At 38.5% G+C, this 72,089-nt stretch overlaps 1 protein-coding gene and 3 non-coding genes across 4 annotated transcripts; 2 read left to right on the top strand and 2 right to left on the bottom strand.

Moving 5' to 3' along the window:
- Positions 1-1,772: 1,772 nt before the first annotated feature.
- LOC112799219 (small nucleolar RNA R71) lies at positions 1,773-1,880 on the top strand. Its single transcript, XR_003200795.1, has one exon. It is a non-coding gene; the product is annotated as a small nucleolar RNA R71 (small nucleolar RNA).
- A 25,857-nt stretch (positions 1,881-27,737) lies between these two features.
- On the top strand, positions 27,738-27,845 carry LOC112798980 (small nucleolar RNA R71). Its single transcript, XR_003200572.1, has one exon. It is a non-coding gene; the product is annotated as a small nucleolar RNA R71 (small nucleolar RNA).
- Positions 27,846-45,832: 17,987 nt separating this feature from the next.
- Positions 45,833-45,936, bottom strand: LOC112798413 (small nucleolar RNA R71). Its single transcript, XR_003200025.1, has one exon. It is a non-coding gene; the product is annotated as a small nucleolar RNA R71 (small nucleolar RNA).
- Positions 45,937-54,891: 8,955 nt separating this feature from the next.
- On the bottom strand, positions 54,892-56,364 carry LOC112794992 (protein PSK SIMULATOR 1-like). Its single transcript, XM_025836951.1, has one exon. The coding sequence runs from the start codon at positions 56,362-56,364 to the stop codon at positions 54,892-54,894; it is 1,473 nt and encodes a 490-aa protein (XP_025692736.1).
- Between the last annotated feature and the right edge of the window lie 15,725 nt (positions 56,365-72,089).

The raw sequence follows: 72,089 nt of genomic DNA, 5'->3' as shown, positions 1-72,089 counted from the left end.
ATAGTTAATTATAAAACATTGGGTTGCCTCCCAACAAGCGCTTCTTTAATGTCATTAGCTTGACAAAGGGCTCTCATGGAGCCTCAGAAATGCTCAGAGCTATGTTGGAACCTCCCAATACCAAACTTAGAGTTTGAATGTGGGGGTTCAACACCAAACTTAGAAGTTGGTTGTGGCCTCCCAACACCAAACTTAGAGTTTGACTGTGGGGGCTCTGTTTGGCTCTATTTTGAGAGAAGCTCTTCATGCTTCCTCTCCATGATGACAGAGGGATATCCTTGAGCCTTAAACACCAAGGATTCTTCATTCACTTGAATGATCAACTCTCCTCTATCAACATCAATCACAGCCCTTGCTGTGGCTAGGAAGGGTCTGCCAAGGATGATGGATTCATCCATGCACTTCCCAGTCTCTAAGACTATGAAATCAGTAGGGATGTAATGGTCTTCAACTTTAACCAGAACATCCTCTACAAGTCCATAGGCTTGTTTTCTTGAATTGTCTGCCATTTCTAGTGAGATTTTTGCAGCTTGCACCTCAGAGATCCCTAACTTCTCCATTACAGAGAGAGGCATGAGGTTTACACTTGACCCTAAGTCACACAAGGCCTTCTTGAAGGTCATGGTGCCTATGGTACAAGGTATTGAAAACTTCCCAGGATCCTGTCTCTTTTGAGGCAGTTTCTGCCTAGACAAGTCATCCAGTTCTTTGGTGAGCAAAGGAGGTTCATCCTCCCAAGTCTCATTTCCAAATAACTTGTCATTTAGCTTCATGATAGCTCCAAGGTATTTAGAAACTTGCTCTTCAGTGACATACTCATCCTCTTCAGAGGAAGAATACTCATTAGAGCTCATGAATGGCAGAAGTAAGTCCAATGGAATCTCTATGGTCTCATTTTGAGCCTCAGATTCCCATGGTTCCTCATTGGGGAACTCATTGGAGGCCAGTGGACGTCCATTGAGGTCTTCCTCAGTGGCGTTCACTGCCTCTCCTTCCTCCCAAAATTCGGCCATGTTGATGGCCTTGCACTCTCCTTTTGGATTTTCTTCTGTATTGCTTGGAAGAGTACTAGGAGGGAGTTCAGTAATTTTCTTGCTCAGCTGACCCACTTGTCCCTCCAAATTTCTAATGGAAGACCTTGTTTCAGTCATGAAACTTTGAGTGGTTTTGATTAGATCAGAGACCATGGTTGCTAAGTCAGAGTTATTCTGCTTAGAACTCTCTGTCTGTTGCTGAGAAGATGATAGAAAAGGCTTGCTATTGCTAAACCTGTTTCTTCCACCATTATTGTTGTTGAAACCTTGTTGAGGTCTCTGTTGATCCTTCCATGAGAGATTTGGATGATTTCTCCCTGAAGGGTTATAGGTGTTTCCATAGGGTTCTCCCATGTAATTCACCTCTTTCATTGAAGGGTTCTCAGGATCATAAGCTTCTTCCTCAGATGAAGCCTCCTTAGTACTGCTTGGTGCATTTTGCATTCCAGACAGACTTTGAGAAATCATATTGACTTGTTGAGTCAATATTTTGTTCTGAGCCAATATGGCATTCAGAGTGTCAATCTCAAGAACTCCTTTCTTCTGACTAGTCCCACTGTTCACAGGATTTCTTTCAGAAGTGTACATGAATTGGTTATTTGCAACCATTTCAATCAGCTCTTGAGCTTCTGCAGGCGTCTTCTTCAGATGAAGAGATCCTCCAGCAGAGCTATCCAAAGACATCTTGGACAGTTCAGACAGACCATCATAGAAAATACCTATGATGCTCCATTCAGAAAGCATGTCATAAGGACACTTTCTGATTAATTGTTTGTATCTTTCCCAAGCTTCATAGAGGGATTCTCCTTCCTTCTGTCTGAAGGTTTGGACTTCCACTCTAAGCTTACTCAATTTTTGAGGTGGAAAGAACTTTGCCAAGAAGGCATTGACTAGCTTTTCCCAAGAGTCCAGGCTTTCTTTAGGTTGAGAGTCCAACCATGTCCTAGCTCTGTCTCTTACAGCAAAAGGGAATAGCATAAGTCTGTAGACCTCAGGGTCAACCCCATTAGTCTTGACAGTGTCACAGATTTGCAAGAATTCAGCTAAAAACTGATGAGGATCTTCCAATGGAAGTCCATGGAACTTGCAATTCTGTTGCATTAGAGAAACTAATTGAGGCTTAAGCTCAAAGTTGTTTGCTCCAATGGCAGGGATAGAGATGCTTCTCCCATAAAAGTCGGGAGTAGGTGCAGTAAAGTCACCCAGCACCTTCCTTGCATTGTTGGCATTGTTGTTGTTTTCTGTTGCCATAGGTTCTTCTTCTTTGAAGAATTCTGTTAGGTCCTCTACAGAGAGTTGTGCTTTGGCTTCTCTTAGCTTTCTCTTCAAGGTCCTTTCAGGTTCAGGATCAGCCTCAACAAGAATGCTTTTGTCCTTGCTCCTGCTCATAAGAAAGAGAAGGGAGCAAGAAAATGTGGAATCCTCTATGTCACAGTATAGAGATTCCTTTAGGTGTCAGAGGAAAAGAAAAGTAGAAGACAGAAGTAGAAAATTCGAACTTATCAAAGAAGACGGAGTTCGAATTTTGCATTAAGGAATAGTGTTAGTCCATAAATAGAAGGATGTGAGAAGAAGGGAAGTAATTTTCGAAAATTAAGTAAAAGATTTTGAAAACATTTTTGAAAAACACTAATTTATTTTCGAAAATGAAAGTGGAAAAGAAATCAAGTGATTTTTGAAAAAGATTTTGAAATTAGAAATCAGAAAGATTTGATTGAAAACTATTTTGAAAAAGATGTGGTTAAGAGGATATGATTAGCTTTAAAAAGATGTGATTGAGAAGATATGATTTGAAAAACATTTTAAAAAGATTTGATTTTGAAAATCAAAAACTTGGCTAACAAGAAAAGATATGATTCAAACATTAAACCTTTCTCAACAGAAAAGGCAACATACTTGAAATGTTGAATCAAATCATTAATTGATAGCAAGTATTTTTTTTTAAAAAAAATAGAAAGAAATTAATTTTGAAAACATATGATTGAAAAGATATGATTTGAAAAAGATTTGATTTTGAAAAAGTTTGAAAACTGAAAAAAAAAATCTGCATTAAAAACAAAATCTTCCCTCTTGTGCCATCCTGGCGTTAAACGCCCAGAATGGTGCACATTCTGGCGTTTAACGCCCAAAACTATACCCTTTTGGGCGTTAAACGCCCAACCAGGTACCCTGGCTGGCGTTTAAATGCCAGTCTGTCCTTCTTCACTGGGCGTTTTGAACGCCCAGCTTTTTCTGTGTAATTCCTCTACTGTATGTTCTGAATCTTCAATTCTCTATATTATTGACTTGAGAAGACACAAATTAAAAATATTTTTGGATTTTTAATAATAAGGAAAAATCAAAATGCAACAAGAATCAAATAACAATGCATGCAAGACACCAAACTTAGCAGTTTGTATACTACTGACACAAATGAGAATGCATATGAGACACCCAAAACACTCAAGTCAAGAGATTTTAAAGATTAGAGTAAGAAATCATCAAGAACATCTTGAAGATCACTAAGACACGTGAATGCATGCAATTAAAAAAAACAGAAACACGCAATTGACACCAAACTTAAAATGAGACTAGACTCAAACAAGAAATATTTTTGGATTTTTTTTCAAAAATTAAGTGGAAAAAGAAAATAAAGGTATCAGAATTCTTAATGAGAATTCCAGGAATCAGTGCAATCCTAATCTAAGACTCCGGTCCAGGAATTAGACATGGCTTCACAGCCAGCCAAGCCTTCAAAGAAAGCTTCGGTCCAAAACACTAGACATGGCCAATGGCCAGCCAAGCCTTAGCAGATCACTGCTCCAACAGCAAGATTGATAGAAATCAACAAGCTCTTGTGATGATAAGTTGAAACCTCAGTCCAATGAAATTAGACATGGCTTCACAGCCAGCCAGACTTCAACAAATCATCATGAAACTCTAGAATCCATCTTCAAGAATTCCGAAAAAAAAATACATAATCTAAGCAACAAGATGAACCGTCAGTTGTCCAAACTCGAACAATCCCCGGCAACGGCGCCAAAAACTTGATATGCTAAATTGTGATCAATACTTTTCACAAATCAAATAATCCCCGGTAATGAATCCAAAAACTTGGTGTTCAATACCATGGCATAAACACAACTTCGCACAACTGACCAGCAAGTGTACTGGGTCGTCCAAGTAATAAACCTTACGCAAGTAAGGGTCGATCCCACAGAGATTGTTGGTATGAAGCAAGCTATGGTCACCTTGTAAATCTTAGTCAGGCAAACTCAAATGGGTACGGTGATAAACGCATAAAACATAAAGATAAAGATAGAGATACTTATGTAATTCATTGGTAGGAATTTCAGATAAGCGTATGAAGATGCCTTCCCTTCCGTCTCTCTGCCTTCCTACTGTCTTCATCCAATCCTTCTTCCTCCTTTCCATGGCAAGCTTAAGCAAGGGTTTCACCGTTGTCAGTGGCTACCTCCCATCCTCTCAGTGGAAATGTTCAACGCACCCTGTCACGGCACGGCTATCCATCTGTCGGTTCTCGATCAGGCCGGAATAGAATCCAGTGATTCTTTTGCGTCTGTCACTAACGCCCCGCCCTCAGGAGTTTGAAGCACGTCACAGTCATTCAATCATTGAATCCTACTCAGAATACCACAGACAAGGTTAGACCTTCCGGATTCTCTTGAATGCCGCCATCAGTTCTAGCCTATACCACAAAGACTCTGATCTCACGGAATGGCTGGCTCGTTTGTCAGGCGAGCACTCGGTTGTCAGGCGATCAACCATGCATCGTGTATCAGGAATCCAAGAGATATTCACCCAATCGAAGGTAGAACGGAGGTGGTTGTCAGTCACACGTTCATAGGTGAGAATGATGATGAGTGTCACGGATCATCACATTCATTAAGTTGAAGAACAAGTGATATCTTAGAACAAGAACAAGCGGAATTGAATAGAAGAACAATAGTAATTGCATTAATACTCGAGGTACAGCAGAGCTCCACACCTTAATCTATGGTGTGTAGAAACTCCACCGTTGAAAATACATAAGAACAAGGTCTAGGCATGGCCAAATGGCCAGCCTCCCAATGATCTAAGATAGCATCAAAACAAAGATAACTACCCAGATATATCAATACAATAGTAAAAGGTCCTACTTATAGAGAACTAGTAGCCTAGGGTGTACAGAGATGAGTAAATAACATAAAAATCCACTTCCGGGCCCATTTGGTGTGTGCTTGGGCTGAGCAATGAAGCATTTTCGTGTAGAGACTCTTCTTGGAGTTAAACGCCAGCTTTAGTGCCAGTTTGGGCGTTTAACTCCCATTTTGGTGCCAGTTCCGGCGTTTAACGCTAGGATTTCTGAGGGTGACTTTGTACACCGATTTGGGCCATCAAATCTTGGGCAAAGTATAGAGTATCATATATTGCTGGAAAGCCCAGGATGTCTACTTTCCAACGCCGTTGAGAGCGTACCAATTGGGCTTCTGTAGCTCCAGAAAATCCACTTCGAGTGCAGGGAGGTCAGAATCCAACAGCATCTGCAGTCCTTTTTAGTCTCTGAATCAGATTTTTGCTCAGGTCCCTCAATTTCAGCCAGAAAATACCTGAAATCACAGAAAAACACACAAACTCATAGTAAAGTCCAGAAAAGTGAATTTTAACTAAAAACTAATAAAAATATACTAAAAGCTAACTAGATCATACTAAAAACATACTAAAAACAATGCCAAAAAGCGTACAAATTATCCGCTCATCAGACACAAAATATAAACACATATATAGCATAAAAACTCAAAAACAGAGAAATAAAAACAAGGAATGAATCCACCTTAGTGATGGTGGCACCTTCTTGAAGGACTAATGGTGCTTTTTGAGCTCCTCTGTGTATCTTCCTTGCCTTTGTTGCTTGATCCCTAGTGTTTTTGGTGCTCCTATCCTTAGTTGCTCCCAATAATTATGTGGAGGAACATGTATCCCCTGAGGTATCTCAGGGATCTCTTGATTTGCAGTCAAATGCTCTACTACTGAGCTATGGATTTTTGAGATGAATCTCTCCATCTCCCATGACTCGGAGGTGGAAGCTTTTGTCTTCCCTTTTTTCTTTTTCTTGAGGTTTCTCTGGCCTTAGATGCCATCAATGGTTATAAAAAAACAAAAAAAAAGCTATGCTTTTACCACATCAAACTTAGAATGTTGCTCGTCCTCGAGCAAAAAAAGAAGGAATGGAAGAAGAAAAAGAAGATATGGAGAAGAGGGAGAGATGTGTATGTTTCGGCCATATGGGTGGGATTGGGTGGGAAAGAGATGGATGGATGTGAGTGGTGAAGAGGTGATAGGGAAGAGAGATTGAGGTGATTGGTGAAGAAGAGAGAAGGTGAGTTGAGGTAGGTGGAGATCCTGTGGGGTCCACTGATCATGAGGAGTCAAGGATTTAACATCCCTGCACCAATTAGGCGTGTAAAACACCATCTGAGTGCAATCCTGGCGTTTAACGCCAGATTGATGCTTGTTTCTGGCATTAAATGCCAGCTTTATGCTTGTTCTGGGCGTTCAACGCCCATCTGCAGCATGTTTCTGGCGTTGAACTCTAGCTTTTCTCAGTGTGCAATCCTGGCGTTTAAACGCCAGATTACTACATGTTTCTGGTGTTCAACACCAGATCCATGCTCTGTCCTTCCACCAGATTGTGATTTTTCTTCTGCTGTTTTTGATTCTGTTTTTAATTTTAGTATTTTTTTGTGACTCCACATGATCATGAACCTAATAAAACATTAAAGAACACTAAAAGAAAAATAAAATTAGATAAATAAAAATTGGGTTTCCTCCTAATAAGCGCTTCTTTAATGTCACTAGCTTGACAGTGGGCTCTCATGGAACCTCACAGGTGATCAGGTCAATGCTATAGACTCCCAACACCAAACTTAGAGTTTGGATGTAGGGATTCAACACCAAATTTAGAGTTTGGTTGTGGCCTCTCAACACTAAACTTAGAGTTTGATTGTGGGGGCTTTGTTTGACTCTGTACTGAGAGAAGCTTTTCATGCTTCCTCTCCATTGTTAAAGAAGAATATCTTTGAGCCTTAAACATAAGGTAGTCCCCATTCAATTAAAGGACTAATTCTCATTTGTTAACATCTATCACAGCTCCTGCTGTGGCTAGGAAAGGTCTTCCAAGGATGATGCTTTCATCCTCCTCCTTCCTAGTGTCTAAGATTATGAAATCAGCAGGGATGTAAAGGCCTTCAACCTTTACCAACACATCTTCTACCAATCTATAAGCTTGTCTTACTGACTTGTCTACCAATTGTAATGAAAATATGGTAGGCTGTACCTCAATGATCCCCAGCTTCTCCATTACAGAGAGTGGCAAAAGATTTATGCCTGACCCCAGGTCACACAGAGCTTTTTCAAAGATCATAGTGCCTATGGTGCAGGGTATTATGAATTTACCAGGATTTTGTTTCTTTTGAGGTAAAGTTTGCTGAACCCATGTACCTAGTTCACCAATGAGCAAGGGAGGTTCACCTTCCCAAGTCTCATTACCAAATAACTTGGCAATCAGCTTCATGATAGCTCCTAGATATTGAGCAACTTGCTCTCTAGTTACATCTTCATCCTCTTCAGAGGAAGAATAGTCTTCAGAGCTCATGAATGGCAGAAGGAGGTTTAATGGGATCTCTATGGTCTCTATATGAGCCTCAGATTCCCTTGGGTCCTCAATAGGGAACTCCTCTTCTTGCTTGAGAGACGTCCCATGGGGTCTTCCTCATTGGGATTCACGTCCTCTCCTTCCTCTCTAGGTTCGGCCATGTTGATTATATCAATGGCCTTGCACTCTCTTTTTGGATTCTCTTCAGTATTACTTAATTGGGAGAGTATTAGGAGGAGTTTCAGTGATTTTCTTACTCAGCTGGCCCACTTGTGCCTCCAGATTTCTAATGGAGGACCTTGTTTCACTCATGAAACTTAAAGTGGCCTTAGACAGATCAAAGACTAAGTTTGCTAGGTTAGAGGTGCTCTATTCAGAATTCTCTGTCTATTGCTGAGAAGATGATGGATAAGGCTTGATATTGCTGAGCCTATTTCTTCCACCATTATTAAAGCCTTGTTGAAGCTTTTGTTGATCCTTCCATGAGAAATTTGGATGGTTTCTCCATAATGAATTATAGGTGTTTCCATAAGGTTCACCCATATAATTTACCTCTGTTATTGCAGGGTTCTCAAGATCATAAGCTTCTTCTTCAGAGGACCCTAAAGAAGCACTTCTGAAGAAGAAGCTTATGATCCTGAGAACCCTGCAATGGCAGAGGTGAATTACATGGGTGAAGCTTATGGAAACACCTATAATTTCTCATGGAAAAATCATCTAAATTTCTCATGGAAGGATCAACAAAAGCCTCAACAACGCTTTAATAATGGTGGAAGAAACAGGTTTAACAATAGCAAGCCTTTTCCATCATCTTCTCAGCAACAGACAGAGAATTCTGAGCAGAGCCCCTCTAGCTTAGCGAACATAGTCTCTGATCTATCTAAGGCCACTTTAAGTTTCATGAGTGAAACAAGGTCCTCCATTAGAAATTTGGAGGCACAAATGGGTTAGCTGAGTAAGAAAATCACTGAAACTACTCCTAGTACTCTCCCAAGCAATACAGAAGATAATCCAAAAAGAGAGTACAAGGCCATTGATATAATCAAAATGGCTGAATCCAAAGAGGAAGGGGAGGACGTGAATCCCAATGAGGAAGACCTCATGGGACGTCCACAGAAAGGAGTTCCCTATTGAGGACCTAAAGGAATCCGAGGCTCATATAGAGACCATAGAGATTCCATTAAACTTCCTTCTGCCATTCATGAGTTCTGAGAACTATTCTTCCTCTGAAGATGATGAAGATGTAACTGAAGAGCAAGTTGCTCAATATCTAAGGGCTATCATGAAGCGGAATGCCAAGTTGTTTGGTAATGAGACTTGGAAAGGTGAACCTCCCTTGCTCCTTAGTGAACTAAATACATGGGTTCAGCAAACTTTACCTCAAAAGAAATAAAATCCTGGTAAATTCTTAATACCTTGTACCATAGGCACCATGACCTTTGAGAAGAGTCTGTGTGACCTGGGGTCAGGTATAAATCTTATGCCACTCTCTGTAATGGAGAAACTGGGGATCTTTGAGGTACAAGCTACAAAAATCTCATTAGAGATGGCAGACAAGTCAATAAAAGAAGTGCTTATTGGGAGGCAACCCAATTTTTATTTATCTATATTCCTATTGTTCTTTTATGTTTTATTAGGTTTATGATCATGTGGAGTCACAAAACAATTGCAAAAATTAAAAACAGCAAAGGAAAAAGCACACCTTGGAGGAAGAGCTGTCTAGCGTTTAAACGCCAGAAACAATCATCTGTCTGGCGTTTAACGCCAGAAACAATCACCAAGCTTGCGTTTAATGCCAGAAACAAGCATCAGGCTGGCATTAAACGCCAGAAACAGGCTACATCTGGGCATTTAACACCAGAAACAAGCTACAGTCTGGCGTTAAATGCCAGGATTGCATACAGAGGGCGTTTTACGTGCCTAAAAGGTGCAGGGATGAGAAATCCTTGACACCTCAAGATCTGTGGACCCCACAGGATCCCCACCTATCCCACCCCTCTCTTCTTCACACAATCCAATAACACTATACCCTTCACCAATCACCTCAATCTCTCTTCCCCATTACCCCTTCACCAATCACATCCATCCACTCTTCCTCATAATCCCCATCTACTTTGAAATTCAAAATCTCTTTCTGGTGCGCGAAATTGTGAACAATACTTTTTCACAACTCTCATAATCCCCGGTAATGGCTCCAAAAACGTGGTAGCTTGATGAGCGGATAATTTGTATGCTTTTTGGCATTGTTTTTAGTATGTTTTTAGTATGATCTAGTTAGTTTTTAGTGTATTTTTATTAGTTTTTAGCTAAAATTCACTTTTCTGGACTTTACTATGAGTTTGTGTGTTTTTCTGTGATTTCAGGTATTTTCTGGCTGAAATTGAGGGTCCTGAGCAAAAATCTGATTCCGAGACCAAAAAGGACTGCAGATGCTGTTGGATTCTGACCTCCCTGCACTCGAAGCGGATTTTCTGGAGTTACAGAAGCCCAATTGGCGCGCTCTCAACGGCATTGGAAAGTAGACATCCTGGGCTTTCCAGCAATATATAATAGTCCATACTTTGCCCAAGATTTGATGGCCCAAACCGGCGCTCAAAGTCACCTACAGAAATTCCAGCGTTAAACGCCGGAACTGGCATGAAATTTGGAGTTAAACGTCCAAACTGGCATAAGAACTGGCGTTTAACTCCAGAAAAGGTCTCTACACGAAATTCCTTCATTGCTCAGCCCAAGCACACACCAAGTGGGCCCGGAAGTGGATTTTTTCTGTCATTTACTCATTTCTGTAAACCTTAGGATACTAGTTTACTACTTATAGGATCTTTTGATATTGTATCAGGACCTTATGCAACTTTTTGACAACCTTATGACATTGTACACGTTTTCCACAGCATGAGTCTCTAAACCCCATGGTTGGGGGTGAGGAGCTCTGCTGTGTCTTGATGGATTAATGCAATTACTACTGTTTCTCATTCAATCATGCTTGCTTCCATTCTAAGATAATACTTGTTCTTAACCCGGATGAATGTGATGATCCGTGACAATCATCATCATTCTCAACCATGAACGTGTGATTGACAACCACCTCCGTTCTATCTTAGATTAAGTAGTTATCTCTTAGGTTCTTTAACCGGAATCTTCGTGGTATAAGCTAGACTGATGGCGGCATTCAAGAGAATCCGGAAGGTCTAAACCTTGTCTGTGGTATTCTGAGTAGGATTCAATGACTGAATGACTGTGACGTGCTTCAATCTCCTGAAGGCGGGGCGTTAGTGACAGACGCCAAAAGAATCACTGGATTCTACTCCGGTCTGATTGAGAACCGACAGATGGAATGCCGTGCCGTGACAGGGCATTAGGAATCGTTCCAATGAGAGGATGGGAGGTAGCCATTGACAACGGTGAAACCCTACATACAGCTTGCCATGGAAGGAGACTCGCGTGACTGAAGAAGAAGACAGTAGGAAAGCAGAGATTCAGAAGATGGAGCATCTCCAAACCTCAACCTATTCTCCATTACTGCAAAACAAGTAATCATTTCATGTTCTTTTGCTTTTCACAATCAATCCTGATAATTTCTGATATCCTGACTAAGATTTACAAGATAACCATAGCTTGCTCCAAGCCGACAATCTCTGTGGGATCGACCCTTGCTCACGCAAGGTATTACTTGGACGACCCAGTACACTTGCTGGTTAGTTGTGCGGGATTGCAAAAGTGTTATTGCAATTTCGTGCACCAAGTTTTTGGCGCCGTTGCCGGGGATTGTTGAGTTTGGACAACTGACGGCTTATCTTGTTGCTTAGATTAGGACTTTTTATTTTTGGTTTAGAGTCTTTTAGTTGAGTCTAGTTTCATATTCTAAGTTTGGTGTCATTTGCATGCTTTTGTTTTTCTTTTAATTTTCGAATTTTGCATGTTCTTAGTCCCTTTTTGATTCATAAAAGTTTTAAGTTTGGTGTCCCCTTTGTGTTTTTCCTTAAAAATTTTCGAAAATTTAGTGTTTGATTTTCTAAAAGTTTTAAGTTTAGTGTCTTTTGTGTTTTTCTCTTTCCTCTTTTTCAAAATCAAATCTTTTTCATAAAAATTTTTCAATCATATCTTTTTAATCATTTTTATTTGCAATCATATTTTCTCAATCATATCTTTTTCAAAATAATTTTTCAATCATATCTTTTTAATTGCTGTTTTCAAAATCTTTTTAATTAACTAATTGATTTAGTTTTCAATTTGCTTTGATCTTATTCTCTTTTTGATTTTCGAATTTTATTTTGTTTTATTTTATTTTATTTTTTTTTTTTCGTTTATTCAAAAAAAAAAAAACAAAAACAAAATTTATCTCTTTGCAATCATTATCATTTCCCTTTTGTCCATCATGGACTCAAGTGGGACTAATCAGTCCAAAAGGACTCTGGGGTCATATGCTAACCCCATTACAGCTGCATATGGGAGTAGCATCTGTACACCTCCCATCAAAGCAAGCAGCTTTGAACTAAATCCTCAACTCATTATCATAGTGCAGCAAAATTGCCAGTATTCCGGTCTTCCACAGGAAGAACCTACTGAGTTTCTGGCACAGTTTTTACAAATTGCTGACACAGTACATGATAAAGAGGTAGATCAGGATGTCTACAGACTATTATTGTTTCCATTTGCTGTAAAAGATAAAGCTAAAAGGTGGTTGAATAACCAACCTACAGCAAGCATAAAGACATGGAAACAGTTGTCAGACAAATTCCTGAATCATTTTTACCCTCCAAAAAGGATGACACAGTTAAGACTGGACATCCAAGGCTTTAAACAAGAGGATAATGAATCCCTTTATAATGCTTGGGAGAGGTATAGAGGTATGTTAAGGAAATGTCCCTCTGAAATGTTTTCAGAGTGGGTACAGTTAGACATTTTCTACTATGGGCTTACAGAAAAAGCTCAGATGTCTTTAGACCACTCAGCTGGTGGATCTATACACATGAGGAAGACAATTGAAGAAGCTCAAGAGCTTATAGACACTGTTGCTAGAAACCAATATTTATACTCTAGCAATGAGTTCTCTCCAAAAGAGGAGGTCATGGCAGTAGTCACTGACCCTAGTCCTCAAGAACAGATAACAGAGCTTAATCAACAATTGCTCCTGATAACAGAACAGTTAGCAGATTTTAAAGAGATGCTCAATGAAACTAAAGTTGCTAACAAGAGCATAGAACTGCAGTTAAATCAAGCAAAACAGCAATTATCCAAACAGATAACAGAGGAATGTCAAGCAGTTCAATTGAGGAGTGGGAAGACCCTGAATAACACTGCTCAGAAGAGTAAAAAGCCAAACAAGGAACAATTGACAGAGGACAACCAAACCACTGTGCAAAATCCCTCTGAGGACAGTAAGAGCCCAGAGAGGAATATTGTTGGCGTTCAAACGCCAGAAAGGGAAGGAAAGCTGGCGTTAAACGCCCATTCCTTGCCCAGTTCTGGCGTTCAAACGCCAGAAAGGGGAGAGAAGTTGGCGTTTAACGCCCAAACTTCACCCATTCCTGGCGTTCATACGCCAAGGGAGACTCAGACACCTGAGAGTGCTGACAGTAATCCCTCTAACAAGGCTTCTTCAACCACTTCTGTAAGGAATAAACCTGCAGCATCTAAGGTTGAAGAATATAAAGCCAAGATGCCTTATCCTCAAAAACTCCGCCAAGCGGAACAGGATAAGCAATTTGCCCGCTTTGCAGACTATCTAAGGACTCTTGAAATAAAGATTCCGTTTGCAGAGGCACTTGAGCAAATACCTTCTTATGCTAAGTTCATGAAAGAGATCTTAAGTCATAAGAAGGATTGGAGAGAAACTGAAAAAGTGTTTCTCACTGAAGAATGCAGTGCAGTCATATTAAAAAGCTTACCAGAAAAGCTTCAAGATCCAGGAAGCTTTATCATACCATGCACATTAGAAGGTGCTTGCACTAAGACAGCTCTATGTGATCTTGGAGCAAGCATCAATCTAATACCTGCATCCACTATCAGAAAGCTTGGGTTGACTGGAGAAGTCAAACCAACCCGGATATGCCTCCAACTTGCTGATGGCTCCATTAAATACCCATCAGGCATAATTGAGGACATGATTGTCAAGGTTGGGCCATTTGCCTTTCCCACTGACTTTGTAGTGCTGGAAATGGAGGAGCACAAGAGTGCAACTCTCATTCTAGGAAGACCCTTCCTAGCAACTGGACGAACTCTCATTGATGTACAAAAAGGGGAAGTAACCTTGAGGGTCAATGAGGATGAGTTCAAGTTGAATGCTGTGAAAGCTATGCAGCATCCAGACACACCAATTGACTGCATAGGCGCTGACATCATTGACTCTCTGGTAGAAGAGATCAATATGGCTGAGAGCCTAGAATCAGAGCTTGAGGACATTTTCAAGGATGCCCAACCTGATCAAGAAGAACTAGAGGAGGCAAAGGAATTTTCGAAAATTCCTCAGGAGGAGGACAAGCCTCCCAAGCCTGAACTCAAACCATTACCATCATCCTTGAAATATGCATTTCTGGGAGAGGGTGACACTTTTCCAGTGATTATAAGCTCTGCTTTAAATTCACAGGAAGAGGAAGCACTGATTCAAGTGCTAAGGACACACAAGACAGCTCTTGGGTGGTCCATAAGTGATCTTAAGGGTATTAGCCCAGCTAGATGCATGCACAAGATCCTATTGGAGGATAATGCCAAACCAGTGGTCCAACCACAGAGAAGGCTAAATCCTGCCATGAAGGAGGTGGTGCAGAAAGAGGTCACTAAATTACTAGAGGCTGGGATAATTTATCCTATTTCTGATAGCCCCTGGGTGAGCCCTGTCCAAGTTGTTCCCAAAAAGGGAGGCATGACAGTGGTTCATAATGAAAAAAATGAACTGGTTCCTACTAGGACAGTCACAGGGTGGCGCATGTGTATTGACTACAGAAGGCTCAATACAGCCACCAGAAAGGATCATTTTCCTTTACCATTCATAGACCAAATGCTAGAAAGACTAGCTGGCCATGATTATTACTGCTTTTTGGATGGCTATTCAGGCTACAACCAAATTGCAGTAGACCCTCAGGACCAAGAGAAAACAGCATTCACCTGCCCCTCAGGCGTGTTTGCCTATAGGAGGATGCCTTTTGGTCTGTGCAATGCACCTGCAACCTTTCAGAGGTGCATGCTCTCTATCTTCTCAGATATGGTAGAAAAATTTCTGGAAGTCTTCATGGATGACTTTTCAGTATATGGAGACTCATTTAGCTCCTGTCTTAATCACCTAGCACTTGTCTTAAAAAGATGCCAAGAGACTAACCTGGTTTTAAACTGGGAGAAATGTCACTTTATGGTGACTGAAGGAATTGTCCTTGGGCACAAAATTTCAAGCAAGGGGATAGAGGTGGATAAGGCAAAGGTAGAGGTAATTGAAAAATTACCACCACCTGCCAATGTTAAGGCAATCAGAAGCTTTCTGGGGCATGCAGGATTCTACAGAAGGTTTATAAAGGATTTTTCGAAAATTGCAAAACCTCTGAGTAACCTGTTAGCTGCTGACACACCATTTGTGTTTGACACACAGTGTCTGCAGGCATTTGAGACCCTGAAAGCTAAGCTGGTCACAGCACCAGTCATCTCTGCACCAGACTGGACATTGCCATTTGAACTAATGTGTGATGCCAGTGACCATGCCATTGGTGCAGTGTTGGGACAGAGGCATAACAAGCTTCTGCACGTCATTTACTATGCCAGCCGTGTTCTAAATGACGCACAGAAGAACTACACAACAACAGAAAAAGAGTTACTTGCAGTGGTCTATGCCATTGACAAGTTTAGACCCTATCTCGTGGGATCCAAAGTGGTTGTGTACACTGACCATGCTGCTCTTAAATATCTACTCACAAAGCAGGATTCAAAACCCAGGCTCATTAGATGGGTGTTGCTTCTGCAAGAGTTTGATATAGAAATAAGAGACAGAAAAGGGACAGAGAACCAAGTAGCAGATCATCTGTCCCGAATAGAACCAGTAGCTGGGGCGTCCCTCCCTTCTACTGAGATCTCAGAGACTTTCCCAGATGAGCAACTATTTGCCATTCAGGAAGCTCCATGGTTTGCAGATATTGCAAATTTTAAAGCCGTGAGGTTCATACCCAAGGAGTACAGCTATATGCAGAGAAAGAAATTAATTTCAGATGCCAAGTACTACCTCTGGGATGAACCATATCTCTTTAAGAGATGTGCTGACGGAGTGATCCGCAGGTGTGTACCCAGAGAAGAAGCACAAAGGATCCTATGGCACTGCCATGGATCACAGTATGGAGGACATTTTGGAAGTGAGCGAACAGCCACTAAAGTCCTCCAATGTGGCTTCTACTGGCCTACTCTCTATAAAGATTCCCGAGAGTTTGTGCGTAACTGTGACAGTTGCCAAAGAGCTGGTAACCTGCCTCATGGATATGCCATGCCTCAACAAGGGATATTAGAGATAGAGTTGTTTGATGTATGGGGAATTGACTTCATGGGGCCATTCCCACCATCATACTCAAACACTTACATTCTGGTGGCAGTGGACTATGTATCTAAGTGGGTAGAAGCGATTGCTACACCCACCAATGATACTAAGACCGTACTGAAATTCCTCCAGAAAAACATTTTCAGCAGATTTGGCGTTCCCAGAGTACTAATCAGTGATGGGGGCACTCATTTCTGCAATAAACAGCTACACCTTGCTATGGTTAGATATGGAATTAGCCACAAAGTGGCAACTCCGTATCATCCACAGACAAATGGGCAAGCTGAGGTCTCTAACAGAGAGCTAAAGAGAATCCTGGAACGGACTGTGATGGCCCGAAGAAAGGATTGGGCAAAGAGCTTGGATGATGCTCTGTGGGCATACAGAACAGCATTCAAGACTCCTATAGGAACCTCCCCATACCAACTGGTATATGGGAAGGCCTGCCATTTGCCTGTGGAACTGGAACATAAAGCCTACTGGGCAACCAGATTCCTAAACATGGATGCACAGTTAGCGGGTGAAAAAAGACTGCTCCAGCTAAATGAGCTAGAGGAGTTCAGACTCAATGCCTTTGAAAATGCAAAAATTTATAAGGAAAAGGCAAAGAAATGGCATGACAAGAAATTGTCAACCAGAGTCTTTGAGCCAGGACAAAAAGTTCTGCTCTTCAACTCTAGGCTCAAACTGTTTCCAGGAAAACTCAAATCCCGTTGGAGGGGTCCGTATGTGATTACAGGAGTGTCACCATATGGATATGTTGAGCTTCAGGATATTGATTCTGATAAGAAGTTCATTGTTAATGGACAGAGAATCAAGCATTATCTTGAAGGGAATTTTGAGCAGGAATGCTCAGAACTGAGACTTGAGTGATTCTCAGTGAAAGTCCAGCTAAAGACAGTAAAGAAGCGCTTGCTGGGAGGCAACCCAGTCATTAGTAGGTTGTATGATTAGTTCTTACAGAGGCAAATATCAAAAATGAAGGAATTCACAGAGTTACAGAAGGATTCAGCTCAAAAAGCAGAGAAAATGAGCTTACTGGCGAAAAAACGCCAGTAAGGGGCATTTTGGGCGTTAAACGCCAGAATGGGTACCATTCTGGGCGTTTAACGCCAGGAATGGTGCCATTTTGGGCGTTAAACGCCAGAATGGGCACCATTCTGGGCGTTTAACGCCAGGTGTGCAGCATCACTGGGCGTTCAGAAAAACGCCCAGTGAGGAAGGCTTTCTGGCGTTTAACGCCAGCCAGGGTACCTGGCTGGGCGTTAAACACCCAAAAGGGGTGCCAAGTGGGCGTTAAACGCCAGAATGGGTGCCATTCTGGGCGTTTAACGCCAGAAAGGTGGGGGGACCACATTTTTGTTTTCAACTCAAATTTTTTCAAACTTTCCTCTTTTCACCCATAATCTTCTACATAAATGCACTTCAACCTTTCATCATTTACTTTCAAATCTTCACAAATCAAAACCATTCTTCAAATCTATTTCAAAATAATCTCAAATCTTCTTCAAAAACTCACCCTTTTCTCAAATTCTTTCCATATCTTTTCAAATTTCCTTTCAAATCTCTCTTTTGTTTTCGAATTTCTCCTCCCCCCCACTCTATGAATGCACGTTTCTCACCCCTCCTTCCTCACACCATTCGAATTTCCTCTTCCTCTCTCTCTCTCTTCTCTTCTTTCTTTTCTTTTTGCTTGAGGACAAGCAAAACCTCTAAGTTTGGTGTGCTTTTCCGTGATCACTAAGCCAAGATTTATCAAGATCATGGCTCCCAAGGGAAAACAAACCAACTCAAGAGGAAAGAAAGAGACTAATCCAAAGAATCTTTGGAATCAAGAGAAGTTCTTAACCAAAGAACATGAAGACCATTATCACAAAATAATGGGTCTGAGGTCAGTGATCCCGGAAGTTAAATTTGATCTGAAAGAAGATGAATATCCGGAGATCCAAGAGCAAATTCGAAACAGAGGTTGGGAAGTTCTGACCAATCCTGAGACAAAGGTTGGAAGGAACATGGTTTAGGAATTCTACTCTAATCTGTGGCTGACAGATAAGCAGAGAATGACTGGAACTGCTTACCATACCTACAGAACCATGGTCAGAGGGAAAGTTATGTACTTTCATCTGGACAAAATAAGAGAAATCTTCAAACTACCTCAACTACAAGATGATCCCGACTCCTTCAATAGGAGGATGGTGAGAGTAGATAAAGGGTTGGATCAAGTTCTAGAGGACATTTGCCTCCCTGGGACTAAGTGGATAACCAATTCAAAGGGTGTCCCAAACCAACTCAAGAGGGGAGACCTCAAGCCAATTGCAAGAGGTTGGCTAGACTTTATTGGGCGTTCCATATTGCCCACTAGCAACCGTTCTGAGGTCACCATCAAGAGAGCAGTGATGATCCATTGCATTATGCTTGGAAAAGAAGTGGAGGTTCATCATGTGATTGCTTGTGAGATCTACACAATTGCAAATAAGAATTCCACTGAAGCCAAATTGGCCTACCCAAGCTTGATTTCCTTGCTCTGTAAAGAGGCTGGGGTGAAGATGGGAGTAGATGAGTTCATACCCATTGAACACCCAATCACCAAGAAGTCAATGGAAGGACAAGTGCAAGACAACTCCATCAAGAGGAGGGCGCAGGAATTCCTCCCTGAATTCCCAAGAATTGACTACTGGTCCAGCCTAGAAGCATCTATTAACAAGCTGCAAGAGACTATGGAGCAACTGAAGGAAGAACAGCAGAATCAGAACTGCATGCTCTGCAAATTGCTGAAGGAGCAAGAGAAGCAGGGGCGTGAAATCCAAGAACTGAAACGCCAAAAGTTCTCCTCTCAAGCTGAGGGAGCATCTACTTCTCAAAATCAAGGTTGTTGAGTCCTAACTCTGTGAAAACCTCTATCATTAGGAGCCTCTGTTTTTCGTTTTTTTTTTATTTATTTCCTTGAGTTTTGTTTTTATTTTTCGTTTTTCTAGTCTCATTCTATATCTATTTTTGAGTCTTGTTTTAATTCATAATTAATAAAATTAAAGTTTATGCCTTAAAGTTATGAATGTCCTATGAATCCATCACCTCTCTTAAATGAAAAATGCTTTAACCACAAAAGAACAAGAAGTACAGGATTTCGAAACTTATCTCTGAAACTAGTTGAATTAGCTTGATGTGGTGACAATACTTTTTGTTTTCTGAATGAATGCTTGAACAGTGCATATGTCTCTTGAATTTGTTGTTTTTAAGAATGTTAAATTTGTTGGCTCTTGAAAGAATGAGGAGAAAGAGAACTGTTATTGAGGATCTGAAAAATTATCAAATTGATTCTTGAAGCAAGAAAAAGCAATATTCAAAAAAAAAATTTTCGAAAAAAAAAAAAAAAGAGAGAAAGAAAAGAGAAGAAAAAAAATATGAAGTTGTGATCCAAGGCAACAAGAGTGTGCTTAAGAACCCTGGACACCTCTAATTGGGGACTTTAGCAAAGCTGAGTCACAATCAAAAAAGGTTCACCCAATTATGTGTCTGTGGCATGTATGTATCCGGTGGTAATACTGGAAGACAGAGTGCTTTGGGCCACAGCCAAGACTCATATACTAGCTATGTTCAAGAATCATTATACTTAACTAGGAGAATCAATAACATTATCTGAGTTCTGAGTTCTCATAGATGCCAATTATTCTGAACTTCAAAAGATAGAGTGAGATGCCAAAACTGTTCGGAGGCAAAAAGCTACTAGTCCCGCTCATCTAATTGGAGCTATGTTTCCTTGATATTTTGGAGTCTATAGTATATTCTCTTCTTTTTATCCTCCTTTGATTTTCAGTTGCTTGGGGACAAGCAACAATTTAAGTTTGGTGTTGTGATGAGCGGATAATTTGTATGCTTTTTGGCATTGTTTTTAGTATGTTTTTAGTATGATCTAGTTAGTTTTTAGTGTATTTTTATTAGTTTTTAGCTAAAATTCACTTTTCTGGACTTTACTATGAGTTTGTGTGTTTTTCTGTGATTTCAGGTATTTTCTGGCTGAAATTGAGGGTCCTGAGCAAAAATCTGATTCCGAGACCAAAAAGGACTGCAGATGCTGTTGGATTCTGACCTCCCTGCACTCGAAGCGGATTTTCTGGAGTTACAGAAGCCCAATTGGCGCGCTCTCAACGGCATTGGAAAGTAGACATCCTGGGCTTTCCAGCAATATATAATAGTCCATACTTTGCCCAAGATTTGATGGCCCAAACCGGCGCTCAAAGTCACCTACAGAAATTCCAGCGTTAAACGCCGGAACTGGCATGAAATTTGGAGTTAAACGCCCAAACTGGCATAAGAACTGGCGTTTAACTCCAGAAAAGGTCTCTACACGAAATTCCTTCATTGCTCAGCCCAAGCACACACCAAGTGGGCCCGGAAGTGGATTTTTTCTGTCATTTACTCATTTCTGTAAACCTTAGGATACTAGTTTACTACTTATAGGATCTTTTGACATTGTATCAGGACCTTATGCAACTTTTTGACAACCTTATGACATTGTACACGTTTTCCACAGCATGAGTCTCTAAACCCCATGCTTGGGGGTGAGGAGCTCTGCTGTGTCTTGATGGATTAATGCAATTACTACTGTTTCTCATTCAATCATGCTTGCTTCCATTCTAAGATAATACTTGTTCTTAACCCGGATGAATGTGATGATCCGTGACAATCATCATCATTCTCAACCATGAACGTGTGATTGACAACCACCTCCGTTCTATCTTAGATTAAGTAGTTATCTCTTAGGTTCTTTAACCGGAATCTTCGTGGTATAAACTAGACTGATGGCGGCATTCAAGAGAATCCGGAAGGTCTAAACCTTGTCTGTGGTATTCTGAGTAGGATTCAATGACTGAATGACTGTGACGTGCTTCAATCTCCTGAAGGCGGGGCGTTAGTGACAGACGCCAAAAGAATCACTGGATTCTACTCCGGTCTGATTGAGAACCGACAGATGGAATGCCGTGCCGTGACAGGGCATTAGGAATCGTTCCAATGAGAGGATGGGAGGTAGCCATTGACAACGGTGAAACCCTACATACAGCTTGCCATGGAAGGAGACTCGCGTGACTGAAGAAGAAGACAGTAGGAAAGCAGAGATTCAGAAGATGGAGCATCTCCAAACCTCAACCTATTCTCCATTACTGCAAAACAAGTAATCATTTCATGTTCTTTTGCTTTTCACAATCAATCCTGATAATTTCTGATATCCTGACTAAGATTTACAAGATAACCATAGCTTGCTCCAAGCCGACAATCTCTGTGGGATCGACCCTTGCTCACGCAAGGTATTACTTGGACGACCCAGTACACTTGCTGGTTAGTTGTGCGGGATTGCAAAAGTGTTATTGCAATTTCGTGCACCATAGCTCAATACCATGGCATTACACAACTTCGCACAACTAACCAGCAAGTGCACTGGGTCGTCCAAGTAATAAACCTTACGCGAGTAAGGGTCGATCCCACGGAGATTGTTAGTATGAAGCAAGCTATGGTCATCTTGTAAATCTTAGTCAGGCAAACTCAAATGGATATGGTGATGAACGAAAATAACATAAAAGATAAAGATAGTGATACTTATGTAATTCATTGGTAGGAACTTCAGATAAGCGCATGAAGATGCCTTCCCTTCCGTCTCTCTGCTTTCCTACTGCCTTCATCCAATCCTTCTTACTCCTTTCCATGGCAAGCTTAAGCAAGGGTTTCACCGTTGTCAGTGGCTACCTCCCATCCTCTCAATGAAAGCGATTGCATATGCTCTGTCACAGCATAGCGGAATTCATCTGTCGGTTCTCAATCAGGCCGGAATAGAATCCAGTGATTCTTTTGCGTCTGTCACTAACGCCCCGCCCTCAGGAGTTTGAAGCACGTCACAGTCATTCAGTCATTGAATCCTACTCAGAATACCACAGACAAGGTTAGACCTTCCGGATTCTCTTGAATGCCGCCATCAGTTCTCGCCTATACCACGAAGATTCCGGTTAAAGAACCCAAGAGATATTCACTAGAGCCTTGGTTGCTTGTAGAACAAGAGTGGTTGTCAGTCACTTTGTTCATGGGTGAGAATGATGATGAGTGTCACGGATCATCACATTCATCAAGTTGAAGAACAAGTGATATCTTGGAACAAGAACAAGCGGAATTGAATGGAAGAACAATAGTAATTGCATTAATACTCGAGGTACAGCAGAGCTCCACACCTTAATCTATGGTGTGTAGAAACTCCACCGTTGAAAATACATAAGCATGAGGTCTAGGCATGGCCGAATGGCCAGCCTCCCAATGATCTAAGATAGCATACAAAATGAAGATAGCTACCAAAAGTCTTCTAATACAATAGTAAAAGGTCCTACTTATAAGAACTAGTAGCCTAAGGTGTACAGAAATGAGTAAATGACATAAAAATCCTCTTCCGGGCCCACTTGGTGTGTGCTTGGGCTGAGCAATGAAGCAAATTTCATGCAGAGACTCCTCTTGGAGTTAAACGCCAGCTTTAGTGCCAGTTTGGGCGTTTAACTCCCATTTGGGTGCCAGTTCCAGCGTTTAACGCTGGGATTTCTTGAGGTGACTTTGAACGCCGGTTTGGGCCATCAAATCTTGGGCAAAGTATGAACTATCATATATTGCTGGAAAGCCCAGGATGTCTACTTTCCAACGCCGTTGAGAGCGCGCTAATTGGGCTTCTGTAGCTCCAGAAAATCCACTTCGAGTGCAGGGAGGTCAGAATCCAACAGCATCTGCAATCCTTTTTGGTCTCTGAATCAGATTTTTGCTCAGGTCCCTCAATTTCAGCCAGAAAATACCTGAAATCACAGAAAAACACACAAACTCATAGTAAAGTCCAGAAAAGTGAATTTTAGCTAAAAACTAATAAAAATATACTAAAAACTAACTAGATCATAACAAAAACATACTAAAAACAATGCCAAAAAGTATACAAATTATCCGCTCATCACAACACCAAACTTAAATTGTTGCTTGTCCCCAAGCAACTGAAAATCAAACAAGATAAAAAGAAGAGAATATGCAATGAATTCCAAAAACATCTGTGAAGATCAGTATTAATTAGATGAGCGGGGCTTTTACTTTTTGCCTCTGAATAGTTTTGGCATCTCACTCTATCCTTTGAAATTCAGAATGGTTGGCTTCTTTAGGAACTCAGAGTCCAGATAGTGTTAATGATTCTCCTAGTAAAGTATGATGATTCTTGAACATAGCTACTTATTGAGTCTTGGCTGTGGCTCAAAGCACTCTGTCTTCCAGTATTACCACCGGATACATACATGCCACAGACACATAATTGGGTGAACCTTTTCAGATTGTGACTCAGCTTTGCTAAAGTCCCCAATTAGAGGTGTCCAGGGTTCTTAAGCACACTCTTATTTGCCTTGGATCACAACTCTTTATTTCTCTATATATATATATTTTTTCGTTTTTTTTTTCGATTTTTCTTTTTTTTTTTTTTGAATAGCTTTTTCTTGCTTCAAGAATCATTTTAATGATTTTTCAGATCCTCAGTAACATGTCTCCTTTTTTATCATTCTTTCAAGAGCCAACATTCATGAACCACAAATTCAAGATACATATGCACTGTTTAAGCATACATTCAGAGAACAAAAATATTGCCACCACATCAAAATAATTAAACTGTTATAAAATTCAAAATTCATGCAATTCCTCCTTTTTCAATTAAACACATTTTTATTCAAGAAAGGTGATGGATTCATAGGACATTCATAACTTTAAGGCATAGACACTAAGACACTAATGATCACAAGACACAAATATGGATAAACATAAGCACTAAAATTCGAAAAACAGAAGAATAAAGAACAAGGAAATCAAAGAACGGGTCCACCTTAGTGATGGCGGCTCTTTCTTGCTCTTGAAGATCCTATGGAGTGCTTGAGCTCCTCAATGTCTCTTCCTTGTCTTTGTTGCTCCTCCCTCATGATTCTTTGATCTTCTCTAATTTCATGAAGGATGATGGAGTGTTCTTGATGCTCCACCCTTAGTTGTCCCATGTTGGAACTCAATTCTCCTAGGGAGGTGTTTAGTTGCTCCCAATAGTTTTGTGGAGGAAAATTCATCCCTTGAGGAATCTCAGGGATCTCATGATGAGTGGGATCTCTTGTGTACTCCATCCTCTTCTTAGTGATGGGTTTGTCCTCCTCAATGGGGGTGTCTCCATCTATGTCAACTCCAACTGAATAACAGAGGTGACAAATGAGATGAGGAAAGGCTAACCTTGCCAAGGTAGAGGACTTGTCCGCCACCTTATAGAGTTCTTGGGCTATAACCTCATGAACCTCTATTTCTTCTCTAATCATGATGCTATGGATCATGATAGCCCGGTCTATGGTAACTTCGGACCGGTTGCTAGTGGGAATGATTGAGCGCTGTATGAACTCTAACCATCCTCTAGCCACGGGCTTGAGGTCATGCCTTCTCAATTGAACCGGCATTCCTCTTGAATCTCTCTTCCATTGGGCGCCCTCTTCACATGTGACTGTGAGGACTTGGTCCAACCTTTGATCAAAGTTGATCCTTCTAGTGTAAGGATGTTCATCTCCTTGCATCATAGGCAAGTTGAACGCCACCCTCACACTCTCCGGACTAAAATCCAAGTATTTCCCCCGAACCATAGTAAGATAATTCTTTGGATTCGGGTTCACACTTTGGTCATGGTTCTTGGTGATCCATGCATTGGCATAGAACTCTTGAACCATCAAGATTCCGACTTGTTGAATGGGGTTGGTAAGAACTTCCCAACCTCTTCTTCGGATCTCATGTCGGATCTCCGGATATTCACCCTTTTTGAGTGAAAAGGGGACCTCGGGGATCACCTTCTTCAAGGCCACAACTTCATAGAAGTGGTCTTGATGCACCCTTAAGATGAACCTATCCATCTCCCATGACTCGGAGGTGGAAGCTTTTGCCTTCCCTTTCCTCTTTCTAGAGGTTTCTCCGGCCTTGGATGCCATAAATGGTTATGGAAAAACAAAAAGCAATGCTTTTACCACACCAAACTTAAAATGTTTGCTCGTCCTCGAGCAAAAGAAGAAAGAAGAGAGTAGAAGAAGAAGAAGAAATGAGGAAGAGGGAGATGGTGGTGTGTTCGGCCAAAGAGGGGGAGAAGTGGTGTTTAGGTTGTGTGAAAATGAAGGGTTGAAGAAGGGTATATATAGGAGAGAGGGGGTAATGGTTCGGCCATTATGGGTGGGTTTGGGAGGGAAAGTGGTTTGAATTTGAAGGGTGAGGTTGGTGGGGATTTATGAAGGATGGATGTGAGTGGTGAAGAGAAAGATGGGATTTGATAGGTGAAGGGTTTTTGGGGAAGAGGTGTTGAGGTGATTGGTGAATGGGGGAAGAAGAGAGAGAGTGGTGGTGGGGTCCTGTGGGGTCCACAGATCCTGTGGTGTCAAGGAAAAGTCATCCCTGCACCAAATGGCATCAAAATTCACGTTTTGAGCCAATTCTGGCGTTAAACGCCGGGCTGGTGCCCATTCCTGGCGTTTAACGCCAGGTTCTTGCCCTTTCCTGGCGTTTAACGCCAGTCTGGTGCCCCTTTCTGGCGTTAAACGCCCAGAATGGTGCCAGACTGGGCGTTAAACGCCCAACTGCTAGGCTTACTAGCGTTTAAACGCCAGCAGCATCTTCCTCCAGGGTGTGCTGTTTTTCTTCCTGTTTTTCATTCTGTTTTTGCTTTTTTCATTGTTTTTGTGACTTCTTATGATCATCAACCTACAAAAAAGATAAAATAACAAAAGAAAATAATTAAGTATAAAACATTGGGTTGCCTCCCAACAAGCGCTTCTTTAGTGTCATTAGCTTGACAGAGGACTCTCATGGAGCCTCAGAAATGCTCAGAACCGTGTTGGAACCTCCCAACACCAAACTTAGAGTTTGAATGTGGGGGTTCAACACCAAACTTAGAGTTTGGTTGTGGCCTCCCAACACCAAACTTAGAGTTTGACTGTGGGGGCTCTGTTTGGCTCTGTTTTGAGAGAAGCTCTTCATGCTTCCTCTCCATGATGACAGAGGGATATCCTTGGGCCTTAAACACCAAGGATTCTTCATTCACTTGAATGATCAACTCTCCTCTATCAACATCAATCACAGCCTTTGCTGTGGCTAGGAAGGGTCTGCCAAGGATGATAGATTCATCCATGCACTTCCCAGTCTCTAGGACTATGAAATCAGAAGGGATGTAATGGTCTTCAATCTTCACCAAAACATCCTCTACAAGTCCATAAGCTTGTTTTCTTGAGTTGTCTGCCATCTCTAGTAAGATTCTTGCAGCTTGTACCTCAAAGATCCCTAGCTTCTCCATTACAGAGAGGGGCATGAGGTTTACACTTGACCCTAAGTCACACAAGGCCTTCTTGAAGGTCATGGTGCCTATGGTACAAGGTATTGAAAACTTCCCAGGGTCCTGCCTCTTTTGAGGCAGTTTCTGCCTAGACAAGTCATCCAGTTCTTTGGTGAGCAAAGGGGGTTCATCCTCCCAAGTCTCATTTCCAAATAACTTGTCATTTAGCTTTATGATTGCTCCAAGGTATTTGGCAACTTGCTCTTCAGTGACATACTCATCCTCTTCAGAGGAAGAATACTCATCAGAGCTCATGAATGGCAGAAGTAAGTCCAAAGGAATCTCTATGGTCTCATTTTGAGCCTCAGATTCCCATGGTTCCTCATTAGGGAACTCATTGGAGGCCAGTGGACGCCCAGTGAGGCCTTCTTCAGTGGCGTTCACTGCCTCTTCTTCCTCCCAAAATTCGGCCATGTTGATGGCCTTGCACTCTCCTTTTGGATTTTCTTCTGTATTGCTTGGGAGAGTACTTGGAGGGAGTTCAGTAATTTTCTTGCTCAGCTGACCCACTTGTCCTTCCAAATTTCTAATGGAAGACCTTGTTTCAGTCATGAAACTTTGAGTGGTCTTGATTAGATCAGAGACCATGGTTGCTAAATCAGAAGTATTCTGCTTAGAACTCTCTGTCTGTTGCTGAGAAGATGATGGAAAAGGCTTGCTGTTGCTAAACCTGTTTCTTCCACCATTATTATTATTGAAACCTTGTTGAGGTCTCTGTTGATCCTTCCATGAAAGATTTGGATGATTCCTCCATGAAGGATTATAGGTGTTTCCATAGGGTTCTCCCATGTAATTCACCTCTTCTATTGAAGGGTTCTCAGGATCATAAGCTTCTTCCTCAGATGAAGCTTCCTTAGTACTGCTTGGTGTATTTTGCATTCCAGACAGACTTTGAGAAATCATATTGACTTGTTGAGTCAATATTTTGTTCTGAGCCAATATGGCATTCAGAGTGTCAATCTCAAGAACTCCTTTCTTCTGACTAGTCCCATTGTTCACAGGATTTCTTTCAGAAGTGTACATGAATTGGTTATTTGCAACCATTTCAATCAGTTCTTAAGCTTCAGTAGGCGTCTTCTTCAGATGAAGAGATCCTCCAGAAGAGCTATCCAAAGACATCTTGGACAGTTCAGAGAGACCATCATAGAAAATACCTATGATGCTCCATTCAGAAAGCATATCAGTGGGACACTTTCTGATCAATTGTTTGTATCTTTCCCAAGCTTCATAGAGGGATTCTCCTTCCTTCTGTCTGAAGGTTTGGACTTCCACTCTAAGCTTACTCAATTTTTGAGGTGGAAAGAACTTTGCCAAGAAGGCATTGACTAGCTTTTCCCAAGAGTCCAGGCTTTCTTTAGGTTGAGAGTCCAACCATGTTCTAGCTCTGTCTCTTACAGCAAAAGGGAATAGCATAAGTCTATAGACCTCAGGGTCAACCCCATTAGTCTTGACAGTGTCACAGATTTGCAAGAACTCAGCTAAAAACTGATGAGGATCTTCCAGTGGAAGTCTATGGAACTTGCAATTCTGTTGCATTAGAGTTACTAATTGAGGCTTAAGCTCAAAGTTGTTTGCTCCAATGGCAGGGATAGAGATGCTTCTCCCATAGAAATCGGGAGTAGGTGCAGTAAAGTCACCAAGCACCTTCCTTGCATTGTTGGCATTGTTGTTGTTTTCGGCTGCCATTTGTTCTTCCTCCTTGAGGAGTTCGTTCAGGTGCTCTAAAGAGAGTTGTGCTTTGGCTTCTCTTAGCTTTCTCTTCAAGGTCCTTTCAGGTTCAGGATCAGCCTCAACAAGAATGCCTTTGTCTTTGCTCCTGCTCATAAGAAAGAGAAGAGAACAAGAAAATGTGGAATCCTCTATGTCACAGTATAGAGATTCCTTGAAGTGTCAGAGGAAAAGAAGAGTAGAAGACAGAAGTAGAAAATTCGAACTTATCAAAGAAGATGGAGTTCGAATTTTGCATTAAGGGATAGTGTTAGTCCATAAATAGAAGGATGTGAGAAGGAGGGAAGTAATTTTCGAAAATCAAGTGAAAAATTTTGAAAACATTTTTGAAAAACATTACTTAATTTTCGAAAATGAAAATGGAAAAGAAATCAAGTGATTTTTGAAAAGATTTTGAAATTAGAAATCAAAAGGATTTGATTGAAAACTATTTTGAAAAAGATGTGGTTAAGAAGATATGATTGATTTAAAAGAAATGTGATTAAGAAGATATGATTTGAAAAACATTTTAAAAAGATTTGGTTTGAAAATTAGAAACTTGACTAACAAGAAAAGATATGATTCAAACATTAAACCTTTCTCAACAGAAAAGGTAACATACTTGAAATGTTGAATCAAATCATTAATTGATAGTAAGTATCTTTAAAAATGGAAGGAAATTGGTTTTGAAAAAGATTTGATTGAAAAATTGATTTGAAAAAGATTTGATTTTGAAAAGATTTTGAAAACTTAGAAAAAAATTTGATTTGAAAACAGAATCTTCCCTTCTAGCCATCCTGGCGTTAAACGCCCAGAATGGTATCCATTCTGGCGTTTAACGCCCAAAATGCTACCCTTTTGGGCGTTAAACGCCCAACCAGGTACCCTGGCTGGCGTTTAAACGCCAGTCTGTCCTTCTTCACTGGGCGTTTTGAACGCCCAGCTTTTTCTGTGCAATTCCTCTGCTGTATGTTCTGAATCTTCAATTCTCTGTATTATTGACTTGAAAAGACACAAATTAAAAATATTTTTGGATTTTCAATAATAAGGACAAACCAAAATGCAACAAGAATCAAATAACAATGCATGCAAGACACCAAACTTAGCAGTTTGTATACTACTGACACTAACAAAATGAAAATGCATATGAGACACACAAAACACTCAAGTCAATAGAATTCAAAGATCAGAGCAAGTAAATCATCAAGAACATCTTGAAGATCACTAAGACATATGAATGCATGCAATTGACACCAAACTTATGATGAGACTAGTGTCTCAATAAGAAACAACAATATTTTTGGTTTTTATGATTTTGTAAAATTTTTTGTGTTTTTCAAAAATTAAGTGGAAAAAGGTATCAAAATTCTTAATGAGAATTCCAGGAATCAGTGCAATGCTAGTCTAAGACTCCGGTCCAGGAATTAGACATGGCTTCACAGCCAGCCAAGCTCTCAAAGAAAGCTTCGGTCCAAAACACTAGACATGACCAAAGGTCAGCCAAGCCTTAGCAGATCACTGCTCCAAAAGCAAGATTGATAAGAAATCAACAAGCTCTTGTGGTGATAAGTTGGAACCTCGGTCCAATGAGATTAGACATGGCTTCTCAGCCAGCTAGATTTCAACAAATCATCATGAAACTCTAGAATTCATCTTCAAGAATTTCGAAAAAATAAATACCTAATCTAAGCAACAAGATGAACCGTCAGTTGTCCAAACTCAACAATCCCTGGCAATAACACCAAAAACTTGATGTTGTTGCCGGATCTTGGCACTGATGTTACCAAAAGCTTGCTCAAAACTAGAACAATCCCCGGCAACGGCGCCAAAAACTTGGTGCGCGAAATTGTGAACAATACTTTTTCACAACTCTCATAATCCCCGGTAATGGCTCCAAAAACGTGGTAGCTCAATACCATGGCATTACACAACTTCGCACAACAAACCAGCAAGTGCACTGGGTCGTCCAAGTAATAAACCTTACGCGAGTAAGGGTCGATCCCACGGAGATTGTTAGTATGAAGCAAGCTATGGTCATCTTGTAAATCTTAGTCAGGCAAACTCAAATGGATATGGTGATGAACGAAAATAACATAAAAGATAAAGATAGTGATACTTATGTAATTCATTGGTAGGAACTTCAGATAAGCGCATGAAGATGCCTTCCCTTCCGTCTCTCTGCTTTCCTACTGCCTTCATCCAATCCTTCTTACTCCTTTCCATGGCAAGCTTAAGCAAGGGTTTCACCGTTGTCAGTGGCTACCTCCCATCCTCTCAGTGAAAGCGATTGCATATGCTCTGTCACAGCATAGCGGAATTCATCTGTCGGTTCTTAATCAGGCCGGAATAGAATCCTGTGATTCTTTTGCGTCTGTCACTAACGCCCCGCCCTCAGGAGTTTGAAGCACGTCACAGTCATTCAGTCATTGAATCCTACTCAGAATACCACAGACAAGGTTAGACCTTCCGGATTCTCTTGAATGCCGCCATCAGTTCTCGCCTATACCACGAAAATTCCGGTTAAAGAACCCAAGAGATATTCACTAGAGCCTTGGTTGCTTGTAGAACAAGAGTGGTTGTCAGTCACTTTGTTCATGGGTGAGAATGATGATGAGTGTCACGGATCATCACATTCATCAAGTTGAAGAACAAGTGATATCTTGGAACAAGAACAAGCGGAATTGAATGGAAGAACAATAGTAATTGCATTAATACTCGAGGTACAGCAGAGCTCCACACCTTAATCTATGGTGTGTAGAAACTCCACCGTTGAAAATACATAAGCATGAGGTCTAGGCATAGCCGAATGGCCAGCCTCCCAATGATCTAAGATAGCATACAAAATGAAGATAGCTACCAAAAGTCTTCTAATACAATAGTAAAAGGTCCTACTTATAAGAACTAGTAGCCTAAGGTGTACAGAAATGAGTAAATGACATAAAAATCCTCTTCCGGGCCCACTTGGTGTGTGCTTGGGCTGAGCAATGAAGCAAATTTCGTGCAGAGACTCCTCTTGGAGTTAAACACCAGCTTTAGTGCCAGTTTGGGCGTTTAACTCCCATTTGGGTGCCAGTTCCAGCGTTTAACGCTGGGATTTCTTGAGGTGACTTTGAACGCCGGTTTGGGCCATCAAATATTGGGCAAAGTATGGACTATCATATATTTCTGGAAAGCCCAGGATGTCTACTTTCCAACGCCGTTGAGAGCGCGCTAATTGGGCTTCTGTAGCTCCAGAAAATCCACTTCGAGTGCAGGGAGGTCAGAATCCAACAGCATCTGCAGTCCTTTTTGGTCTCTGAATCAGATTTTTGCTCAGGTCCCTCAATTTCAGCCAGAAAATACCTGAAATCACAGAAAAACACACAAACTCATAGTAAAGTCCAGAAAAGTGAATTTTAACTAAAAACTAATAAAAATATACTAAAAACTAACTAGATCATAACAAAAACATACTAAAAACAATGCCAAAAAGTATACAAATTATCCGCTCATCACTTTCCCACCCAAACCCACCCTAAATGGCCGAAACCAAACCCCTCTCCCTCCACTATATAAACTCATCCATCCTTCTTCATTTTCACACAACACAACCCTTTCTTCTCCCCCTTGGCCGAATACACACCTATCTCCCTCTCCTCCATCTCTTCTTCTTCTTCTTCTTCTTCTTCTATTCTTTCTTCTTTTGCTCGAGGGTGAGCAACATTCTAAGTTTGGTGTGGTAAAAGCATAACTTTTTTGTTTTTTCATAATTATTGATGGCACCTAAGGCCAAAAAAATCTCAAGAAAGAGGAAAGAGAAGGTAATTTCTTCCACCTCTGAGTCACTGAAGATGGAGAGATTCATATCAAAAGCCCATCAAGACCACTTCTATAAAGTTGTGGCCAAGAAAAAGGTGATCCCTGAGGTCCCTTTCATGCTCAAGAAAAATGAGTATCCGGAGATCCGACATGAGATCCGAAGAAGAGGTTGGGAAGTTCTCACCAACCCCATTCAACAAGTCAGAATCTTAATGGATCAAGAGTTCTATGCAAACACATGGATCACTAGGAACCATGATCAAAGCATGAACCCAAACCCAAAGAATTGGCTTACAATGGTTCGGAGGAAATGCTTAGATTTCAGTCCGGAGAACGTAAGGTTGGCGTTCAACTTGCCTATGATGCAAGAAGACGCACGCCCCTACACTAGAAGGGTCAACTTTGATCAAAGATTGGACCAAGTCCTCTTGGACATATGTGTGGAAGGAGCTCAATGAAAAAGAGACTCGAAAGGCAAATCGGTTCAATTGAGAAGACTAGACCTTAAGCCTGTGGCTAGAGGATGGTTGGAGTTCATCCAACGCTCCATCATCCCCACTAGCAACCGATCTGAAGTAACTGTGGATCGGGCCATCATGATCCATAGCATCATGATTGGAGAGGAAGTAGAAGTTCATGAAGTCATCCCTCTAGAACTCTACAAAGTAGCCGAAAAGCCCTCCACCTTGGCAAGGCTAGCTTTTCCTCATCTCATTTGCCATCTATGCAACTTAGCTGGAGTTGTCATAGAAGAAGACATCCCCATTGAAGAGGACAAGCCCATCACTAAGAAGAAGATGGAGCAAAGAAGAGAGCCTGTTCATGGATCTCAATAGACGCATGAGGAAGCTCATCATCAAGAAATTCCTGAGATGCCTCAAGGGATGCATTTTCCTCCAAACAACTATTGGGAACAACTCAACACTTCTCTAGAAGGATTGAGTCATGACATGAACCAATTAAGGGTGGAACACCAAGAACACTCCATCATTCTCAATGAGATTAGAGAAGATCAAAGAGCTATGAGGAAGGAGCAACAAAGGCAAGGAAGAGACATAGAGGAGCTCAAGAACACCATTGGTCCTTCAAGAAGAAGGTGCCACCATCACTAAGGTGGACTCATTCCTTAACTTCCTTATTCTTATCTCTCTGTTTTTCGGTTTTTGAGCTTCATGTTTGTCTATGTTTGTGTCTTTATTACATGATCATTAGTGTCTAGTGTCTATGTCTTAAGGCTATGAATAATTCCATGAATGCTTCACCTTTCTTAAATGAAAAATGTTTTTAATACAAAAGAACAAGAAGTACATGAGTTTCAAATTTATCCTTGAAATTAGTTTAATTATATTGATGTGGTGACAATACTTTTCATTTTCTGAATGAATGCTTGAATAGTGCATATTTTTTATCTTGTTATTTATGAATGTTAAAATTGTTGGCTCTTGAAAGAATGATGAACAAGAGAAATGTTATTGATAATCCAAAAAATCATAAAATTGATTCTTGAAGTAAGAAAAAGCAGTGAATAACAAAAGCTTGTGAAAAAAAATGGCGAAAATATATATATATAAGAAAAAGAAAAAGCAAGCAGAAAAAGCAATAGCCCTTAAAACCAAAAGGCAAGGGTAAAAAGGATCCAAGGCTTTGAGCATCAATGGATAGGAGGGCCTAAGGAAATAAATCCATGCCTAAATGGCTAAATCAAACTGTCCCTAACCATGTGATTGTGGCATGAAGGTCCAAGTGAAAATCTTGAGACTGAGTGGTTAAAGTCGTGATCCAAAGCAAAAAGAGTGTGTTTAAGAGCTCTGGACACCTCTAACTGAGGACTTTAGCAAAGTTGAATCACAATCTGAAAAGGTTCACCCAATCATGTGTCTGTGGCATTTATATATCCGGTGGTAATACTGGAAAACAAAGTGCTTAGGGCCACGGCCAAGACTCATAAAAGTAGCTGTGTTCAAGAATCATCATAATTAACTAGGAAAATCAATAACACTATCTGAACTCTGAATTCCTAGAGATGCCAATCATTCTAAACTTCAAAGGATAAAGTGAGATGCCAAAACTGTTCAGAAGCAAAAAGCTACAAGTTCCGCTCATCTAATTAGAACTAATATTCATTGATATTTTGAGATTTATAGTATATTCTCTTCTTTTTATCCAATTTTATTTTCAGTTGCTTGGGGACAAGCAACAATTTAAGTTTGGTGTTGTGATGAGCGGATAATTTATACGCTTTTTGGTATTGTTTTTATTAGTTTTTATGTAAAATTCACATTTCTGGACTTTACTACGAGTTTGTGTGTTTTTCTGTGATTTCAGATATTTTTTGGCTGAAATTGAGGGACCTAAGCAAAAATCTGATAGGAGGCTGACAAAGGACTGCTGATGTTGTTGGATTCTGACCTCCCTGCACTCGAAATGGATTTTCTGGAGCTACAAAACTTCAAATGGTGCGCTCTTAACTGCGTTGGAAAGTATACATCCAGGGCTTTCCAGCAATATATAATAGTCCATACTTTATTCGAGTTTAGATGACGCAAACTGGTGTTCAACGCCAGTTGCATGCTGCATTCTGGAGTAAAACGCCAGAAACATGTCACAAACCAGAGTTAAACGCCAAAAACATGTTACAACTTGGCATTTAACCCCAAGAGAAGCCTCTGCATGTATAAAGCTCAAGCTCAGTCCAAGCACACACCAAAGTGGGCCTCGAAAGTGGATTTCTGCACTAAGACTTATTTCTGTAAACCCTAGTAACTAGTTTAATATAAATAGAACTTTTTACTATTGTATTAGACATCTTGGTATCTATCTTTGGACATTGAGTTCTTAAACTTTGGGGGCTGGCCATTCGGCCATGCCTAGACCTTGTTCTTATGTATTTTCAATGGTGGATTTTCTACACACCATAAATTAAGGTGTGGAGCTCTGCTGTTCCTCAAGTATTAATGCAGTTACTATTATTCTTCTATTCAATTCAGCTTATTCTTTTTCTAAGATATTCGCTGCACTTCAACATGACGAATGTGATGATTCGTGACACTCATCATCATTCTCACCTATGAACGCATGTCTACAATCACTTCCGTTCTACCTTAGATCGAGCGCGTATCTCTTAGCCTCCATTCCGAAAGATCGGAGTCTTTGTGGTATAAGCTTGAATTATTAGCGGCCATTCCTAAGATCCAGAAAGTCTAAACCTTGTCTGTGGTATTCCGAGTAGGATCTGAGATAGGATGATTGTGACGAGCTTCAAACTCGTGAGTGTTGGGCGTAGTGACAGACGCAAAAGAATCACTGGATTCTATTCTAATATAATCGAGAATCGACAGATGATTAGCCGTGCTGTGATAGAGCATTTGGACCATTTTCACTGAGAGGACGGGAGGTAGCCATTGACAACGGTGAAACCTAACATACAGCTTGCCATGGAAAGGAGTATGAAGGATTGGATGAAGGCAGTAGGAAAGCAGAAATTCAATAGGAACAAAGCATCTCTATGCACTTATCTGAAATTCCCACCAATAAATTACATAAGTATCTCTATCTCTATTTTATGCTTTATTTATCTTTATATTCAAAAACCATTATAACCATTTTTATCCGCCTGACTGAGATTTACAAGATGACCATAGCTTGCTTCATACCGACAATCTCCGTGGGATCGACCCTTACTCACGTAAGGTATTACTTGGACGACCCAGTGCACTTGCTGGTTAGTTGTGCAAAGTTGTGACAAAGTGTGATTCACGTTTGAGAGCTCCAAGTCTTTGGCGCCATTGTTGATGATCACAATTTCGTACACCACTTATCCCTAATATATGCTTCTAATGAAAAAAGCCACCATCTTTGATATCTACCTCCCAAAAGTTGACCCGATTTCCATCTAGTCTACTCTCATAAGATACAAAGCAAAGATTATCCTCATAAACAATAAGATATTGAAAGTCTTTAATTGCTTTCATTGGAACCTTTATTTTCTTAAACTCATAAAGATATATATCGAATATGACAGCACAATTAGCAACAAATATTGTGTACTTTTCACCCAGTTAATCCAAAATGCCTTTGATTGATCGACAACACTGTGATATCCTAACCTATATATAGCCTTAAGTTCCTGCTTCTACCATTAATCCAAGAGCCTTGTGATAAGTCAAACACATGATATTGCAAAAACTTATCATTAAAATGTCGTTTGAAACATAAACTATGAAATAATTATCAGTTTTTCGACTATACCCAAATGCATAACCAAAAACAGCTTGACAACATTGTTTAGAAACAAGATCAGAAAGAAACCTGACACATTTCATCAAAAGATTCCACACAATCAACTCAGACAAAAAGCCACCGATAGTGTACGTTATACAAATATTGCCATAGTTTAAACATGACATTTCACCAACCAAGATTAGACACAGTGAATGGTAGCTCGCATGATCTCACGACACCGTGAATAGGATCAATGCTTGTCATATTCATTATTGAAGTTTCCTACAGTGGAAGCTTAATATGGAGAAACACACTTGTATATTTATCTATGTTCTTAAATGTAAGCTCTTTCATTAAACTATAGGGTGAGAACATTTTATTCCATAACTTATTAAGAACCCTACACTGCATCACGGTTTTCTGATCAGGCTTGAAAAATATTTCCATCATCAACTCGTTAGGCAACTTATGATAAAAAAAAGGATGTTTGGGTGTGATATCACTCATTTTCACTAACTTATTGTAAATGGTATACCAAGCTTTCAATGTGAGTTTGTTAACAACAATACTCGATAAAAATATAGAATTCTAGTGTTTGAAATTAGAAAAGTCATTAAAGTACACCCTACTTTAATAAATATGTAAACGCTAGATGGTAAAATTGTAGGAATAAAAAAAGCAACACAAACTCATTTACTTGAATTTTCTTTAGATTTTAGTTTTCTCTACCTTTTTTTTTATTGTGTAAAAATGATTTGTTTTTATACACATGTATATACCTAGTTGATTTAACTATAAATTAATATGTAGATTAATCTAATAATTAAAATTTGGATATAAAACAATCTAGACAACGTGCGTACATATTTGTCTTCGATTAATTTTATTTTCTACCTAGAGATTATTTATTTTACTTACCTCTACATTTTTTTAGCTTTAAATTTTTGTCTAAAATTTATTAACTCATTTAAAATATTAAAATTTAATTCAATTCTAATGGAAATTTAATTCCTTATAAAATTCAATTCACTTCTATATAATTAATATAATATTAACTATTATGTTTCGTTTTTAAAATATTATATTTATTTTCTTTTTAGTAATTAGTCGTTATATTTTTCGGTTTTATAAAGCATTTTCATTGTCGTATTTTCCATTTCCTTCAAATTAATTAATATTAGTGGTTTTCAAATCTAAAATTTTCAGATGAATTTAAATTATTTCATATAGTTTAATAAATAAATATATTTATTGTATAAAAATAATGTTATATTAATAAAAGACGAAGTTTTCTGCCACAAAATTTTAATTTATTTATAGATATTTTAAACACTGAATTTCAATTCTAATCTAGAATTTTATTAATTCATTTTAATTACTAAAATTTAATTTAATTCTAATTCAAATTTAAGTCATCATAAAATGCAATTCAATTCTATATAATTAATAGAATGTTGACTATGCTCTTTTTTTTCCTCTATTACTTTAGTTTTGATTAAGTAGAGAAATATTGATGTGATAGAAAAATTTCTCTTAAAAGATAAAAAGATTATCTACAAACCTTACTCATTTCCTATACTCTTCCAATTTGCCTCCGGCCTATAAACCCTTTTTCCATAGCTATTCTATTATACCGTTTCTTATTTCAAACCCTATAAACCCCTTTCACTCCACTTTTTATTTCAATTTTAGGGGTCTTTTGGAAATGGCATGACGGTGTTTGCATTCTTCTTCTTTTCAGACTCTTACATTTCATGTCTCTCAACAACTCTCCTATAGATCCAAAAAGACTACGGTCTATATAAAGGAGGCAGATGCTGCGATATGATTTTACCCTATGATATCCACCCCTACTCTATAGTTGCCTGTTGTAGCGTTCTTTCGATTCTGATCATGGCAGCGATGAATAGCTTCTCTCTCCGATTTGATGATGACAAGGGTGAAATCTTCTATCAAAACATGTAGTAGGATTTACATTGATTGATTTAATGATTATTTGGGGTTAGTGATCACCAAGAATAGTAGGCTTCACTTTACAAGTACTCTATTTAGATTTGTAGTTGCTTTTCATATTGCTAATTCTACCTACTTCTGTAGCGTGTTGTGGTATACTGAGTGATGTTTTTTATGTGAAAGTGACCGATGGATTGGAATAGCTATTGCTTAGGGTTGCTGTTGATAATGATGATTCTATTATCTACTAACTGAGTTTGATTCGAAATTCTTTTGGAGTAGGTTTGTTAGGATTTTCAGTTTATTTATTTTCATAGCTGAAAATTCTTTATTTTACCTACCTCTACATTTTTATCTTTAAATTTTATTGTCTAAAATTGATTTGATATTTAATAATCCTTCTTTTTCAAAATAGGTATATACTTTAAAATAAATAATTTAGACATTGAATAATAAACCCTAAATTCTAAACCCTAAAACCTAAACCCTAAATCCTAATCCCTAAACCCCAAACACTAAAAGATAATTATTTAAATATATTATTTATTTAAATAAATATAAATTCTTTAAAAATAGTTATTTTAGTATATTAAATTAAATATATATATTTTGAATAATTTCAACTCTGGGTACTATAATTGTTTACATTATTTTCAGATACATTAAAGAACATTTCTATAGTAACAAATGAATTGGGCTTACTTTGTTAAAAAGTGAGAGCATAAGAGTTTTAGATTCATCATAAATAGTAATAACACTTTATTAATTACTTATCACTAAATGATACAACTACTTATCAATAAAAAAAAGTCACATTAGAAAGCACTTTATGATATACTTATCAATAACTGATACAACTACATGATTACAACACTTGATAAACCAACTAATAATATAAAAGAAATACTAATAACACTACTTCCAAACAACACAGAACCTTCAGGGAATAAGCAACCGTTGAGATACAATTAAAGCAGACTTGACACACATCTCATAGGGCCATGAACTATAATAATTGGTATTCCTTTCGTGAGTAATCATATTGATTTTGGATACTGAGACCTCTGTTGAAAGAGGTATATTTGTCCTCTTTGAACTTTTAATTCTTTCGTGAATTCTGATTATATCTTCACCAATAATAAAACTGGAGTTGCAAAAGAATTTTTCTTTGTCTATTTTCCATAAACTTCCTCCAAGGAACAATATTGAAGGTTTCAATGTCAACCTTAGATAAAATAGTGTGTCATCCCATATTGGATATTTTATAACCCATTAAACACAAATTGTCTTGAACAACAGTGACAAATTAAAAATGTGGCTTTTGAGGTTGGTTTGGAGAACCACTTATCTTAATTTTTTTGGATTTCGAATGTCACCATTTCAAAGATAACTATATTACTGGCAATACTAGATTGCCTTTCCACCCAATTGATTCAAAAACCCTTGCCTTCGTGTATGACAGAACTTCCACTCAAATTCCTCAGCTTTTGATCCTTAATATAACCATGTCTCCATTCCCTATAAGCCGAGCCATATACATTGCAGTAAAGAAATCGATCTCTGATATGCCTCTTTGATACATGTATAGTGAAATACTTATCAGTTCTAGGAGTGAAATCAAATGTATCCCTGATCATAACTTGACGGCATAGTTTGTCAGCAGGGTCTTCCAAGCATCGAAGACTTTTCAGAAGTGGATCCAAACCATAAAATTAAAACCATTGATATTATATTTCAGACATAACATCCCATATTCAGACCCAATAACACTCCACCACCCAGATTGATCAATCTCAATAGGCAGCTGACATGGTATAACGGCTCCACTGAAATAATCAATTATACTTATGTTATTTGGCGAATAAATCCAAACAGCTAAACCAACCTAAAATATCATATTCAAGTGTTTACCCTTAGTTGCAAATGTGTTCTCCTTCATAAAACTATATTCAGATAATATTTCATTCCATACTTTACCTAGCGCCCTACATCTTGCTGCTATTTTTGGCTCGCTTCTCCTAAAAATTTTGAGCAAGATATCATCTGGAAAAACTTGTTCTAGGTTCATCTCTGCTGAGGTAGCACTTTGGCTTATGTTGATGTGGGCAAAAGGAAAATCCCTGAATACCTATAATCTACTGAGTATCCTTGTATAGGGAATTTATAGTCACTACTTTAGCCCATATATGAGTCACGTGTATGATTTTAATTTATTGTCTATGCCTTATTTTTTTTACATTCAAATATAAATCCAAGAAAAAGACTATACCTAACAAAATCCAAAGGTTACTATTTCGAACCATGTTTGGTTTCACAGCCTCTAATGTAGCACATTACTTGTTATTTTAAATGTATATCACTATCAAAACAATATATAATGCCTCATTGAATATCTTTTTCTTATCATATAAGCAAATATTGATGAGAATAGATTTACCTATGTTGGAAGGGTTGATTTAACCCAACCTTTAATATATTTTGCTTCTCTTTTGTCAATAGTTTTTTGTATTTAAATAAAATAATATTAAAATGATATATATTTACTCATGTTATTATATATCAATTTACAATCTATTTGGTTGCATGCTTTGACCATCCTCTAAAAAGTTGATATACCATATTCTAAAAGTTTCTTTTCTAATTTGTAAATGATTTCTCTTATGTATAATTGTTATTGAATCTGTACCTTGTAAATTATATATATATATATATATATATATATATATATATATATATATATATATATATATATATATATATATATATATAGTACGCTACAATATGATAATTGTAAGTTTGGGATATAGATAGATAATTTATAATAACCAACTATACTGATATAGGTTATTCCATGCAGGAAATATTAAGTGATTAGCATAAATACAAATTAAAAAATAAAATTCTAAAAGCACACTTTCTAGAACATAAACATAATTACTAATTAAACAACAACTAATTAAACTAAGTACCATTTGTCAGAACAAAGTCTAGAGATTCTTTTCTTTTTTAATACTCAACCTTGGCTTCTTAGTACTTGAGAACAACCATATGGGTATACTATTCAAGTCTTTCACAACTACTCCTATAATTCTTGCATCAATCCTTTTAGCTTTCCAAGTTAGAACAAAGTCTAGAGATTCTTTTCTTTCTTAATACTCAACTTTGGCTTCTTAGTACTTGACAATTGCCCTACGGGTATACTCTCCAAGTTTTTTGTAACTACTCCTATAATTCCTGCATCAATCCTTTTATCTCTTTCCTTGCCACTGCTAACTGTCTTACATTCATTGACAGATTCCTGATGATTAAAATAAATTAAATAGTTAGTAATCCTTAACACTCTAATCATACTTTTTTAATCATTGAAATTTTCTTTTCTATACATTCAAAAACTTACCTGTCCACTTTAGACAGATTCATCATCACAAAGATAAACAACATCAGTAGTACAATCCAAGCTAGTAACACTTTTCAACCCCTACAATATCCAATAGACTTGTTCTGCATGATTTTTTAAGAGATCCATTTCGTAAAACTATATAAATTTATTGTAAGAGTTTCTATTTTCAAATTTTTTTACCTCCACAGATTATTCATTTACAGACTGGCTGTATTTATGGATAAGGTGCTCATCAAGGCAAGCTTTTGTGACATTATACACATTCTCATTACCACTCAAATTACTACTTTTAACATTAATCTTAATAGCAACTTCATATCCAAGGCCGTCTTCAGTACCTCCGGATAAGAATCATCAGAATCATCCATCATTATGAATTCTTAAAATAATTAATAGGATGTTAATGCTATGCTTTAAATGAGGATAAAAAAATTACAATATGTTCATTGTACCTCACTGTAGCTTTCTCTGACTTTGGTTGCACTCAACCCTACTGATGAGCGGATAATTTATACACTTTTTGGCATTGCTTTTAGGTAGTTTTTAGTAGGATCTAGCTACTTTTAGGGATATTTTTATTAGTTTTTATGCAAAATTCACATTTCTGGACTTTACTATGAGTTTGTGTGTTTTCTGTGATTTCTAGTATTTTCTGCTTGAAATTGAGGGACCTTAGCAAAAATCTGATAAAAGGCTGACAAAGGACTGCTAATACTGTTGGATTCTAACCTCCCTGCAATCGAAATAGATTTTTTGGAGCTACAGAACTCCAAATGGCGCGCTCTCAACTGCGTTGGAAAGTAGACATCCAGGGCTTTCTATCAATATATAATAGTCCATACTTTATTTGAGTTTAGATGATGCAAACTATTGTTCAACGCCAGTCTCATGCTGTATTCTGGAGTAAAACACCAGAAACATGTCAGAAACCAGAGTTAAACGCCAAAAACATGTTACAACTTGGCGTTTAACCCCAAGAAAAGCCTCTGCACGTGTAAAGCTCAAGCTCAGCCCAAGAACACACCAAAGTGGGCCCCGGAAGTGGATTTCTACACTAAAGACTTCTTTCTGTAAACCCTAGTAACTGGTTTAGTATAAATAGAACTTTTTACTATTGTATTAGGAGTCTTTTCCCTATTTTTGAATTCATATGCCATTTAGGGGGGCTGGCCATTCGGCCATGCCTAGACCTTGTTCTTATGTATTTTCAACGGTGGAGTTTCTACACACCATAGATTAAGGGTGTGGAGCTCTGCTGTTCCTCGAGTATTAATGCAATTACTACTATTTTCTATTCAATTCAGCTTATTCTTGTTCTAAGATATTCGCTTCACTTCAACATGATGAATGTGATGATCCGTGACACTCATCATCATTCTCACCTATGAACGCGTGACTGACAACTACTTCCGTTCTACCTTAGAACGAGCGTATATCTCTTGGATTCCTTAATCAGAACCTTCGTGGTATAAGCTAGAATCCATTGGCAGCATTCTTGAGAATCTAGAAAGTCTAAACCTTGTCTGTGGTATTTCGAGTAGGATTCAGGGATTGAATGACTGTGACGAGCTTCAAACTCGCGATTGTTGGGCGTAGTGACAGACGCAAAAGAATCACTGGATTCTATTACGACATGATCGAGAACCGACAGATGATTAGCCGTGCTGTGACAGTGTATTTGGACCATTTTCACTGAGAGGGTGGGAAGTAGCCATTGACAATGGTGACGCCCTACATACAGTTTGCCATGGAAAGGAGTAAGAATGATTGGATGAAAGCAGTAGGAAAGCAGAGATTCAGAAGGAACACAGCATCTCCATACACTTGTCTGAAATTTCCACTAATGATTTACATAAGTATCTCTATCTTTACTTTATGCTTTATTTATCTTTATATTCAAAAACCATTATAACCATTTGAATCTGCCTGACTGAGATTTACAAGATGACCATAGCTTGCTTCATACCAACAATCTCCGTGGGATCGACCCTTACTCACGTAAGGTATTACTTGGACGACCCAGTGCGCTTGCTGGTTAGTTGTGCGAAGTTGTGACAAAGTGTGATTTACGTTTGAGAGCTCCAATTCTATTGGCGCCATTGTTGATGATCACAAATTTACACGCACCAAGTTTTTGGCGCCGTTGTCGGGGATTGTTCGAGTTTGGACAACTGACGGTTCATCTTGTTGCTCAGATTAGGTAATTTTCTTTTCAAAAATCTTTCAAAAAAATTTTTTATTTTATCTTCGTTTTTCCAAAAAGTAATTTTCGAAAAAAATCCAAAAAAATATAATAAAATCATAAAAACCAAAAAAAAATTGTGTTTCTTATTTGAGTCTTGAGTCAATTTTTAAGTTTGGTGTCAATTTCATGTTTTATAAATTTTTGCATTTTTCGAAAATTCATGCATGTGTTCTTCATGATCTTCAAGTTGTTCTTGACAAGTCTTCTTGTTTGATCTTTAAATTTTCTTGTTTTGTGTTTTTTGTTGTTTTTCATATGCATTTTTGCATTCATAGTGTCTAAACATGAAAAATTTCTAAGTTTGGTGTCTTGCATGTTTTTCTTTTCTTGAAAATTTTTTCAAAAATAAGTTCTTGATGTTCATCTTGATCTTCAAAGTGTTCTTGATGTTCATTATTGACATTCATAGTGTTCTTGCATGCATCATGTATTTTGATCCAAAATTTTCATGTTTTGGGTCATATTTGTATTTTTCTCTCTCATCATTAAAAATCCAAAAATAAAAAAATATATTTTCCTTGTTTCTCTCATAAAATTCAAAATCTTTAGGTTGACTTAGTCAAAATTAAAAAAAAAGTTGTTTCTTGTTAGTCAAGTCAAGATTTCAATTTTTAAAAATCCTATCTTTCCAAAATCTTTTTCAAAAATCAAATCTTTTTCATTTTTCTTTTATGATTTTCAAAAATTTGAAAAATATTCTTCAAAATCTTTTCTTATATTTATTCCATGATTTTCAAAAACTTTACTAACAATAATGTGATTGATTCAAAAATTTGAAGTTTGTTACTTTTTTGTCAAGAAAGGTTCAATCTTTAAATTCTAGAATCATATCTTTTAGTTTCTTGTTAGTCAAGTAATCCATTTTAATTTTAAAAATCAAATCTTTTCCAAAAATATATTTTTCAATCATATCTTTTCAAAATATCTTTTTTAAATCATATCTTTTTCAAAATCAATTTCAAAATCCTTTCTAACTTCTTATCTTTTCAAAATTGATTTTCAATTTTTTTCAACTAACTAATTGACTTTTTGTTTGTTTCTTATCTTTTTCAAAACCACGTAACTACTTTTCTCCCTCTAATTTTCGAAAATTCCTCACTCTTTTTCAAAATTCTTTTAATTAACAAATTGTTTCAAATTTTAATTTTAATTTTATTTCTTCTCTTAATTTTCGAAAATCACTAACCATTTTTTAAAAACAATTTTTGAAAACTCTCTCCTTCTCATCTCTTTCTATTTAATTATTTATTTACTAACACTTCTCTTCATCTAAAAATTCGAACTCTCTCTTCTCCTTTATGTTCGAATTTTTCTCACCCTTCTTTTATTCTTTTCTTCTTCTACTCACATAAATGAATCTCTATACTGTGACATAGAGGATTCTCCTTCCTTTTCTGTTTCCTTCTTTTTCATATGAGCAGGAGCAAGGATAAGGGCATTCTTGTTGAAGCAAATCCTGAATCTGAAAGGACTCTGAAGAAAAAGCTATGAGAAGCTAAAGCACAACAATCCAGAGAAAACCTTACAGAGAATCTCGAGAAAGAAGTAGACATGGCCGAACTCAACAACAATGCAAGGAGGATGTTTGGTGAATATACTACACCTACTTCTAACTTTTATGGAAGAAGCATCTAAATCCATGTCGTTGGAGCAAACAATTTTGAGCTGAAGCCTCAACTAGTTTCTCTAATGCAACAGAATTGCAAATTTCATGGACTTCCATCGGAAGATCCTTTTCAGTTCTTAACTGAATTCTTGTAGATCTGTAATACTGTTAAGACCAATGGGGTTAATCCCGAGGTCTACAGGCATATGCTTTTCCCTTTTGCTGTAAGAGACAGAGCTAGAGTATGGTTAGACTATCAACCTAAAGATAGCCTGAACTCTTGGGATAAGCTGGTCACGGCCTTCTTGGCCAAGTTCTTTCCTCCTCAAAAGCTGAGTAAGATTAGAGTGGATGTTCAAACCTTTAAGCAAAAAGATGGTGAATCCTTCTATGAAGCTTGGGAAAGATACAAGCAGTTGACCAGAAAGTGTCATTTTGACATGCTTTCAGAATGGACCATCCTGGATATATTCTATGATGGTTTGTCAGAATTGTCTAAGATGTCATTAGACCATTCTGCAGGTGGATCTATTCACCTGAAGAAAATGCCTGCAGAAGCTCAGGAACTCATTGACATGGTTGCTAATAACCAATTCATGTACACCTCTGAGAGGAATCGTGTGAGTAATGGAACGCCTTAGAAGAGGGGAGTTCTTGAAATTGATACTCTGAATGCCATATTGGCTCAGAACAAAATGTTGATTCAGCAAGTCAACATGATTTCTCAGAGTCTGAATGGATGGAAAAATGCATCCAACAGTACTAAAGAGGCATCTTCTGAAGAAAAAGCTTATGATCCTGAGAACCCTACAATGGCAGAGGTGAATTACATAGGTGAACCCTATGGGAACACCTGTAATTCTTCATGGAGAAATCATCTAAATTTCTCATGAAAGGATCAACAAAAGCCTCAACAAGGCTTTAATAATGGTGGAAGAAACAAGCTTAGCAATAGCAAGCCTTTTCCATCATCTTCTCAGCAACAGAAAGAGAATTCTGAGCAGAGCCCCTCTAGCTTAGCAAACATAGTCTCTAATCTATCTAAGGCCACTTTAAGTTTCATGAGTGAAACAAAGTCCTCCATTAGAAATTTGGAGGCATAAGTGGGCCAGCTGAGTAAGAAAATCACTGAAACCCCTCCTAGTACTCTCCCAAGCAATACAAAAGAGAATCCAAAAAGAGAGTGCAAGGCCATTGAGATAATCACAATGGCCGAATCCAAAGAGGAGGAGAAGGATGTGAATCCCAGTGAGGAAGACCTCCTGGGATGTCCTCTGAACAAAAAGGAGTTCCAAACTGAGGAACCTAAGGAATCTGAGGCTCACCTAGAGACCATAGAGATTCTATTGAACCTCTTTTTACCATTCATGAGCTCTGAAAACTATTCTTCCTCTGAAGAGGATGAAGATGTAACTGAAGAGCAAGTTGCTCAATATCCAGGAGCCATCATGAAGCTGAATGCCAATTTGTTTGGTAATGAGACTTGGGAAGGTGATCCTCCCTTGCTCATTAGTGAACTAGAAACATGGGTTCAGCAAACTCTACTTCAAAAAAACCAGATCCTGGTAAATTCTTAATATCCTATACCATAGGCACCATGACCTTTGAGAAGGCTCTGTGTGACCTGGGGTCAGGTATAAATCTTATGCCACTCTCTGTAATGGAGAAACTGGGGATCTTTGAGGTACAAGCTGCAAGAATCTCATTAGAGATGGCAGACAAGTCAATAAAACATGCTTATGGATTGGTAGAGGACATGTAAGTGAAGGTTAAAGGCCTTTACATCCCTGTTGATTTCATAATCTAAGAAACTGGGAAGGATGAGAATGAATCTATCATTCTTGGAAGACCTTTCATAGCCACAGCAGGAGCTGTGATTGATGTTGATAGAGGAGAGCTAGTCCTTCAATTGAATGGGGACTACCTTGTGTTTAAAGCTCAAGGATCTTCCTCTGCAACCATGGAGAGGAAGTATGAAAAGCTTCTCTCAATACAGAGTCAAACAAAGCCCCCACAGTCAAACTCTAAGTTTGGTGTTGGGAGGCCACAACCAAACTCTAGGTTTGTTGTTGAACCCCCACATTCAAACTCTAAGTTTGGTGTTAGGAGGTCCCAATAATGCTCTGATAATTTGTGAAGCTCCATGAGAGCTCACAGTCAAGCTATTGACATTAAAGAAGTGCTTATTGGGAGGCAACCCAATTTTTATTTATCTATATTTCTATTGTTCTTTTATGTTTTATTAGGTTTATGATCATGTGGAGTCACAAAACAATTGCAAAAATTAAAAACGGAATCAAAAATAGCAGAGGAAACAACACACCCTAGAGGAAGAGCTTACTGGCGTTTAAACGCCAGTAAGGAGCATCTGGCTGACGTTTAACGCCAGAACAGAGCATGAAGCTGGCGTTGAATGCCAGAAATAAGCAGCAGTCTGGCATTTAAACACCAGGATCACATCCTGAGGAGAGCTGGCGTTAAACGCTAGGAACAAGCATGAAAGTGGCGTTCAACGCCAGAAACATGCTGCAGATTGTCGTTGAACGCCCAAAACAAGCATAGAAGTGGCGTTTAATGCCAGAAACATGCTACAGTCTGGCGTTAAACGCCAGGATTGCATTCAGAGGGCGTTTTACACGCCTAAAGGGTGCAGGGATGAGAAATCCTTGACACCTCAAGATCTGTGGACCCCACAGGATCACCTCAGGATCTGTAAACTCCACAGGATCCCTACCTACCCCACTCCTCTCTTCTTCACACAATCTAATAACACTATACCCTTCACCAATCACCTCAATCTCTCTTCCCCATTACCCCTTCACCAATCACATCCATCCACGCTTTCCCACCCAAACCCAACCTATATGACCGAACCATACAACCCTCTCTTCTCCCCCTTGGCCGAATACACATCTCTCTCCCTCTCCTCCATATCTTCTTCTTCTTCTTCTATTCTTTCTTTTGCTCGAGGGCGAGAAACATTCTAAGTTTGGTGTGGTAAAAGCATAGCTTTTTTGTTTTTCTATAACCATTGATGGCACCTAAGGCCTGAGAAACCTCTAGAAAGAGGAAAGGGAAGATAAAAGCTTCCACCTCCGAGTCATGGGAGATGGAGAGATTCATCTCAAGGGTCCATAGCTCAGTAGTAGAGCATTTGACTATACATCAAGAGAGCCCACTCATGGACCTCAACAAGAGCATGAGGAATTCCCTCATCAAGAAATCTCTGAGATACCTCAGGAGATACATTTTTCTCCACACAATTATTGGGAGCAACTAAGGATATGAGCACCAAAATCACTAGGGATCAAGAAACAAAGGCAAGGAAGAGATATAGAGGAGCTCAAGAACACCATTGATCTTTCAAGGAGAAGGCACCACCATCACTAAGGTGGATTCATTCCTTAACTTCCTTGTTCTTATCTCTCTATTTTTTGACTCTATGCTTTATGTTTGTATATGTTTTGAGTCTTTACTACATGATCATTAGTGTCTAGTGTCTATGTCTTAAGGCTATGAATAATTCCATGAATCCTTCACCTTTCTTAAATGAAAAATGTTTTTAATACAAAAGAATAAGAAGTACATGAGTTTTGAAATTATCCTTGAAATTAGTTTAATTATATTGATATGGTGACAATACTTTTTATTTTCTGAATGAATGCTTGAACAGTGCATATTTTTGATCTTGTTGTTTATGAATGTTAAAATTAATGGCTCTTGAAAGAATGATGAAAAAGAGAAATGATATTGATGATCTGAAAAATCCAAAAAATTGATTCTTGAAGCAAGAAAAAACAGTGAAGAACAAAGCTTGCGGAAAAAAAGTGGCGATCCGTGATACTCTATTCAATTAATTCTCGAGTATTAATGCAATTACTACTATTTTCTATTCAATTCAGCTTATTCTTGTTCTAAGATATTCGCTGCGCTTCAACATGATGAATGTGATGATCCGTGATACTCATCATCATTCTCACCTATGAACGCGTGACTGACAACTACTTCCGTTCTACCTTAGAACGAGCGTGTATCTCTTGGATTCCTTAATCATAATCTTCGTGGTATAAGCTAGAATCCATTGGCAGCATTCTTGAGAATCCGGAAAGTCTAAACCTTGTCTGTGGTATTCTGAGTAGGATTCAGGGATTGAATGATTGTGATGAGCTTCAAACTCGCGATTGTTGGGCGTAGTGGCAGACGCAAAAGAATAACTGGATTCTATTCCGACATGATCGAGAACCGACAGATGATTAGCCGTTGGTGCACGAATTTGTGATTCGCACAACTAACCAGCAAGTGCACTGGGTCGTCCAAGTAATACCTTACGTGAGTAAGGGTCGATCCCACGGAGATTATTGGTTTGAAGCAATCAATACTTATTTTATTAATCTTAGTCAGGATGCCAATAAAGTTATTTAGATTTAGTTGTAAAAAGCCAAACTATTTAAAATTGTAAGTTGAAATAATAAAGAATACTAGCGTTACTTGTTGTGCAGTACTGGGGAATATGTTGGAGTTTTGGAGATGCTTTGTCCTTTGAACTTCAACTCTTCCTTGAAATCCTTCAACACACGCAAAGCTCCTTCCATGGCAAGCTCTATGTAGGGTGTCACCGTTGTCAGTGGCTACTTCCCATCCTCTCAGTGAAAACGTTCCTATGCTCTGTCACAGCACGGCTAATCATCTGTCGATTCTCAATCAGGTTGGAATAGAATCCATTGATTCTTTTGCGTCTGTCACTAACGCCCAGCCCTCAGGAGTTTGAAGCACGTCACAGTCATTCAATCCCGGAATCCTACTCGGAATACCACAGACAAGGTTTAGACTTTCCGGATTCTCATGAATGCCGCCATCTATCTAGCTTATACCACGAAGATTCTGTTGGGGAATCTAAGAGATATTCATTCAGTCTGATGTAGAACGGAGGTGGTTGTCAGGCACACGTTCATGGATTGAGGAAGGTGATGAGTGTCACGGATCATCACCTTCTTCACAATTAAGCGCGAATAAACATCTTAGATGAGAACAAGCGTGTTTGAATGGAAAACAAAGGAATTGTATTAAATCATCGAGACGCTGCAGAGCTCCTCACCCCCAACAATGGAGTTTAGAGACTCATGCCGTCAAAAGTATGTAATTCAGATCTGAAAATGTCATAAGGTACAAGACAAGTTTCTAAAAGTTGTTTAAATAGTAAACTAGTAACTTAGGTTTACAGAAAATGAATAAACTGAGATAATTGATGCAGAAATCCACTTCTGGGGCTCACTTGGTGTGTGCTGGGGCTGAGACTAAAGCTATCCACGAGTAGAGGCCTTTCTTGGCGTTAAACTTCAGGTTATGACATGTTTTGGGCGTTCAACTCCGGATCATGACGTTTTTCTGGCGTTTAACTCCAGACAGCAGCATGAACTTGGCGTTCAACGCCAAGTTACGTCGTCTATCGTTGTGCAAAGTATGGACTATTACATATTGCTGGAAAGCCCTGGATGTCTACTTTCCAACGCCGTTGAGAGCGCGCCAATTGGACTCTTGTAGCTCCAGAAAATCCATTTCGAGTGCAGGGAGGTCAGGATCCAACAGCATCAGCAGTCCTTTTTCAGCCTAAGTCAGATTTTTGCTCAGCTCCCTCAATTTCAGCCAGAAAATACCTGAAATCACAGAAAAACACACAAGCTCATAGTAAAGTCCAGAAATATGATTTTTGCCTAAAAACTAATAATATTTTCCTAAAAACTAACTAAAACATGCTAAAATCTACATGAAATTACCCCCAAAAAGCGTATAAAATATCCGCTCATCAGCCGTGCTGTGACAGAGCATTTGGACCATTTTCACTGAGAGGATGGGAAGTAGCCATTGACAATGGTGACGCCCTACATACAGCTTGCCATGGAAAGGAGTAAGAATGATTGGATGAAAGTAGTAGGAAAGTAGAGATTCAGAAGAAACACAACATCTCCATACACTTGTCTGAAATTCCCACCAATGATTTACATAAGTATCTCTATCTTTACTTTATGATTTATTTATCTTTATATTCAAAAACCATTATAACCATTTGAATCCGCCTGACTGAGATTTACAAGATGACCATAGCGTGCTTCATACCAACAATCTCCGTGGGATCGACCCTTACTCACGTAAGGTATTACTTGGAAGACCCAGTGCACTTGTTGGTTAGTTGTGCGTAGTTGTGACAAAGTGTGATTTACATTTGAGAGCTCCAATTCTATTGGCGCCATTGTTGATGATCACAATTTACGCACACCACCTACAATTTGGCTTGCTTTTGTATCCCACAACACTGCACACATACTTTCAGTTGCATCAGAAACTAACATAAGATTGAAGCTTATACCGCAAGTCTACCTAAACAGCTTTTTTTGTGGCAACGGTCACACTCAAACATCTCTTCTATCTTTTTGTATTTTTTTTGACAATACTTGCAAGCTATGAAGAACGAATCATTCCTCCCAACATCAAAGTCAATAATCGTACATAGTATTTATTTAAATCCAACCTAAAAAAATTTATTTTCTTAAAATAATGGTGTATGGCCATATTCAAAAGGATATATGATTCTTTTATATGCTCATATCACTTGCATTCAACACACTGTCTATTGTTTCAACTTGGCATATCCCTTTTCTGAGCTCATCGATAGCAGATCGATATGAACTGGATGACAAATGACTTATCCTCTGGGATGAAAAATAACTATCACCTTGAGTGCTGTCCACCAAACTATATAATAGAAGATTGAGTAAATTTACATGATATTTCATTTTCACGAACTTATTAACAGATATATACCTCTTTTTAAATAGTTTGGCCTCCTTAATATTGGGATTTATGTGGAGGTTAGACGTGTCAAAACTACTCTAAATACTAATCTTCCCTGAAGATTAAGCCAAAATAATAAATATGATCATTATGTTAAAAAACATCTTTATTTAACATTTTAAACCATTTATAGCATTAGATCCATACCATTCCATTCCTTTGCTCTGAATAGTTAATGCAACTATGAAAGGTTCAGTTTTATCACCATTTAAATAGGGTTGTATCAAGTCCACCAATGAACTAAATAGGGTACAACTAATAGAATTCTTCTTGATATATTGTAAGTTGTTAGCGTGTTTCATAACAATTAAAATAATTGTACATCAACCTGATTGTCATAAGAATTTAAATACACAACACTTACTTAAAGTCCTCTAATAACAACCCTAACCGCTTTCTCTCCTACCTTTGCTTGGTAACCAAATCTTTTGGGTTCTACCTCCTTCCCTATAACCTCTACTAGCACATCCAAAATACAAAAATATGTTCTATGTCAATGGATAAATCATAAAAAAATAACATTAAAATAGAGTTTGGACTAAACCATTACCAAAATAAAAAATTTATGATCAAGCCTTTCTTCTTGTAGGATAGATGTAATACTCCTAAACGTAAATGACTGAAATGAAAAGAGCGGTTGAGGGATATGAACAACCATGCTCCTTTGTAATAAGGTGATCCTATACTAAAGCGAGCTGCACTTCATCCACATATTGTTCTTTTGGACTATAAAGGAAGAAATACTATATAGCTGTCCCTCCAACAGAATGGACCAGAATAGTCGTACCACTGATTTTAGAATCGTGTAGTGTATCTTGCTGTCCTGGTAACAATAAAGTAACAATAATGTTATATGATAGTCTGAACAAATTTTAGATAATAATATAGAAGTTAATATGGTTTAAACACATCTTCGAGTCATGCAATGCAATTTCTAAAACACCAGCTTCACTACTATTTGGTCGTGGAGAACTATACCACATCCTTACAACATAAACCTGAATGATCCAATCTGCTCTCTTTGTGGAGATTTCTTCAAGAAAGTGACACTTTTCATCCATGTTAAATTATATATTTTCACATGCTGATACATGTTATATATACTTATAAACAACAAAGAAGAGTATATATATATATAAACAACATCTAAATGTAGGCGGGTGTATTTGAAATTCAAATTGTAATTACATGAAATTTTATTTGAAATTCCTCCGCAATTTCCCTCCAAAGAAGAGTATATAGGACAAACAATAAGTTTACAGATTAAGTGTGATGGCCACCATTCCTCCAAAAAGGAGTATGTAGAAAAAATAATAGGCTTACAGATTAGGTGTGACGGCCATCCTTAAAAATTATTAATAGTATTAACATGCATACATGCATGCATGATATAAACAGTAATAAATGATCTAAAATTTTGACATTTGAATAGCCTGAATGATTAAACTACTCAAGATTTCCATTTTAATAGATATATAGATTTGCATCATTTGATAACTTATCAACCACCAAATGTTTATTGTCCCTGCTTAGTGTTCTTACCGTGATTAACAACATATAATTCAAATTAAAGGAAAAAAAAGACCTTTTTGTCTATGTGTAAAGAACTATTTATAGCAAGTAGCATTGCCATCATAGTCACAGTAAATTTGTGTCTACCACAAATCACACCTATATATAATTAGATAATTTATTTATGATATATAAGTAAAAAAAAATATTTATTATTTTTATTTCAAATTAGATACCAAATTATTCCTATCAATCTAACTCAGTTTTTATCATCAGATTGGGTATTTATGAATCTAAACTAAAAGAAAAATATTGAACCCAATCTAAACCAACTCAATTACATTTTAGTTGGCTCGGATATATTGTTCAATTACATCTTTACAGATGAGGAAATCAAGGTCACATGAACAGCTTGAAAATAAATTAGGCAACATTAAAAAAAGGAAAACAACAAAGAGACATATTTAATAAATTTTAAATAAAACATCGTCAATGCATATATGATAGAAAAAGCTGAAACAAAAAAGGATCGGGTAACACATTCGAATGGTTTCAGTGAAATATTATATTGTTCCCACAATTAGTAACTGCTACAATTCTCCAACATGAATAAGGAAGGCAAACTGCAAGACTGCTTAACACAATATCTAAAATTCATTAATTTCATCTAAGTAGTGTTAGAGTTATTAATAATGCTTCATTATTTGCCCTTCATAATTCCTTATAAATATTTCCTTTCCTTTTTGCAATATATAAACTGTACACAGAATTCTACATATACATACATATATCACGTTAGTCAAATGTTCTCATTACACTTTTCATCATCTTCAAGAAATGAATAGAAGTGATAAAAATAAATAAATAATAAACCCAAATGAAATAAATCCCAAGAAACTCCAAATTAAAGAAGCCAAAAAGTGAAATAAATGAATGAATAAATATATAGAAAGAGAAAATATAATTGTTTCCTTTTCCATCTTCATGATACGATTAACACTTTCTTAAAACCTAATAGTGTCATCCCCATAATACACTACCATTCTTTTTGGTACCAATATATACAACTCAACCCAACCAACACATCAACAATCGCCTCTTCAACCTTCTCCAAATCTGAGTAGTGTAAAGTTTGCAACAACAACACCGTTGGCTTCATGTCATACTTCTGCTTCTCTAGGTGCCTTTCTGTCTGCCACCTCACCGTGTCGTTTGCCAACGGCGACAACCAATCCATCACCTCCTCCACTGTGTCTCGCCATTGCGCCGCCACCTTTAGGTGGCTGTCCGTCCCTTTCTCACAATTCTCCCATTCCATCCGTTGCTTCCTTAACTTCACCTTCAACTTCATCTTCAGCCTTTCTGGCAACATCTCATAGAGTGCAACGCGTGCTTCCTCCCCGATTGCCACCGGGGCATGCATACAACGATCCATGAACAATATGATGTTCGCATACCGCTGCGAAAGCCCTGAGCCTCCGACTGTGGTCGGAGGTGCAAGCCTCAAGACTTTATTATTTTTTGCTAAAATAGTCTTATTATTCTTACCATTTCCTCCTCCTCCACCACCACCACCGTTCGTTGTAGCAGCACGCGACGGAACATGGCGATTAGGGAATTTGATGGCACTTATTTTCTTGAACGCGAGGCAAGGATTATTCTTCTGTTGCTTCCTCCTCCTCTTGAAACGTTCGTCCATATTATTGTATATGTTAACATTTGACATGTATAACTCACGATGAATAAGGAGGCAATAATAATTCTCCAGATTCCTTCTATTTCTACCGCCAGCTATGATCAAAGACCGAAACACGCAACAAATTCTTGCGTAAACGATGCAGATGATGCAAGACATGAGGCCAACAACCTTGTCATATGTTTGGTTCCAAAGGGAAACTTGCTTGTAATGTTGCACTTGCCTCCTATGGTACTCGATCCTGTCATCAAAGCATTCTACTTTCACCGTGAGGCCATGGTTGGACCTTAAGGATCTCCACCGTTGTATCTTTTTCTCGGACAATTCCATTTCCGACAAAGATTCCATAGCCGTGTAGAGGTTTCTTGTGGTGGAAACAAGCCTCTCCATTTTCTCAATCACCTTTTCAACATTCTTGGTTCCGTATTCTAATTTCCTTGCATCCAAGCCAGCGCCAGAGCTCTTCATGTTTGCGTAGACCACTTCGAAGCTCTTGTGCCCCGTGTCGGTGCAGTTCGTACAGAGACGGGACATGGTGGCTGCGGCATGGTCTAGATCCTCAAGGCGCTCAGCGCAGGCGAGGTTGAGGAGGAAACATTCTTGTTGTGAGTTCAGGTAGGTTACCCCTTTGGACCTGATGACGTGGCGACGGAGTTTAAGGATTTCCACGTCGGAAAGGGATTTGTAGAGGGAGACGAGGCGACACATGGTCTTGGCTGTGTCGAAGGCGAGTACGCCGAGGGTGTCGGATGGCGGTGGCTCCTCTTCACGGAAGAAGAGGAAGCAGAGGTTCGCCCCTTGACACGTAGACATGGTGGCAGTTTGGATGACGACCATGTGTGCTTTGCGTCGAAGCTCCTTCTACATATATCCTTTCCGCATTTGTTTAGAAAGAAACCAACAAATTTTAATCAATATTTTTCAATATTGTTCACTCATGGCTTTCTTGTTTTTCTTTCTTTAATTTTAGGGTTTGGGATGGCTTGGGTTTCAAAAAAAAAAAAAAGAAACTAAAAATCAAAGGGTTAATGCATGTTGTTGGGGGCATGCATGTAATTAAATTAAGGATGGCGGAGAATGTAGCAATAAAGAGGATAAACCGCGGGGAATGTTGTGAATACTTTTGAAGAGAACACGTCACACGTGTATACAGTGCGGTATTATTCATATTAAGTTAGAAACACCTATTATGGTCATATAATTGTTACTGGCAACGAGGAATGATGCAATTTTTTCATGTGGCCAAACATAAGTTTAAATTTTGGTGAGGTGCCATGTGTTGTTGAACTATTATTGCATTATCCAAGGTTTAAATCTAGTTACTTGTAGCTATAAAAATAACCTAATGCTAATTATATGTCATAGCCCATAGGACACCGTTGCTTTCTAGTTTCTACAAAATGAATAAGTTTAATGTGTTTATTAAAAGTTTATCCGATCCGTCGTTTTCAATCTAACTGCATTTTTTATTTAACTTTGATGAGCCCGGTTCAGAGAACAGAGCTTTATCTATCCTTTGTATAGTATAAATATGTTTTTTAGTTACAAGTAACCTTTTACTAAATGCAATATTATTTAAACACTTTTCGATACAAACAGTTGCTCAAAGTGGACGAGTGTGTTTGATTTGATATGCAATAAAAAATATCTTTAACATTAAAAAAAAAATGAAAAATTTTAGGCGCCAGTATTTTTATTAAAATTTGGCCAACACTTAACTAGCAAAAGAAAAGTGAGTAATCCCACACTATTGGATAAAATTTCACACCATTAAAAATATCAATAATAGTTAATTAATAGCTACAAATCACAAAATTTGCTGTCCCTCTAATACTGCTAAAAAAATTATTGTATTGCAATTAGACCAACTATGTTATTTAGAATAGAATGTCGGCTTTAAAAACTAAATATGAACATAAATTAATTATGGTTGCGATGAAAATATTGAAATATTGAGCGGTCACACATGTATTAACAAAATAAGAAATGAAGATATAAAAGAGAAAGTTGGAGTAATGTTTATTATAAAAAAGAAGATAGAATCTCGTTTTAGATAATTTGAATATGTGAAAAAAGATCGATAGATTACCGAAACTATTAGAATAGTAAAAAAAAATAGTTTTCTATAGTATTTTTGTTGGTTATTCTATAACCAAAACTCTCGTATAAAACTATTGGATAAGAAAAATTTATTTGCCAAAATTGTCAACTTAAAGAACTATGAGTTGGTTTGATAATTTTTTTAAAAAAGTTATTAGTAATTTTTGTATATTATACGCAAAGATTTTAAAATATGTCTTAGTTTTTTATGCATAACTAGAGTAATCATCATTCGTTTATATGCTATTTAATAGGTAAAATATTGACAGAAAATAAAAAGAATAATATAAAATTATGTTATTTAATTTAATATTTATAATTATATATATAATCTAAAATTATATACTTATTATATTTAATATTTTATATTTATTTTAAAAATAAGTAATGAATATAAAATAAGATAATTTTAAACTAATTTGAATTGTTTTTTTATTGTTTTCTAAGTATTTTTGCAAAATTTTATTGTGTACAATACTTCGCATTGACACTGAAATACCACCGGAGAGTTAATGAAATATGTAATGGTGACATCGTATAAATACGATACCAAGAAGGAGGTGATAACAGGGATGAAAGAATTCTTTATAATCTATTATCTTTATATTAATAAAAATAGAATAGCAAAATAGTAATACAAATTCATATTGTCTAATACATTGACACGTCCTTATTAATGAGGTGACAAAGCTTACTCACCAATTTGGTTACTAGTATGAAGCATTAGGTTACTCCCCAACTTTCTCTTTCTCGGTCACCAATTTGGTTTCAGGAATTTCAAGGTTAGACATGCAATAAACATAAATCTCTATTTTTTAATTGGGTGATAACTAATTCGCAGGATCACCAACTTGGATTAAGCATGCATAAAATATGTTAAACTTTCTCGCACTGTTAATACATTTTAATGGCAACATTTTATGACAATATCTTGGTCTGCCTTGTGTGAAGCTGGTGCTATATGTATACATGTTTGTGTGATAAGGTAGTGTAGAAGGTATATACACCATAGAGGTAGTTTTAGATGGCAACGCTTAATGTTTCAAATAATGCAACCCATGGAATTAATCGTGTGGTAGACATCAATTCGTCTAAACTAGAATGGTTCGTGATGGTGGGCGTTGTTCGAATGTATGAGGTTCGGAGTAAGTGGAATCTAGATGAAGTTTTTAGCATCGAGATGATCCTTCAAGATGAATGGCTAAGTGTATCGTGTATTAATATCATTATTATTTTAGTGTGATGAAGCCTGTGGGTTTATTAATGTTTTTAGTAATTTTTTTTTACTTTGTTTTTGTGTGGTTGGCTTTTTTTCATAGGGTGATCGAATCCATTGTATTGTACTGAGGAACAATATTGTGATATTTAGGATTGTTATATGTGAGCATGAAATCTATTCCATGAAGAATTTTATTGTGTAAGGCTATGGAAAGTCAGTGAGGGCTACACCTCTAAAAGAGTATTACCGTCGGTTAAAAATTTCGTACAAATAATTCCGTTGATAGTATAGTTTTCAACCAACAAATAATACTCAATCAAAGTTTTAATAGTGATTGTCACAAGTACAAACCCCAATAAGAATTAACCGAAGTATTCAAATCTCGGGTTGTCTCACAAGAAATTGCAATAAAGTGCTTAATTGTTGGCTATGAAGGAAACAAGGGGGTTTGATTTGTAATTGGCAAGAAAGGTAAATAACAAGAAATTAAACAACAATTACTAGTAAAAGAAAGGAAAAGAACTCTTGGCTAAGACATGGAAATTGAGATCACCATCCTTGTCTCCAAACCATGTATTGACAATTATAAGGGACCAACCTATTAAGTCTATTTCTATGCTTGAAGTATGTACAATGTCTACTTCAACGCTTGAAGTACGTCAAATAGGCTTGATCAACATCAATCCATAAGTCCTAACCTAGCTACTAATTGACTTAGTAGTAAGCTAGCATCAATGGTTGTCAAATTGACCACAAAGGGTTCTCAAATCACCAATTCAATGAGACCCAATGACTCAAGGTCACTCAATTCCCTTAGCCTATGCCAGGAATAAAGAAAACTACTCAAAAACTAGTGAAAATATTTTATCAAACACCTAAAGTGCAAAAAAAGTAAACATCACAAAATACAAGAATTAATGGAACCCATAACTAACACAAACAAGAAATCAACAATAGCAACTATGATAAACATAAAAAGACACGGAAACATAAAATTGCATTAAAAGAAAATTAAAATCCAACAAGGGTTCATAAATATGAAAGAGAGCAAAATAAAGAAATTAACAAGATAAGCTAAGAAGATTAAGACAATAGAACAATAAAATATAAAGAGAATTGAAGTAAAAACAAGAAAAAAAGTGGATCTAAGGAAATTTAATCTAAACTACCCTAAACTCTAGAGAGCAGGGAGAGCTTCTCTCTCTAGAATTCTAACCTACAACATGATGAAAACTATACTATGACTACCTCCCCCCCTCACATTCCCTTGTAATCATTGGGTTCAAAAGCATCAGAAATGAGTTGGATTTGGGCATCCTTGGGCTCAAAAATGGCCCCCAGTGTTTTGCCTTTAATGAAGTCACGTGCAACTTGACACGCGTACGCATGGGTCACGCGTATGTATCACTGGCAAAATTCCACTTTACTTGTGCGCGTGGGTGACGCGTGCACTGGTGCACGAAATTGCAATCACACTTTTGCAACCCCGCACAACTAACCAGCAAGTGCACTGGGTCGTCCAAGTAATACCTTACGTGAGTAAGGGTCGATCCCACGGAGATTGTCGGCTTGAAGCAAGCTATGGTTATCTTGTAAATCTTAGTCAGGATATCAGAAATTATCAGGATTGATTGTGAGAAGTAAAAGAACATGAAATAAGTACTTGTTTTGCAGTGATAGAGAATAGGTTAAGGTTTTGGAGATGCTACATCTTCTGAATCTCTGCTTTCCTACTGTCTTCTTCTTCAAACACGCAAGGCTCCTTCCATGGCAAGCTGTATGCAAGGGTTTCACCGTTGTCAATGGCTACCTCCCATCCTCTCAGTGGAAATGTTCAACGCACCCTGTCACGGCACGGCTATCCATCTGTCGGTTCTCAATCAGGCCGGAATAGAATCCAGTGATTCTTTTGCGTCTGTCACTAACGCCCCGCCTTCAGGAGTTTGAAGCTCGTCACAGTCATTCAATCATTGAATCATACTCAGAATACCACAGACAAGGTTTAGACCTTCCGGATTCTCTTGAATGCCGCCATCAGTTCTAGCTTATACCACGAAGATTCTGATTAAAGAATCCAAGAGATATCTACTTAATCTAAGGTAGAACGGAGGTGGTTGTCAAGCACACATTCAGAGATGAGAATATGATGAGTGTCACGGATCATCACATTCATCCGGGTTAAGAACAAGTGATATCTTAGAATGGAAGCAAGCATGATTGAATGAAAAACAGTAGTAATTGCATTAATCCATCAAGGCACAGCAGAGCTCCTCACCCCCAACCATGGGGTTTAGAGACTCATGCTGTTGAAGGTACACAAAGAAACGTGTAAAGTGTCATGAGGTACAGATACAATGTCAAAAGATCTTATTAATAGTGAACTAGTAGCCTAGGGTATACAGAAATGAGTAAATGACGTAAAAATCCACTTCTGGGTCCACTTAGTGTGTGCTTGGGCTGAGCAATGAAGTATTTTCGTGTAGAGACCTTTTCTGGAGTTAAACGCCAGCTTTTATGCCAGTTTGGGCGTTTAACTCCAAGTTTTATGCCAGTTCCAGCGTTAAACGCTGGAAATTCTGAGGCTGAATTGCCACGCCAGTTTGGGCCATCAAATCTTGGGCAAAGTATGGACTATTATACATTGCTGGAAAGCCCAGGATGTCTACTTTCTAACGCCGTTAAGAGCGCGCCAATTGGGCTTCTGTAGCTCCAGAAAATCCACTTCGAGTGCAGGGAGGTCAGAATCCAATAGCATCTGCAGTCCTTTTCAGTCTCTGAATCAAATTTTTGCTCAGGACCCTCAATTTCAGCCATAAAATACCTGAAATCACAGAAAAACACACAAACTCATAGTAAAGTCCAGAAAAGTGAATTTTAGCTAAAAACTAATAAAAATATACTAAAAACTAACTAAATCATACCAAAAACATACTAAAAACAATGCCAAAAAGCGTATAAATTATCCGCTCATCACAACACCAAACTTAAATTGTTGCTTGTCCCCAAGCAACTGAAAATCAAAATAAGATAAAAAGAAGAGAATATACTATAGACTCCAAAATATCAAGGAAACTTAGCTCCAATTAGATGAGCGGGACTAGTAGCTTTTTGCTTCCGAACAGTTTTGGCATCTCACTCTATCCTTTGAAGTTCAGAATGATTGGCATCTATAAGAACTCAGAACTCAGATAGTGTTATTGATTCTCCTAGTTAAGTATAATGATTCTTGAACATAGCCAGTGTATGAGTCTTGGCTATGGCCCAAAGCACTCTGTCTTCCAGTATTACCACCGGATACATACATGCCACAGACACATAATTGGGTGAACCTTTTCAGATTGTGACCCAGCTTTGCTAGAGTCCCCAATTAGAGGTGTCCAGGGTTCTTAAGCACACTCTTATTGCCTTGGATCACAACTTTATTTCTTTCTTTTTCTTTCTTTTTCTCTCTTTTTTTTTCGAAATTTTTTTTTTGTGTCCACTGCTTTTTCTTGCTTCAAGAATCAATTAGATGATTTTTCAGATCCTCAATAACAGTTCTCTTTTTCCTCATTCTTTCAAGAGCTAACAATTTTTAACATTCTCAAAACAACAAATTCAAGAGACATATGCACTGTTCAAGCATTCATTCAGAAAACAAAAAGTATTGTCACCACATCAAACTAATTCAACTAGTTTCAAGGATAAATTTCGAAATCCTGTACTTCTTGTTCTTTTGTGATTAAAGCATTTTTCATTTAAGAGAGGTGATGGATTCATAGGACATTCATAGCTTTAGGACATGAATTTTAAATTTTATTAATTATGAAATAAGAACAAGACTCAAAAATAAATATAAGATTAGACTAGAAAATAAAAATAGAAAACAAAAATTTTTAAATAGGCTCCTAATGATAGAGGTTTTCACAGAGTTAGGACTCAACAACCTTGATTTTGAGAAGTGGATGCTCCCTCAACTTGAGATGAGAGCTTTTGGCGTTTCAACTCTTGGAGTTCACGCCCCTGCTTCTCTTGCTCCTTCAGCAATTTGCAGAGCATGCAGTTCTGATTCTGCTGTTCTTCCTTCAGTTGCTCCATAGTTTCTTGTAACTTGATGATAGATGCTTCTAGGCTGGTCCAGTAGTCAATTTTAGGAAATTCAGGGAGGAACTCTTGCGCCCTCCTTTTGATAGAGTTGTCTTGCATTTGTCCTTCCATTGACTTCTTGGAGATTGGATGTTCAATGGGTATGAATTCATCTACTCCCATCTTTACCCCAGCCTCTTTACAGAGCAAGGAGATCAAGCTTGGGTAAGCCAATTTGGCTTCAGTGGAATTTTTATTTGCAATTGTGTAGATCTCACAAGCAATCACATGATGAACCTCCACTTCTTTTCCAAGCATAATGCAATGAATCATCACTGCTCTCTTGATAGTGACCTCAGAATGGTTGCTAATGGGCAATATGGAACGCCCAATAAAGTCTAGCCAACCTCTTGCAATTGGTTTGAGGTCTCCCCTCTTGAGTTGGTTTGGGACACCCTTAGAATTGGTTATCCACTTAGTTTCAGGGAGGCATATGTCCTCTAGAACTTGATCCAACCCTTTATCTGCTCTCACCATTCTCCTATTAAAGGATTCAGGATCATCTTGCAGTTGAGGCAATTTGAAGATTTCTCTTATTTTGTCCAGATGGAAGTACATAACTTTCCCTCTGACCATGGTTCTGTAGGTATGGTAAGCAGTTCCAGTCATTCTCTGCTTATCTGTTAGCCACAGATTTGAGTAGAATTCCTGAACCATATTCCTTCCAACCTTTATCTCAGGATTGGTTAGAACTTCCCATCCTCTGTTTCGAATTTGCTCTTGGATCCCCGGATATTCATCTTCTTTCAGATCAAATTTAACTTCCGGGATCACTGACCTCAGACCCATTATTTTGTGATAATGGTCTTCATGTTCTTTGGTTAAGACTTCTCTTGATTCCAAAGATTCTTTGGATTGTTTTCTTTCTTTCCTCTTAAATTGGTTTGTTTTCCCTTAGGAGCCATGATCTTGGTGAATCTTGGCTTAGTGATCACGGAAAAGCACACCAAACTTAGAGGTTTGCTTGTCCTCAAGCAAAAGAAAGGAAAGAAGGGAGAGAAGAGAAGAGCAAATTCGAATGGTGTGGGGGAATTAGGGGGCCAAACGTGTATTGATAAAGTGGGAAGGAGAGATTTTGAAAAAAAAGAAAAATTTGAAAGAAGATTTGAGAAGATATGGAAAGAATTTGAGAGAAGGGTGAGTTTTTGAACAAGATTTGGGATTGATTTGAGAGATTTGAAGAATGATTTTAGATTTTTGAAAATTTGAAAGTGAATGATGAAAGGTTGAGATGCATTTATGTAGAAAAGTATGGGTAAGAAAAGGAAAGTTTGAAAATATTTGATTTGAAAACAAAATCTTGGTCCCCCCACCTTTCTGGCGTTAAACGCCCAGAATGGCACCCATTCTGGCGTTTAACGCCCATTTGTTGCCCCTTTTGGGCATTTAACGCCCAGCCAGGTGCCCTGGCTGGCGTTAAACGCCAGAATTCCTTTATCACTGGGCATTTTTCTAAAACGCCCAGGATGCTGCACACCTGGCGTTAAACGCCCAGAATGGTGCCCATTCTGGCGTTTAACGCCCAAAATGGCACCTTTACTGGGGTTAAACGCCCAGAATGGTGCCCATTCTGGCGTTTAACGCCCAAAATGCCCCTTACTGGCATTTTTTCGCCAGTAAGCTCTTTTTCTCTGCTTTTTGAGCTGAATCCTTCTGTAACTCTGTGAATTCCTTCATTTTTGATACTTGCCTTTGTAAAAACAAAACATATAACCTGCTAATGACTGGGTTGCCTCCCAGCAAGCGCTTCTTTACTGTCTTTAGCTGGACTTTTACTGAGAATCACTCAAGTCTCAGTTTTGAGCATTCCTGCTCAAAATTGCCTTCAAGATAATGCTTGATTCGCTGTCTATTAACAATGAACTTTTTGTCAGAATCAGTATCCTAAAGCTCAACATATCCATATGGTGACACTCCTGTAATCACATACGGACCCCTCCACCGGGATTTAAGTTTTCCTGGAAATAATCGGAGCCTCGAGTTGAAGAGCAGAACTTTTTGTCCTGGCTCAAAGACTCTGGTTGACAACTTCTTGTCATGCCACTTCTTTGCCTTTTCCTTATAAATTTTTGCATTTTCAAAGGCATTGAGTCTGAACTCCTCTAGTTCATTTAGCTGGAGCAATCTTTTTTCACCAGCTAACTGAGCATCCATGTTTAGGAATCTGGTTGCCCAATAGGCTTTATGTTCCAGTTCCACAGGCAGATGACAGGCCTTCCCATACACCAGTTGGTATGGAGAGGTTCCTATAGAAGTCTTGAATGCTGTTCTGTATGCCCACAGAGCGTCATCAAAGCTCTTTGCCCAATCCTTTCTTCGGGCTATCACAGTCCGTTCCAGGATTCTTTTTAGCTCTCTGTTAGAGACTTCAGCTTGCCCATTTGTCTGTGGATGATATGGAGTTGCCACTTTGTGGCTAATTCCATATCTAACCATAGCAGAGTATAGCTGTCTATTACAGAAAAGAGTGCCCCCGTCACTGATTAGTACTCTGGGAACACCAAACCTACTGAAGATGTGTTTCTAGAGGAATTTCAGCACGGTCTTGGTATCATTAGTGGGTGTAGCAATTGCTTCTACCCACTTAGATACATAGTCCACTTCCACCAGAATGTAAGTGTTTGAGTATGATGGTGGGAATGGACCCATGAAGTCAATTCCCCATACATCAAACAATTCTATCTCTAATATCCCTTGTTGAGGCATGGCATATCCGTGAGGCAAGTTACCAGCTCTTTGGCAACTGTCACAGTTACGCACAAACTCTTGGGAATCTTTATAGAGAGTAGGCCAGTAGAAGCCACATTGGAGGACTTTAGTGGCTGTTCGCTCACTTCCAAAATGTCCTCCATATTGTGATCCATGGTAGTGCCATAGGATCCTTTGTGCTTCTTCTCTGGGTACACATCTGCGGATCATTCCGTCTGCACATCTCTTAAAGAGATATGGTTCATCCCAGAGGTAGTACTTAGCATCTGAAATTAATTTCTTTCTTTGCATTCTGCTGTACTCCTGGGGTATGAACCTTACAGCTTTATAGTTTGCAATATCTGCAAACCATGGAGCTTCCTGAATGGCAAAGAGTTGCTCATCTGGGAAGGTCTCAGAGATCTCAGTAGAAGGGAGGGACGCCCCAGCTACTGGTTCTATTCGGGACAGATGATCAGCTACTTGGTTCTCTGTCCCTTTTCTGTCTCTTATTTCTATATCAAACTCTTGCAGAAGCAACACCCATCTTATAAGTCTGGGTTTTGAATTCTGCTTTGTGAGTAAGTATTTAAGAGCAGCATGGTCAGTGTACACAACCACTTTGGATCCCACTAGATAGGATCTAAACTTGTCAATGGCATAGACCACTGCAAGTAACTCTTTTTCTGTGGTTGTGTAATTCTTCTGTGCGTCATTTAGAACACGGCTGGCATAATAAATGACGTGCAGAAGCTTGTTATGCCTCTGTCCCAACACTGCACCAATGGCATGGTCACTGGCATCACACATTAGTTCAAATGGCAATGTCCAATCTGGTGCAGAGATGACTGGTGCTGTGACCAGCTTAGCTTTCAGGGTCTCAAATGCCTGCAGACACTGTGTGTCAAACACAAATGGTGTGTCAGCAGCTAGCAGGTTACTCAAAGGTTTTGCAATTTTCGAAAAATCCTTTATGAATCTTCTGTAGAATCCTGCATGCCCCAGAAAGCTTCTGATTGCCTTAACATTGGCAGGTGGTGGTAATTTTTCTATTACCTCTACCTTTGCCTTATCCACCTCTATTTCCTTGCTTGAAATTTTGTGCCCAAGGACAATTCCTTCAGTCACCATAAAGTGACATTTTTCCCAGTTTAAAACCAGGTTAGTCTCTTGGCACCTTTTCAAGACAAGTGCTAGGTGATTAAGACAGGAGCTGAATGAGTCTCCATATACTGAGAAATCATCCATGAAGACTTCCAGAAATTTCTCTACCATATCTGAGAAGATAGAGAGCATGCACCTTTGAAAGGTTGCAGGTGCATTGCACAGACCAAAAGGCATCCTTCTGTAGGCAAACACGCCAGAAGGGCAAGTAAATGCTGTTTTCTCTTGGTCTTGAGGGTCTACTGCAATTTGGTTGTAGCCTGAATAGCCATCCAAAAAGCAGTAATAATCATGACCAGCTAGTCTTTCTAGCATTTGGTCTATGAATGGTAAAGGAAAATGATCCTTTCTAGTGGCTGTATTGAGCCTTCTGTAGTCAATACACATACGCCATCCTATGACTGTTCTTGTAGGAACCAGTTCATTTTTTTCATTGTGAACCACTGTCATGCCTCCCTTTTTGGGGACAACTTGGACAGGGCTCACCCAGGGACTATCAGAAATAGGATAAATAATCCCAGCCTCTAGTAATTTAGTGACCTCTTTCTGCACCACCTCCTTCATGGCTGGATTTAGCCTCCTTTGTGGTTGAACCACTGGTTTGGCATTATCCTCCAACAGGATCTTGTGCATGCATCTAGCTGGGCTAATGCCCTTAAGATCACTTATGGACCACCCAAGAGCTGTCTTGTGTGTCCTTAGCACTTGAATCAGTGCTTCCTCTTCCTGTGGATTTAAAGCAGAGCTTATAATCACTGGAAAAGTGTCACCCTCTCCTAGAAATGCATATTTCAGGGATGGTGGTAGTGGTTTGAGTTCAGGTTTGGGAGGTTTATCCTCCTCCTGAGGAATTTTCGAAAATTCCTTTGTTTCCACTGATTCTTCTTGATCAGGTTGAGCATCCTTGAAGATGTCCTCAAGCTCTGATTCTAGGCTTTCAGTCATATTGATCTCTTCTACCAGAGAGTCAATAATGTCAGCGCCCATGCAGTCATTTGGTGTGTCTAGATGCTGCATAGCTTTTACAGCATTTAACTTGAACTCATCCTCATTGACTCTCAGGGTTACTTCCCCTCTCTGTACATCAATGAGAGTTTATCCAGTTGCTAGGAAAGGTCTTCCTAGAATGAGAGTTGCACTCTTGTGCTCCTCCATTTCCAGCACCACAAAGTCAGTTGGAAAGGCGAATGGCCCAACCTTGACAATCATATCCTCTATTATGCCTGATGGATATTTAATGGAGCCATCAGCAAGTTGGAGGCATATCTGGGTTGGTTTGACTTCTCCAGTCAACCCAAGCTTTCTGATAGTGGATGCAGGTATTAGATTGATGCTTGCTCCAAGATCACATAGGGCTGTCTTGGCGCAAGCACCTTCTAATGTGCATGGTATCATAAAGCTTCCTGGATCTTGAAGCTTTTCTGGTAAGCTTTTTAGAATGACTGCACTGCATTCTTCAGTGAGAAACACTTTCAGTTTCTCTCCAATCCTTCTTATGACTTAAGATTTCTTTCATGAACTTAGCATAAGAAGGTATTTGCTCAAGTGCCTCTGCAAACGGAATCTTTATTTCAAGAGTCCTTAGATAGTCTGCAAAGCGGGCAAATTGCTTATCCTGTTCCGCTTGGCGGAGTTTTTGAGGATAAGGCATCTTGGCTTTATATTCTTCAACCTTAGATGCTGCAGGTTTATTCCTTACAGAAGTGGTTGAAGAAGTCTTGTTAGAGGGATTACTGTCAGCACTCTCAGGTGTCTGATCCTCCCTTGGCGTCTGAACGCCAGGATTGGGTGGAAAATGGGCGTTTAACGCCAACTTTTCCCCCTTTTCTGGCGTTTGAACGCCAGAACTGGGCAGGGAATGGGCGTTTAACGCCAGCTTCCCCCCCTTTTCTGGCGTTTGAACGCCAAAAGTGTTCCTCTCTGGGCTCTTACTGTCCTCAGAGGAATTTTGAACAGTGGTTTGGTTATCCTCTGTCAATTGTTCCTTATTTGGCTTTTTGCTCTTTTGAGCAGTGTTATTTAGTGTCTTCCCACTCCTCAGTTGAACTGCTTGGCATTCCTCTGTTATTTGTTTAGATATTTGCTGTTTAGCTTGATTCAACTGCAGTTCCATGTTCTTGTTAGCAACTTTAGTTTCATGGAGCATCTCTTTAAATTCTGCTAACTGTTCTGTCATCAGGAGCAATTGTTGATTAAGCTCAATCATTTGTTCTTGAGGATTAGGATCAGTGGCTAGTGCCATGACTTCCTCTTTTGGAGAGAACTCATTGCTAGAGTACAAATATTGGTTTCTAGCAACAGTGTCTATAAGCTCTTGAGCTTCTTCAATTGTCTTCCTCATGTGTATAGATCCACCAGCTGAGTGGTCTAAAGACATCTGAGCTTTTTCTGTAAGCCCATAGTAGAAGATGTCTAACTGTACCCACTCTAAAAACATTTCAGAGGGGCACTTTCTTAGCATACCTCTATACCTCTCCCAGGCATTATAAAGGGATTCATTATCCTCTTGTTTAAAGCCTTGGATGTCCAGCCTTAGCTGTGTCATCCTCTTTGGAGGGTAAAAGTGATTCAGGAATTTGTCTGATAACTGTTTCCATGTCTTTATGCTTGCTGTAGGTTGGTTATTTAACCACCTTTTAGCTTGATCTTTTACAGCAAATGGAAACAGTAATAGTCTGTAGACATCCTGATCTACCTCTTTATCATGTACTATGTCAGCAATTTGTAAGAATTGTGCTAGAAACTCAGTAGGCTCTTCCTGTGGAAGACCGGAATACTGGCAATTTTGCTGCACTATGATAATGAGTTGAGGATTTAGCTCAAAGCTGCTTGCTTTGATGGGAGGTGTACAGATGCTACTCCCATATGCAGCTGTAATGGGGTTAGCATATGACCCCAGAGTCCTTCTGGACTGATTAATTCTACTTAGGTCCATAATGGATAAAGGGAAATGATATGGATTGCAAATAGATAAAATATTTTGTTTGTTTTTTTTTAAAAAAATAAAATAAAATAAAAAGAAATTAAGATAAAAATTCGAAAATCAAAAAGAAAATAAGATCAAAGCAAATTGAGAACTGAATCAATTAGTTAATTAAAAGGATTTTGAAAATAGCAATTAAAAAGATATGATTGAAAAATTTTTATGAAAAAGATTTGATTTTTGAAATGAGGAAAGAGAAAAACAACAAAATGACACCACACTTAAAATTTTTAGAAAATCAAACACAAATTTTTTGAAAATTTTAAGGGAAAAACACAAAGAGGACACCAAACTTAGAAGTTTTACGGATCAAAAAGGGACTAAAGACATGCAAATTCGAAAATTAAAAGAAAAACAAAAGCATGCAATTGACACCAAACTTAAAATATGAAACTAGACTCAACTAAAAGACTCTAAACCAACAAAAATAAAACAGTCCTAATCTAAGCAACAAGATAAACCGTCAGTTGTCCAAACTCGAACAATCCCCGGCAACGGCGCCAAAACTTGGTGCACGAAATTGCAATCACACTTTTGCAACCCCGCACAACTAACCAGCAAGTGCATTGGGTCGTCCAAGTAATACCTTACGTGAGTAAGGGTCGATCCCACGGAGATTGTCGGCTTGAAGCAAGCTATGGTTATCTTGTAAATCTTAGTCAGGATATCAGAAATTATCAGGATTGATTGTGAGAAGTAAAAGAATATGAAATAAGTACTTATTTTGCAGTGATAGAGAATAGGTTGAGGTTTTGGAGATGCTACATCTTCTGAATCTCTGCTTTTCTACTGTCTTCTTCTTCAAACACGTAAGGCTCCTTCCATGGCATGCTGTATGCAAGGCTTTCACCATTGTCAATGGCTTCCTCCCATCCTCTCAGTGGAAATGTTCAACGCACCCTGTCACGGCACGGCTATCCATCTGTCGGTTCTCAATCAGGCCGAAATAGAATCCAGTGATTCTTTTGCGTCTGTCACTAACGCCCCGCCTTCAGGAGTTTGAAGCTCGTCACAGTCATTCAATCATTGAATCCTACTCAGAATACCACAGACAAGGTTTAGACCTTCCGGATTCTCTTGAATGCCGCCATCAGTTCTAGCTTATACCACGAAGATTCTGATTAAAGAATCCAAGAGATATCTACTTAATCTAAGGTAGAACGGAGGTGGTTGTCAAGCACACGTTCATAGATGAGAATATGATGAGTGTCACGGATCATCACATTCATCCGGGTTAAGAACAAGTGATATCTTAGAATGGAAGCAAGCATGATTGAATGAAAAACAGTAGTAATTGCATTAATCCATCAAGGCACAGCAGAGCTCCTCACCCCCAACCATGGGGTTTAGAGACTCATGTTGTTGAAGGTACACAAAGAAACGTGTAAAGTGTCATGAGGTACAGATACAATGTCAAAAGATCCTATTAATAGTGAACTAGTAGCCTAGGGTATACAGAAATGAGTAAATGACGTAAAAATCCACTTCTGGGTCCACTTAGTGTGTGCTTGGGCTGAGCAATGAAGCATTTTCGTGTAGAGACCTTTTCTGGAGTTAAACGCCAGCTTTTATGCCAGTTTGGGCGTTTAACTCCAAGTTTTATGCCAGTTCCAGCGTTAAACGCTGGAAATTCTGAGGCTGAATTGCCACGCCAGTTTGGGCCATCAAATCTTGGGCAAAGTATGGACTATTATACATTGCTGGAAAGCCCAGGATGTCTACTTTCTAACGCCGTTGAGAGCGTGCCAATTGGGCTTCTTTAGCTCCAGAAAATCCACTTCGAGTGCAGGGAGGTCAGAATCCAACAGCATCTGCAGTCCTTTTCAGTCTCTGAATCAGATTTTTGCTCAGGACCCTCAATTTCAGCCAGAAAATACCTGAAATCACAGAAAAACACACAAACTCATAGTAAAGTCCAGAAAAGTGAATTTTAGCTAAAAACTAATAAAAATATACTAAAAACTAACTAAATCATACCAAAAACATACTAAAAACAATGCCAAAAAGCGTATAAATTATCCGCTCATCATGCACGTTGCTGGCGAATTTCCTTCTCACGTGTACACATGAGTGACGTGTGCACGTGGCCTTGTGTTCAGCAAATCCTCATTTCTTCATGAATTCTCCATTTTTGCATGCTTTTTCTTCATTCCTTCAACCCAATCTTTGCCTTCTAATCCTAAAATCACTTAACAAAAATATAAGTGAATTAAAATTAGTGATTTAAAGGCCTAAAAAGTATGTTTCTACTCTTAAGCA

The sequence above is a fragment of the Arachis hypogaea genome, chromosome 4 (genome assembly GCF_003086295.3).
Source record: "Arachis hypogaea cultivar Tifrunner chromosome 4, arahy.Tifrunner.gnm2.J5K5, whole genome shotgun sequence".
Taxonomy (NCBI): Eukaryota; Viridiplantae; Streptophyta; class Magnoliopsida; order Fabales; family Fabaceae; genus Arachis; species Arachis hypogaea.
The sequence above is the reverse complement of the archived record's forward strand: the minus strand, read 5'-3'. Positions and strand labels throughout refer to the sequence as shown.

Coding starts and splice junctions, on each gene's coding strand:
- LOC112794992 (XM_025836951.1), bottom strand. CDS start 56,364: ATGTCTACGTGTCAAGGGGCGAACCTCTGCTTCCTCTTCTTCCGTGAA.